This window comes from Rhamphochromis sp. 'chilingali', assembly GCF_963969265.1.
Source record: "Rhamphochromis sp. 'chilingali' genome assembly, chromosome: 22".
Taxonomy (NCBI): domain Eukaryota; kingdom Metazoa; phylum Chordata; class Actinopteri; order Cichliformes; family Cichlidae; genus Rhamphochromis; species Rhamphochromis sp. 'chilingali'.
Window position 1 is genome coordinate 15,275,397 of NC_137950.1, and position 60,137 is coordinate 15,335,533.

Below are 60,137 nucleotides of genomic sequence, written 5' to 3' on the forward strand. Positions count from 1 at the left end.
TCTTTTGTGGTGGGTACTACTGATTATAATTAATGGCCACCACTTATAGCAGTTTGTTAAATAATATAATTTTGTTATATTGTGCAGATTGAAAGATCAGGAAACTGAAAATCTTATTTGAAAATGGACATTTTGATATAGAAATTGCACACTGTGAGAACAAGAATGAGCACATAACATTTCTTAATCATAAACATGGTTATTTCCTGTTTTGTTTTTTTATCCTTGCATCAAAACTTCAAACAATGAATAATAATAATAAAATTATTTTATACTACTACCACTACACTGCTAATGAGCATTTCTGCTCTTATCAGTATGTTTCTGCCTAAAGACAAATTTATGTGCACACTAGAGGCGGGCAAAGATCGTTGTACTGTGTCCAACGGAGGATTCAGATCCACCTCAGACATAACTGGTTGTGGTAAAGCAGAAAAGCTGTATTCAAGTCAGGAACGGTACTATTAATGAAGATATGACAGTGTTCCATCAATTTACGGTTTGTGGGATTATAATATTATTTTATGCCATGTTATACCCCTAATTAAAGATTGTGAATTATTATGATGTTTTAGTTTGCATTATTCTCCTGAATTAGAAGAAGGTGATAACTATTGCATTTGTTAAACTGATTTGCATTACATTAGACTGCTGATTTATTGTGAATGAATGATATTGTTTTATGATGCATTATACTGCTGAGTTATAAGAAATACTGTTCACAGAAAGTCATCGCCTTATTTGTCTGATTAGAAGGGAACAGAATATACTGGAGAGGTTTTCTGCTCCATCTCAGCAGGAGCAGATAAACAGGGAGCCAAGGTCGTAGCTTAGGCGCCGTGTGAGAGAAAGCATGTGAATGTTTAGGCTTTTATGATAAGGTGGGGGCCACTAGAGGCTATAAGAGTTTGATCAATGCTCCACCATTTTGAGATCTGATGCTGTCTGCGTACGGTGTCCATCTCCCACGCGTGTGATCATTAAAATCATCGTTTGACTCAACCCAGTGTTGGGGCTCGGCCAGGAGCTGACCTCTGAGAAGAGCCGAACAGCAGAGCCGCAGAAGGCCGTGGAGCAAAGCAAGGAAACACATGATTTTTGTGAAAAGGGGGGCAAATGTTAGAATTAAAAATGCCTAATTTGTTTTTGATGTCTTTTGTTAAAATGAGTGGTTTTAATAATTTTCAGACACACCTTGCAAATGTTATTATAATGAGTTGGCACTTGGTCTTTTGAAGGTCATAAGCTTCCTTCGGCGTGATGATATATTGCAGGTATTGACTTTGAGTGCAGAGGGCTAAATGCAAACACGCTTACACACACATAGGATATGATTAGAATAAGTCCCTGGGACATTCTGAATATTCCAAACCAATTCTGAATCGCCAGAAGATCAGTAGATGACAACATTAGATTATTAGAGCTAGGAAGAGAGGTGTTTTGGTTTTCTGTCTCTTACAGAGAAAGGAACAGACACCAGACGAGGTCACAGATATACGGGGATCCTTCGCAGCAGAGACAGACACGGTGACTGCCGAGACACCAACTGGGTCCAAGTGTCATGGCGTTTGGGCTCCGATTAGTCACTTCAAAGGATGGATCCCATAAACACAGCAATAACCATGAAGGGGTTGGCGGAAATCCAGGAACACCAGACCAGCGAGGCTCTTGGTCAAAAGGGGGACGTGTTCCTGATCTTTTTCTGGAGGATACACAGGATACACAGGACCCGAGGATACACAGATCTTTGTTTGAAATCGGGGCAGAATAATCCCCTGATCTGTGCCACGACTGAAGGGTTGTCTAACCCCTGAGGTTGAAGAAAGAAGAGCAGAGGTTCACCCAACTGGAAGACACTGGTAGCTGCAGCAATAAAATGAAGGCTAAAAGCTCCTCGGACAGAGGTTCTAGTCTGAGTACGTCTGAAGGGTATAAGGTAGCACCAAAATGAAGCTGTGGGAGAACTGAGGAGTGTCATCTGTACCGGCTACTGTTGTAATAATAGTTTTTCTTGCATCTGAACTGCGCAAACACAGAGGTCATCTCACATATGGTTCACCCAACAGGGGGACAAAGGGCCTCAGGGGTAAGAAGAAATGAACCCGATAACACTGGATTACAGGGTGTAGGTGAGCTCTTTATTCTAAAGAGCTCAACAGGGGGAGTGTGGGATTATAATATTATTTTATGCCATGTTATGCCCCTAATTAAAGATTGTGAATTATTATGTAGTTTTAGTTTGCATTATTCTCCTGAATTAGAAGAAGGTGATAACTATTGCATTTGTTAAACTGATTTGCATTACATTAGACTGCTGATTTATTGTGAATGAATGATATTGTTTTATGATGCATTATACTGCTGAGTTATAAGAAATACTGTTCACAGAAAGTCATCGCCTTATTTGTCTGATTAGAAGGGAACAGAATATACTGGAGAGGTTTTCTGCCCCATCTCAGCAGGAGCAGATAAACAGGGAGCCAAGGTCGTAGCTTAGGCGCCGTGCGAGAGAAAGCATGTGAATGTTTAGGCTTTTATGATAAGGTGGGGGCCACTAGAGGCTATAAGAGTTTGATCAATGCTCCACCATTTTGAGATCTTATGCTGGGACGATCTGATTTCCTCGTGTCAGCGTTGTTCCCACATCATCATAATTAATGTTGTTCCAGGTTCAACATTACAAGTGACCAATCACCTTCTTGTGACGTCATTCCATTGCGACTTCGAAATACCCGCCTTCGAGTATTTTGAAATACAAGTGAAAAAGCGAGAAACCGCCGCCTGTCCGCCGAATTTGAAGTCAATATAGGATACTTTCCTTTAATAAACGGTAAGCATTAAACATATGTTCCTCACTTGGCTTGCTGTTTGTTTGCTAGCGATAAGCTACTTGACGACAGCATTAGCTAACCAGTGTTCTCTAGACCAGCGTTCCCCAACTTTTTGGGTGTTTCGTGGCCCGGGGGTTGGGTCAGGCAAAATTGCAGTAGCTTCCCTGATCATTTTACAAACGTAAGTGAAGAGAATCTGGACTAAAAGGCCTAGACTTATGGTTTTGTGCCGAATCTATGAATCAAACTATCACCTGGAAACATAATTAACTGGTCCATAGCTGTGAAACTGGACATGAGTTCTTGATTCTATGGAGATTAACAGTAATCCAGAAATTTACAAATTTGTCCTGGTACATCGCGTAAATGTTGTCCCTGGGACATTGTGTAGATGTTGTCCCTGGGACATCGCGTAAATGTTGTCCCTGGGACATCGTGTAAATGTTGTCCCTGGGACATCGTGTAGATGTTGTCCCTGGGACATCGCGTAAATGTTGTCCCTGGGACATCATGTAGAAGTTGCCCTGGGGCATCGCGTAAATGTTGTCCCTGGGACATCATGTAGAAGTTGTCCCTGGGACATCATGTTAAAGTTGCCAGAGACATACCATATGTCATGGTCCTGGGTCGGTGACCCAGCGCTTTTAGTTTGTTATCATTTTCATGATGATGATTGTTTTAGTTCTGTGTTATATTCGGTCTGCCTCTGAGTCTGCGTCTGGATCTGTCTGTCAATGGTGTCACCCCATCTGTTTGTGAAGCTGTCTGTTTAGATCTGTGTCTTGTTTGGTTCCTCGTGTCTGAGTTTCCTGTTTTATTGTGAAGGTCTCTGTCTGATGTGAGTGTGTTCAGTTTACATTTCCCCTGTCCCGTCAGTTCTGATTTCTCCCAGCTGTGTTGCCCTCCTGTCCCTCATCCCCTGATTACTGGTGTGTATTTAAGCCCTGTGTGTTCTCCTGCCTGTTGTCGGCTCGTCTGCATTCATCCGTCTACCTCTGCGTTCTATGGTGTTCCTGTCTCTGCGTCTCTCTGCCCCGCACCCCTTTTGTATGGTCTCAGGTTTGTCACTTAGTTTCTCCCAGTTTAGGTTTCCGTTTGTAAAGTACTCATACCTCGTTGCCTGTTTTTGTCACCACCACCTTTGTAAATAAAACATCACTCGTATCATCAGTTTGCTGCATCTTGGGTCCTCCTTTTCCTCCACACCACACGGCTCCCTCCGCCAGCCGTGACAGTACGAGCCGACCAACATGGACCCAGCAGCATCCGCACCTTCCCAGGAGTTTCGGGAGGAATTAATTGACACTGTTTCAAGGTTGGTCAACTTGTGGCTCGAGCACGAGGGGGAAGGGTTTCACCGCGCGGTAGAAGCCAGGATACAGCAGCTAATCTCTGCCCACTCCTGGCTGCTGGACTCGCTTCACCCGCTAGCACAAGACTTCCTCCTTCATGAGCTGCACCTTCGCCCTCCAGCCGCTACCGCTTCCCAACCCAGCCCGGCGGTGAAGGTTTTGCCCGGCCCGCCGGAGGTTTTGCCCGGCCCGCCGGAGGTTTTGCCCGGCCCGCCGGAGGTTTTGCCCGGGAGGAAGCGACGATCGCGCCGTCGGCGCGTCACCCCACAGCCGGAGATTAGGACTTCGGAACTGCCGGCTGTGGTGAGTGAGAAGGACCCTTTTTCTGTTTTGGACTGTGTGACTGTTTGTTCCGGGGCTGTGTTTTTTGAGTCAGCTGCCCCGCCGGTAGCTCAGTTAGCTGCCCAGCAGCCACTAGCTCAGTTAGCCGCTCAGTCGCCACCTCCATCACATTCAGCCTCACTACCCATAGCCCAGTTACAGTCACAGTCAGATTCATTAGACACTATGTTACAGTCCATAGCCCAGTCAATAGCTCAGTTGGTAGAGTCCATCCAACCCAAAAAGCACTGTTTTTCACCTGTTCATGTCCAGCAGAGAGACACGCCACATAACGCAGTAATCAGTCCCCAACAGCTGGCCAGTACAGAGACTGTGACGCACTCCAGGGCCTCCCCAGAGGCTGGGTTCCAGCCCCCAGCCGACTCTGGACCCCTGGAGGTCAAGAAGCCAGCTGAGGACTGCATCCGGCTGTCGCTGCCTGAGCTGAGTCACTGCTCTGTGCAGCCGCAGTCCGCTTTGTGTTCGCCAGAGGCCCGTGCGCCTGCTGGTTCTGCTCTGTCTCTGCCAGAGGTCCCCGTGCCTGCTGGTTCTGTCTTGTTCCTGCCAGAGGCCCGTGCACCTGCTGGTTCTGACCTGTTCCTGCCAGAGGCCCGTGCGCCTGCTGGTTCTGACCTGTTCCTGCCAGAGGCCCGTGCGCCTGCTGGTTCTGTTGCGTTCCTGCCAGAGGCCCGTGTGCCTGCTGGTTCTGTTGCGTTCCTGCCAGAGGCCCGTGTGCCTGCTGGTTCTGTTGCGTTCCTGCCAGAGGCCCGTGCGCCTGCTGGTTTTGTCCCATGTGTTCCAGGGGCCCCTGTGCCCACTGGTCCTGAGACTGTTCTCGCTGGAGGGCCCGAGGAGCCCGTCCAGCCTCCCGCCTCGTCAGCTGGAGGGCCCGAAGAGCCCGTCCAGCCTCCCGCCTCGTCAGCTGGAGGGCCCGAGGAGCCCGTCCAGCCTCCTTCCGCTTCCTCGTCAGCTGGGGGGCCCGAGGAGCCCGTCCAGCCTCAAGTGTCTTCTGCTGGGGGTTCTGGAGAACCCAGCCAGCCTCAAGTGTCTTCTGCTGGGGGTTCTGGAGAACCCAGCCAGCCTCAAGTGTCTTCTGCTGGGGGTTTAGGAGAACCCAGCCAGCCTCAAGTGCCGTCTGCTGGAGGGCCCGAGGAGCCCACCCAGCACCACGCCTCGTTAGCTGACGGTCCTGGAGGACCCAGCCAGCACATCCTCACACCTGCTTATGGTCCTGGAGGACCCAGCCAGCACATCTCCACATCACCTCCTGCAGCATCGCTGCCGTCAGGTTTTGCAGCCGTCCCGCTGCCGTCATCCACGCCTGGTCCGGCCTCCGTGTCTTCATCCTCGCCTGGTCCAGCCTCCACCTCAGTCTCGTCTGGTCCGGCCTCCGCTTCAACCTCAGTCTCGTCTGGTCCAGCATCAGCATCGCCTGGTCCAGCATCAGCATCGCCTGGTCCAGCATCAGCATCCTCATCAGCATCGCCTGGTCCAGCATCAGCATCGCCTGGTCCAGCATCAGCATCCTCATCAGCATCGCCTGGTCCAGCATCAGCATCCTCATCAGCATCGCCTGGTCCAGCTACTGCTTCACCTACGCCGTCGCCTGGACCAGCCTCCGCATCGGCTTCAGCCTCGCCTGGACCAGCCTCCGCATCGGCTTCAGCCTCGTCTGGTCCAACCTCCGCTTCGCCTGGGGCTGCAGGGGCCACGCAGCCTTCGGGTCCCCTACTACCACCTTCACATCGTCGGTCGTCTGCCAGGCCGCTTGTTGGGCATCATCACCACCGTGGCCGCCCTCCGGACTTCTGTTGCCACCCCCGCCTGCTGCGTGGACGACCTCCTACACGCCGCCGTTGCCGTCTGCACAGTCGGCCCCCGGACCTGCATTTGCGCCGCCGTTGCCGTCCGCACAGTCGGCCCCCTGAACTGTTTCCCCGTCGCCGCCGTTGCTGTCCGCACGGTCGGCCGCCTGAACTGTTTCCCCGTCGCCGCCGTTGCTGTCCGCACGGTCGGCCGCCTGAACTGTTTCCCCGTCGCCGCCGTTGCTGTCCACACGGTCGGCCGCCTGAACGGTTTCCCCGTCGCCGCCACTGCCTTCCGCATGGTCGGCCCCCGGAGATGAACTATTCTAGGCTCCTGAGTTGTCAGCCTCCGGGCCGGCCTCCTGAACTATATTTTGGGACCCTGTTCGGGGACTCCAGTGTGTGTTGTGTTTTGGTCAATTCTTTTGGGTCACTGGAGTTTTTTTTGTTTGGTGTTGGTCCCTCCGTCCTGGTCCCCCGCCGCCCGCCCTGGGTTGGTCGTCTGTTTTTGTTTTGGGCTGTCATGGTCCTGGGTCGGTGACCCAGCGCTTTTAGTTTGTTATCATTTTCATGATGATGATTGTTTTAGTTCTGTGTTATATTCGGTCTGCCTCTGAGTCTGCGTCTGGATCTGTCTGTCTATGGTGTCACCCCATCTGTTTGTGAAGCTGTCTGTTTAGATCTGTGTCTTGTTTGGTTCCCCGTGTCTGAGTTTCCTGTTTTATTGTGAAGGTCTCTGTCTGATGTGAGTGTGTTCAGTTTACATTTCCCCTGTCCCGTCAGTTCTGATTTCTCCCAGCTGTGTTGCCCTCCTGTCCCTCATCCCCTGATTACTGGTGTGTATTTAAGCCCTGTGTGTTCTCCTGCCTGTTGTCGGCTCGTCTGCATTCATCCATCTACCTCTGCGTTCTATGGTGTTCCTGTCTCTGCGTCTCTCTGCCCCGCACCCCTTTTGTATGGTCTCAGGTTTGTCACTTAGTTTCTCCCAGTTTAGGTTTCCGTTTGTAAAGTACTCATACCTCGTTGCCTGTTTTTGTCACCACCACCTTTGTAAATAAAACATCACTCGTATCATCAGTTTGCTGCATCTTGGGTCCTCCTTTTCCTCCACACCACACGGCTCCCTCCGCCAGCCGTGACACCATATGAAAGTTTAGCTTCTTCTAGCCCCTGTTTGTTTTTTTATATATATATATATATATATATATATATATATATATATATATATATATTAGGGGTGCAACGATACACAAAATTCACGGTTCAGTTCGGTTCGATACTTTGGTGTCACGGTTCGATATTTTTTCGATACAAAAAAATGTTCATGCCTTTTTAATTTGTCATTTATTAAAATTATATATATATATTTTAACTCAAAAGTACAGTTTTTAAATTTAACCCTAACCCTTGTGCGCGTTTTTTATTTTGACAGCGAATGCGCACCTGCAGACCACTTATGTGCAGCCCTGGTTATTTAGCTCGTCATATTGCAGCCACAGAAATTCTTTTGTCCATGAAACCATAAAGCTGCACTTTCTTTTTGCCTTATAGTCTGATTTGTCATAACTTCTCCGTTTTGTGGTAAGCTTTTCTTTGGCTGTCACTTCTTCACCCTGACCTGTCTTATTTGGCTCAGCAGAACTAAAATATATATCTGTCTGTGAAGGTTCTCAGTCATCCAGGTCATCGTAGTCAAATATAAATCCTGCTGCTTTTACACACGCACTCACATAAGCTCAGCGATTCTCTGCGCGATCAACCTCTCACATGTTTAAGCTTGCTGCGGGAGATTTCACTTGTCATGTTTGCATAGTAAGCTAACGATTAATAAGACTATGTCAGAGGAATTGGTGCGCAAATTATCATCACTCACAGATCAGTGCTGTCGCTCTCTATACACAGTTCGCACGATTGCAAAGTGAAAGCAAAAAAACAAGCACAAATTCAAACGCGATTTCAATATGTCACATATTGACAGTGGCTCACCGATGCCAATGACATAATTACCCAGCTACATTTCTGAAAGAATGCAAAAGCATTGACATATATTTTTCCTTCCTACAATAGCCCGACGGGCAGGGAAGAGATAGATTTTGGTAGCCCGACTGAAAAAATCGCTAGCCCCAGGACGTCAGGCTAGCGATATTGCAAGCCCTGTATCTGATTGAGGAATCATGCATCTTTGGAAAAGAGAGTTTATTACAGAGAAATGGCTCTTTCCAAAATAAAAGCTATACTATCCGCTTCTTCTGGGCTATATTCTCAGCAGCATAAGGAGAATCATGTGCTAACAGCTGTCTAAATGACTCGGCTAAAGTTAGTAGCATGCTTGTTGTTTTTGTCTTTGCACTAGGATGATGTCGGCGTAAATGTGCAGTCATATTCGTTGTGTTCCCACTAGTGCTTTCAGGTTGATCTCGTTGAAATGACCTTAACGCCACAACACGGCAAATCTCCGTTAACGAGCTACCGCCGATCGCCCCGTGCATGGGGCTAGACGGCCAACACGTTAACGAGCTAACTGCGCTAACACACTAGTTCCCACCAATGTAATTGAGCATTGCATGGCACATCCAACATACTGTTTTACTTTAGTCCATGACTCGCTTACCTTCAGGGTCATACGTCACATGAAAACCAAAATAATTCCAAACGCCAGATCTGAATGAGGGTGGGGGAGGTGCCCTGCGCTCTTCCTTCTGACTATGCTGTCTGTGTTGAGCGCTCAGTGGATCTGTGCTCGACAGTGCAGCCTAGGCGGAGTAGTCGAACACAGATTCACTGAGCGCTCAACAAAGACAGCATCGTCAGAAGGAAAGTTGATAAAATAAATTACAAATGTTGTATTGTTCGATACATATGTGTACCGAACCGAAAGCACTGTATCGAACGGTTCAATATCGATACGAATATCGTTGCACCCCTAATATATATATATATATATATATAAAAAAAACACCCAGCACGCCCCTGCGGGCGGTTTATCCTTCAAGCTCGGGTCCTCTACCAGAGGCCTGGGAGCTTGAGGGTCCTGCGCAGTATCTTAGCTGTTCCCAGGACTGCGCTCTTCTGGACAGAGATCTCCGATGTTATTCCCGGGATCTGCTGGAGCCACTCGCCTAGCTTGGGAGTCACCGCACCTAGTGCTCCGATTACCACGGGGACCACCGTTACCTTCACCCTCCACATCCTCTCCAGCTCTTCTCTGAGCCCTTGGTATTTCTCCAGCTTCTCGTGTTCCTTCTTCCTGATATTGCTGTCATTCGGAACCGCTACATCGATCACTACGGCCGTCTTCTTCTGTTTGTCTACCACCACTATGTCCGGTTGGTTAGCCACCACCATTTTGTCCGTCTGTATCTGGAAGTCCCACAGGATCTTAGCTCGGTCATTCTCCACCACCCTTGGGGGCATCTCCCATTTTGACCTCGGGACTTCCAGGTTATACTCGGCACAGATGTTCCTGTACACTATGCCGGCCACTTGGTTATGGCGTTCCATGTATGCCTTGCCTGCTAGCATCTTGCACCCTGCTGTTATGTGCTGGATTGTCTCTGGGGCATCTTTACACAGCCTGCACCTGGGGTCTTGCCTGGTGTGATAGACCCCAGCCTCTATGGATCTTGTGCTCAGAGCTTGTTCTTGTGCTGCCATGATTAGTGCCTCTGTGCTGTCTTTCAGTCCAGCTTTGTCCAGCCACTGGTAGGATTTCTGGATATCAGCCACCTCCTCTATCTGCCGGTGGTACATACCGTGCAGGGGCCTGTCCTTCCATGATGGTTCCTCGTCTCCCTCCTCTTTCTTGGGTTTCTGCTGCCTGAGGTATTCACTGAGCACTCGGTCAGTTGGGGCCATCTTCCCAATGTATTCTTGGATGTTCCTTGTCTCATCCTGGACTGTGGTGCTGACACTCACCAGTCCCCGGCCCCCTTCCTTCCGCTTAGCGTACAGCCTCAGGGTGCTGGACTTGGGGTGAAACCCTCCATGCATGGTCAGGAGCTTTCTTGTCTTTATGTCAGTGGCTTCTATCTCCTCCTTTGGCCAGCCTATTACCCCAGCAGGGTACCTGATCACGGGCAGGGCGTATGTGTTGATGGCCCGGATCTTGTTCTTACCATTCAGCTGACTCCTCAGGACTTGCCTGACCCTCTGCAGGTACTTGGTGGTTGCAGCCTTTCTAGCGGCCTCTTCATGGTTCCCATTTGCCTGCGGGATCTGCATGTTAATGCAGCACTACGGGCAATATATATATATATATATATATATATATATATATATATATATATATATATATATATATATATATATATATATATATATATATATATATATATATATATATATATATAAATATATATAGCGATAGGAGAAGGATCGTTGAGTGCGAGAGGAACTGACCTGAAATATAGGATCATGGCCAAGCTTGAAACCTGTATCCCCCGTAGTCGGTGACCAAGATTACCCTCAGAAGGTCTGCTAGATGATGTTAATGCAGCACTACGGACGATACCTACAACCACGATTACCGACACTAACAAGCTGATCTACAATACGGCAGCAGTGATCAGTGACATGCTTGGCTACAAGTTGAACAGCCACAAGGGGCAGTACCCTCCATGGAGAAGGAGGCTAGAGGGCAAGATCAAAGTAGCACGGAGGGAGGTTAGCCAACTAACGGAGTTGCAGAAAGGTGCGACAAAGAAGGTGCATAAGAAATACAGCAAGCTGTCCATACCTGAGGCCTTGGAAACTGCCAAGCAAAGACTCATAGCCTTGGCCAGCCGCTTGAGGAGGTACACCAGAGAGATAGAAGGCAGGAGAATAAACCAGCTGTTCTCCACAGAACCAGCAAAGGTGTACTCTCAGTGGCAAGGGAACAATAAGAGAACAGCACCACCAAGGCTGGAGACGGAGCAATACTGGAAGAGCATATGGGAGAAGGACGCAACCCATAACAGCAATGCTCAGTGGCTAGTGGATCTGAGGGCAGACCACAGCGACCTCCCTGAACAGGGTCCAGTAACCATCACAGTGGCAGATATCCAAGAAAGGGTCTCCAGTATGAAGAGTTGGACAGCACCAGGGCCCGACATGGTTCACGCCTACTGGCTAAAGAAGCTGACTGCACTCCACAAGCGTCTGGCAGCACAAATGAACCAGCTGCTAGTTAACGAGAGACACCCGGAATGGCTAACCGAAGGTCGGACGGTCCTGATCCCCAAGGACCCCAAGAAGGGACCGGTCCCCTCCAACTACCGACCAATAACCTGCCTCAGTACTACATGGAAGCTCCTGTCAGGCATCATATCGGCTAAGATGAACAGGCACATGGGTCAATACATGAGCGGGACACAGAAAGGGATTGGCAAGAATACCAGAGGCGCAAAACACCAGCTACTGGTAGACAGAACAGTCAGCCGAGACTGCAAGACCAGACTGACCAACCTGTGCACTGCCTGGATTGATTACAAGAAGGCCTATGACTCAATGCCCCACAGCTGGATACTGGAATGCCTAGAATTGTACAAGATCAATGGGACCCTAAGAGCCTTCATCAGGAACTCAATGGGGATGTGGCGTACAACACTAGAGGCCAACTCCAAGCCCATAGCACAAGTCCCCATCAAGTGCGGGATCTACCAAGGAGATGCTCTGTCCCCACTGCTGTTCTGCATAGGCCTGAACCCCCTCAGTGAGATCATTAACAAGACTGGCTACGGATACCGACTACGGAACGAAGCAGTTGTCAGCCACCTCCTGTACATGGATGACATCAAGCTGTATGCCAAGAGTGAACGAGACATCGATTCACTGATCCACACTACCAGGCTATACAGCAATGACATTGGAATGTCATTCGGACTGGAGAAGTGTAGTCGGATGGTAACAAAGAGAGGGAAGGTAGTCAGAACTGAGGGGATTGAACTACCAGAAGGCAACATTGCAGACATAGAAGACAGTTACAAGTACCTGGGGATCCCGCAGGCGAATGGGAACCATGAAGAGGCCGCTAGAAAAGCTGCAACCACCAAGTACCTGCAGAGGGTCAGGCAAGTCCTGAGGAGTCAGCTGAATGGTAAGAACAAGATCCGGGCCATCAACACGTACGCCCTGCCCGTGATCAGGTACCCTGCTGGGATAATAGGCTGGCCAAAGGAGGAGATAGAAGCCACTGACATAAAGACAAGAAAGCTCCTTACCATGCATGGAGGGTTTCACCCCAAGTCCAGCACCCTGAGGCTGTACACTAAGCGGAAGGAAGGGGGCCGGGGACTGGTGAGTGTCAGCACCACAGTCCAGGATGAGACAACGAACATCCAAGAATACATTGGGAAGATGGCCCCAACTGACCGAGTGCTCAGTGAATACCTCAGGCAGCAGAAACCCAAGAAAGAGGAGGGAGACGAGGAACCATCATGGAAGGACAGGCCCCTGCACGGTATGTACCACCGGCAGATAGAGGAGGTGGCTGATATCCAGAAATCCTACCAGTGTCTGGACAAAGCTGGACTGAAAGACAGCACAGAGGCACTAATCATGGCAGCACAAGAACAAGCTCTGAGCACAAGATCCATAGAGGCTGGGGTCTATCACACCAGGCAAGACCCCAGGTGCAGGCTGTGTAAAGATGCCCCAGAGACAATCCAGCACATAACAGCAGGTTGCAAGATGCTAGCAGGCAAGGCATACATGGAACGCCATAACCAAGTGGCCGGCATAGTGTACAGGAACATCTGTGCCGAGTATAATCTGGAAGTCCCGAGGTCAAAATGGGAGATGCCCTCAAGGGTGGTGGAGAATGACCGAGCTAAGATCCTGTGGGACTTCCAGATACAGACGGACAAAATGGTGGTGGCTAACCAACCGGACATAGTGGTGGTAGACAAACAGAAGAAGACGGCCGTAGTGATCGATGTAGCGGTTCCGAATGACAGCAATATCAGGAAGAAGGAACACGAGAAGCTGGAGAAATACCAAGGGCTCGGAGAAGAGCTCGAGAGGATGTGGAGGGTGAAGGCAACGGTGGTCCCCGTGGTAATCGGAGCACTAGGTGCGGTGACTCCCAAGCTAGGCGAGTGGCTCCAGCAGATCCCGGGAATAACATCGGAGATCTCTGTCCAGAAGAGCGCAGTCCTGGGAACAGCTAAGATACTGCGCAGGACCCTCAAGCTCCCAGGCCTCTGGTAGAGGACCCGAGCTTGAAGGATAAACCGCCCGCAGGGGCGTGCTGGGTGTTTTTATTTTTATTTATATATATATATATATATATATATATATATATATATATATATATATATATATATATATATATATATATATATATATATATATATTTTTTTTTTTTATATTATATTTAATATTTACATTGTATTGCAAAAAAACCCAAAACAAGTTAAGATGAATTAATGAATATTGACTAATTAAACCTTCGTTATTTTTCCACCAGAAATGGACGATATAATTAGAAGAAGTGTTCTGAATGACGAAAAAAAAAGAACTGGAAAAGATACACAACTTTGTGTGCATGTGTCACAATGCCAGGAAGACCCATTCAGTGTTGTGTTAGAAAAATTGAACTCATTAACCCTTCATGGACATTATAAATGTTTAAATGTTGCCTCAGGTAAAGACAGGAAAAGAGACTATTACAAATTCAACTGCATCAGAGCTGGGAAAAAAAGTCGAAACAGCTACAGATCAGTGGGCTGTAAGGCCTATGTTTCATTTAAAGTACTCAAATGTTGGAAAGACCACACAGTCATCGTGCAGCGTACATATGATAAGCATGATGGGCATGATCCTTCGGACCCAAAAGACGCACATTTCAACAATATTTCCAGTGATTTGAGGAGGAAGATTGAGGAACTGCTTTCCCTTGGAACTAAGCCAGCCATCATACTAACCGAATGTCATAAATGGGCCAAAGAACATGGACACAGAGATCTTCACAACAGAGAGCATTTTGTCACACCATGTGACATTGACAGTGTTAGAACCTGCATGATGAGGAAGAAGCACTTTAACTGTGGAGACAGTCAAAGTGTACATACCTTACTTAATGGAAAACATCAAGAACATGTTCTCTTCTATCAACCATACACATCTGACCAAGAACTAATGATTGTTTTGCAGACACCTGTGATGAAATCAAACATGGAGAACTATGCAAAACAGTTAGTATTTGTTGACACCACGCACTGCGTTAACCAGTATTCATTTCCCTTATTCACACTTGTTGTAAGAGATGATCATGGGCATGGAGTCCCTGTGGCCTATGCTATTGTCAGCAACGAAAGTCAGAAAACCCTGGAAACTGTTCTTGGAATAGTTTGTGAGCATTTCCCAACTTCCCCGAGGTAAATAATACATTGACAGCTATTAATTTTGAAATAATTCCTTTTCAAAAAAGTTATAACATGCCAGAATCTAATGCTATAGCTGCAGCATGGGCTGCAAAAAACTTTCCTTTCCAGTTGTTGAAGTTATTCCTATAGGCTGTATGCAGTATTTTATATATCTACTTGTGAGTTGAAATGTTTAATTTGGCATTGAAGTGGTGCTTTGAGATAGCAAAAACATTTTCATACTGTTTAATCTCATTTAGTGTTTTCTTTTTTTCTGTAGAGCATTTATGGTTGACAAAGACTTTGCGGAAATAAATGCTTTGCAGAAGGTTTTTCCAGAGTCAGCTATCCTTCTATGCTGGTACCGTGTCTTGCAGGTAACGTTGTCTAAGATGCACCTGAAACACATTTTTACAACAGGGTCCTGTTGTTATGATTTGCCTCATTGTGATATTCACCTACTCAGGTTAATGAATATAAAGGGATAAAATGTTGAGTGACTTTGTCCATTCATTTAAGACCACAGTGCACTCATCTTCTGGTGGCTGCTTCCCAAAGCTCTTTTTGACATTTAAAAATATGTTTGCCTGGTTGATTTCTGTATTGCACAGGTCCTCTTGTCCAGTGAGTGACAAAGTTATTTTTGGACGTCAGCTTTCTTTTATGCTTTTTGTACAGCTGCTCCTCTGTCTCTCTCTCCAGATTAACTTTTTTTCTCTTACATTCACAGGCTGTTAATCGATGGCTTTCAAAATCAGAGTCCGGGGTCCATGGGCTTTCTAACACCCAAAAGAGAAATGAAATCATTTCTTTCTTTTGTAAGCTGAAAGCTTGCACATCTGTAAGTGTAATTTGTCTATTTCACATTTTGATTTCTTGATTACACTAAGAGCATAATAACTTTCAGTTGCTAAAAAAAAGTTACAGAGAGATACAAAATAGGTTTTTGAAACAATTTCTAAAACTGGCTTCTTATCTTGCTTATCAAAACAAGTACTTAAGCTGTGCAGACCATCATTGTGTCACCCACTGTGCAGTAGAACTTGTGAGTGGGATTCTTTCACAGACAGATGCTGAAACCAAATATGCTTATAGGTTTAGTGTTCCTTCTTAGCCATTGTAAGGGAAGAAATAATTGCTTCTTAATACAAAAACACGACATATTATTAACTCATTCACTGCCATTGACATCTATAGCCGTCAATTGCAGTGAATGAGTCAATGGGTTTAACTCATTCACTGCCAATGGCTGGCAGTGAATGAGTTAATAACTTAAAATTCTTAATGTTATTCAATAAAAGGAAAAGGGCTTCAATACATAATATTAAAGATTTCAATAGGTCTGTTAAATGGATTGAAATATATTCTGTTGCATCCAATTCTCTTAGGAGGACGACTTTAAAGCCACATCAGCAGAGTTCTGCCAGACATTTAAGCAATACCCTTTGGTGTGCCAGTATTTTCAGAAGCACTGGGAAGGCATTGGCCACATGTGGTGTGACTACGGCCGTCGCTTCAGTCACGCTCGTTCTGAAACAAACAATGTGATTGAAAGGTATGATTTATTATTTTGAACTCATTCGATTGTATTGCTGAAAAAAAGATATTATGCTTTAATCCAAGAGGCTAAACTGAGTAGGTTCTTCATGTCATTGCCAGAACAGGTTTTAGGCAAATCCTTTAAATTCTAGCAGCGTTTTTTATGTTATCACAACAAAAAACAGAGTAGGTGGATTTGCCTAAATCAGCTAAACCGGCACAGAGCATTCCTTTATAAAAGACGTGTGCAATAGGTATTCCAATTTTTTAAAAAATAATACAGTCTTGATTAAAACTTTAAATTCCTTCAATTACAGTTACTAATCATTTCAAATAACTGTTTTTCAGATTTTTCCACCGCCTGAAATACCAGTTTTTATCTGGCTACAAGAATAGGCGTCTGGATGATCTGATTGAAGTGCTCCTAGGGAAGGCCGACGACTACTTCTCAGTCATAAAAACCCTGCAAGATGTGGGCCGCATGAAAAACAGGTTTGCTGACACCTTGTCTCAAGTTTCAGACTCTGCTTCAAGACTGATGGAAAATGGTTGGGCTCTTAAAATTACAGTCAAGAACAGCCATGGAGTTAATGCATATCAAGTCCCATCTGAGTCAAGAGAAGACATAGTGTATGATGTCTGCCCTGTTGAGTCCTACTGCAACTGTACATATGGCTTACGAGGACTTCTTTGCAAGCATCTAGTGTTAGTTGCAAAATTAGCAGAGGTTGACAATGACATCTATCCAAACATGGAAACAGACATTTCTAACTTGGCAAAAATTGCAGTGAAAGAAAGGCATTACTTTGTACACTGAGGACTTGAAAGTGATAAAAATGCCAAGTTTGTTTGGAAATCTGTGTTTTTTTGCATCGGCTGAAACACTTCAGTGCACTTGTTGTACGTTCTCTCACTATAACACATGTGCTTGCCTGAAGGTGGCTTGTAGCCATTTTAAACAAATGAAAAACTCTCTGAAAAGTCCTCTATCAACTTTGAATGACACTCCTGTAGTTGAAAGCACAGACAAAAAATGCACAGAAGATGCGGTTGGAAAACTAAATGCTGTTTTAGACACAGTTAAACAGTGGGCATTCATTCCAGAGGGTATTACTGCAATGCTAGATGAACTGCATACAAATGTCTTAAAAACAAAACAAGAAGTAGGCAAAAGTATATGCCAGTACGAAGTAAAGACGACAGATAATGCACGCAAAATTAGGCCATTGTATTCTAGCAAGAAACGTTCGGCCAGCATCGACATTCCAACAGTCTGTGAAAATGAATGTGAACAGTCGATAACCACTGAAAGAGAGACATCCTCTGGAGAAAATGAAAACCTTTTGGAATACAAAACAAAAAAGAGAAGAGTTAAAGCTAAGTATATGCACAAGTAGACTTTTGTGTGACATTTCAAAGGGACTGCATCCATTACTTCTGTTTATTGAAACCTAAAGCTGAATAGCTGTCTTAACTTTCTGCCAAGGAACAGATGAAAAGAAATTGTTTACTCTCTCAAGCAGTTGTTATTTATGTGTGTTATTCATTACTTTGGCTTGGTTGCTGTTTTTGATACAAATTCATCTGTGCCCATTGTAATATTTTCATATGTTGCTATTTTTATATTGCTATGCATTATAAATAAAGGATTACTTATTATTATTAAAGGTCTGCATTTGTAATTGTTGGTATTATTTATAAAATATGCGCTCTTAAGTTTTTTGCTCCATAAAACGATACCTGTCACTTTTTGGACATAGAGTATCAGCTGTTGAGAACCCCCGGCTCATACAAAATAGAAGTAAAAGGTTTCAACATCCAGCCTTTTTATGATTAAATACAAAGTGTAATAACAGAGTTATTGGGGTGTGATTTTGTTAATAGTTAGTCTTAAGTATAAGTTTATTGGTAATGATGAGTAAGAAAATATAGCCAGAATAATGGAATGAGACTAACACCTGACCTCACACTGAGATTTGGTATGAAGTGGCATGTTTGTGCTAATGCTGACATTGGGGCTCAGAGTTCCTCTGTGTGTATATATTTGTGAACGTTAACTTGGCTAATGACCAAGGGTTTGACTGCTTTCCTGTTGGATTGTATCACAAAGAACAGGGATAAGAGCACCAGTGGCCGTGCACACCCTCATCTCTCTCCTTCACCCGATCATTAGTGTTGGAAACCGGCATTAGCTCAGAGTAGATTAGACTTTAGTATAGTGCAAGTGATTTGATTTTATGATTATTTGATTCAGTTTTTTCTGTGTTCAAGTTCAATTACTTTAATAAAATATGTTGAATTCAAACAAATAAATAAACAAATAAACTGTGGACATTACCCTTTTAAACCTTTCTGAAACAAGACAGGTAAAAACCAGTGTATAAAAGTTTACATAGGTATAAATAGCTCTAACACTTTACTTCAGCCTGGCGTCCACATATGTGGACATCACATTTTGGGTTATTTAGACCAAAATACTAAATCTTGATCAACAAGTGCCTGATATACAGTTACGAGGACATTATACTGCAACTGTTCTATCGAAATTTCAAATGAATGTCCTCATATGTGGCTCTCATTTTTCTCAGAAACAAAAATTAGGTAAAAAAAAACCAAAAAAAAACAAACCTGGTAATTCTTTCTTTTTACATTCATCGGGTTCCAATCGGCCCAAATATCAAAGAGAAATTAAAAATGCATGCCATGGAAGATTTCGGGTCTTAGGGGGTTAAAATGACCAGACCCCTCCGGCCTGTTTTCCAGGCCACTAAATTAAACCCAGTCAATTACCAATTGCACAGAATAAAAACCTACGAGGTCCACTAATAGTCCAAAAGTCCAAATCTTTAATAGAAAAGACAGGCAGAACTCAAACAAACAATAATCCAAACAAGGAGCATATATACACACTAGAAAGTAAATAATTACAAGTTGTTAAATCAGACTAATTAAATACAGTAAAACTAATAAGGGAAGACGAACACACGGGAAATAAAAATAACAGTGTAAACATACCAAAACTCAAAATAAAACAGGAAAGCTACTACAAACCGAGTGTGACACAATTACATTCATATTGAAACATATGTGATAATTTTCTTTCTTTGTAGCATTTTTAAGATATGTGTTAGAACAGTCATTATGCTGTTTGGATTAGGAACCAATCATTTTTGCCAAATAGTTAACACAAACTTAGAACAACAATGAACAATTTTCAAGATTCTGATTTACAGAACAAACAAAAGTCACAAAAGGTTTCATTATTTAAGAGACAAGATCAAGTTTTTCACACAGGAATGAAATGACAGAATCCAGTGCAGCGGGGCCAAAGGTGTGTGTCAGCAAACTGAAGGTTGAGGAATCAGTCAGCTCATGTTTAAGGTTGTGTTGGATTTTGAGAAGAGTCTGTCTGTTATTAGAAAGTAAGATTAACAGTGTTACACCAATAACCCAAATACGGGGAAATGACAAATAATACCAAAAAAGATACAACTTTCATATTGTTTTACTAACTTACTTTGTCATATCAGCACTTGAATGGTCGATGCCTTTACAGACCATGTCTGTTGTGACATCGCAGGCCAATCTTCCGGCAAACCCGAGGGCTAGCTCCCCAGCCTCCTCTTCACTCAGAACACTAAACACCGTTACTTTAGTTTTGGCCTTCTTAGGCCTGTCAAGAATCATTGCGGGCAGTTTGGCTTTACGGCCCTAAAAAAGAAAAAGTGCAAACACCAAAAGAGCAGAGAGAGACACACGCACAAAGTTAAATGCTTTTGTTTACATGGTGTAATTGTGTATGTGTTGCAGCAAATGCACAATTTCCAGCCACATTGTCACTTCATTGATACGAGTAACCCGGATTTATTTCAGGTGACATCAAAATCACGAAATGTATACCTACCCCAATCAAACCTCTGAAAACATGAACTGACATGTTCTCTGCGTTGATTCTGCGCTTGATCTCGTCTTCTGTTATTGTGTAGGTTTTCTTTTTTGAGCTTGGTACAGATAAGCGACCATGCACTCTGTAAACTGTACTAGTTCCTTCTGAATCAGTTTGGAATTCTGTATCTGCATCGATCCTGTCAACATCATCAGCAGCAGCATTATCTGTACTCAGACTTGTGCTGTATACTTCTGCTTCTTTTGCGTTGTCTTCAGTCTGTGTACCTTCATCTCTGACTGTCAGTCTTCCTATCTCACTGTTACTTGTCGATTTGCTGCAGATGTTCTCTCCCTTAGGAACTTTTCCTTTGTCATTCGCTGCCTGATGCTTTCCCTGATGACATTCTTCACTGGCTACTTCTATTGCTCCTCCTGTATAGCCACCTACTATGCTGCACAACTCCTTTCCCTCTGCTGTGCTGCACTGTGCTGTTACATAAAGAAGAATGATATAAACAGCACTATATCAATTTAATTGTGAAGAGAAATCCCCACAATACGACACAGTTATGTCTAAAATAGTTTTGTGTAAAAACTGGATCTTGAAACGTCCACTTTAATTACACAGTCCTGGTGTGCAAAGGCAAAATTACAAAAAAAAAATTCACTTTAAACATTTTTGGACATTGTTTAGTTATATTGTGACTTACTCTCACAGAAGATACAGATGCCACAAACAGACTTTGAACAACGCATGTGCTTGTATGCACCACATTTCTGGCACTGCACCTGTGAATTAAAAAAAAAGAAAAAAGAAGAAGAAATAAACAAACAAAAAACAAATGAACAAAGTCCATTATATAAACAATCTATATGGCTAAGGACATGTCATAGTGTACCCGGTCTTTGGCTGCAATCACACACCAGCACTGACTGCACTTCCTAGTTCGATCTGCAAAATATAATTTGTTTAAGTACAAGTTACATTTTCCAATGTTAGAGAAAAAGAAAGCAGCTAATTTTATCTGTACCTATTGAGGAAAATAAGTAGTGGCAAAGTCGGGACCTGAGCTTTGTGATTTCAGTGTTGTACTCCTCCACTTGTGTTTTACCGTCAATGAGAGATTGGGCAAACTAATAATTGACGAAGAAGAAAAAAAAAAAAAGAACAAAAAGAATTAGATTAACAAAGAAATGTTTTGTTTTTTTTAACCCCCCCGAGAAAAAAAAACAGAGCAACCAAAGCAAAGCATTACTGCTGAAATGGTTCAATCTACAAAAAAAATTGAGATTTTACCATCCTGCCTCTAAGGCTTTAAAAGCTGAATAGGCAAAAATGTAAACATTACTTATATAGGTTAAAGCTATAGTTTTCAGTACCATTATGACATGCACTCCACATGAGTTCCCATCCTGTTGATGTGGGTGGCTCACATGTGACAAGGTCCACTCTCCAGTGCAGCCTCTTGCTGAAGCAAATGAGCTGAGAGATCGCAGTTATTACAAATAAAAAGCATATAGAGAAATCAATAACCACGTTCGGTAATGATTTCAATTAAATAAAATATGTTATGTTAAATATGTTAATTAATTACCTCCAGTTTTTCGACACCGCACTTTTTCTGACCTCCGACTCGCCAAATGAATTCATTTAGACTATGGTCCTCTTGGGTATGTCACAAAACTGTTTTGTAAAAAGATGGATATGGTAGGCTTGGGCCTTGAGCTTTCCTAATGAGGGACACTGAAAAGTATCATGCACTAGAGAGAGTGCAAAATCTGTGCAACTTACAAACAAGGTCCAGTGGCTGCCGTTTTCCAGACAGGCTCCAATCAATTTCTCAGATAAAGAATGTGACAAGTATGTTTTTCTGTCAAGAATGACACTGCAAAAACTGCGAAAGCTTGTCAGGTGAGACTTGGGGGTGGCTGTAGCTCAGGTGGCAGAGCAGGTCAGCCACTAATCAGAAGGTCGGTGGTTCGATCCCAGGCTGCATCCCGGCTGCATGCCAAATATCCTTGGGCAAGATACTAACCCCGTGTTTGCCTACTGGTGGTGGTCAGAGGGCCTGGTGGCGCCTGTGTCCGGCAGCCTCGCCTCTGTCAGTGCACCCCAGGGCAGCTGTGGCTACAATGTAGCTTGCCATCGCCAGTGTGTGAATGGGTGAATGACTGAATGTAGTGTAAAGCGCTTTGGGGTCCTATGGACTAGAAAAGCGCTATACAAATGCAGGCCATTTATTTGTAATTAATTCTGCAGATACACAAACATATAGAAAGTGTCATTTTTTGTTTACATTAATTAATTTCTATAGTGTGTACAAAACAAATCAAGACCACAGACTCAACACGCACCACTCAATTTTTGGTGTTCTTTATCAGTTGGCCAAGACAGAAATGTTTTAATCTGTGTGCATTGCTTTTGAGCAAGTCTTTACACAGAAAAGGTTTCAGAAAGGTATTTTTCAGGTTCTTCTGACAAGGCTTCAATTTTGGAAAATGCTGGTTTTTTTTATAGTGGCAACTTATAAACCCTTTGTGATAAGAACATAGTTACCACAGTCCAAGTCATACCTTCAAAAAGTATGCACTTTGTGCTCTTGTGGACCCATCCAAAATTTTTCCAGTGATTTGGCTTGGTATTGGATAAATGTGAGGGAAATTCTATAAAAATAACATAAATACACCTATGTTTTCAAATACATTACAAAAAACGTAAACATACTATGTCATTATGATCAAACAAGCTTTACAACATACCTCACACTGCAAATAGATTAGGCCATCTATTACCTTATAAAACAAATAAATAAATACATATAAAGAAAAACAGAACTAAGGAATACGATTCATTAAGTAAATGTACAATAAAGTGTCTGTGAAGGTTCTCAGTCATCCAGGTCATCGTAGTCAAAGGAGCTTGCAAAGAAAAGCGTCTGGACTTCTTTAAGTTGCTTGAAGACATTTCACCTCTCATCCGAGAAGCTTCTTCAGTTCTAAGGTCAAATGGTGGAGAGTCCCAGATATAAACCTAGTGGGAGTAACCCCCCACAGAGGGACAAAAGGACCCCCTGATGATCCTCTAATTGCCTGAGCCAAGGTGTGAAACTGGGTGTGGGTCCCAATAAAGTGTATTTAAAGCAGAATTTAACATTAGTTTTATGACAACATAAAAGGATTTTTATGTCAAGAAGTACCTCATCTGAAATGTTTGTCTGGTCAAACAGGGATTTCAAACTTGAAATACCAATAGAGTTTGGTCCAGCTACTCCCACAAGGTAATCTGTGAGAAAGCATATGCTGTAGTCAACAGATATCATTTTCTTTTTGCATGCTGCAACCATCATCCATTTCAGTCTTCTAGGAGCTTTGTCTGGTTGTAGTTCTTTTTTCTCCTTCTCTCCCTTCATCTATTAATTAAATTGTTTTCTGACCTTCCTAACTGTTTCCGACCTGTCTTCCCAATGTGATGTTTAAGCAATATATGTATGGTCAGAAGGGGGTGAAATTTTCATTGCAGTTGTACGTGTAACATTGCATGTGATAATAAAAGGCTTGATTGGTTGATTATTCAACATGAGCTGACATTTACCTGACATTGTGAAGGAGTCACAGTTTCTGTAAGGGTGTAAGAACATAACATGTGGATTTGTTACACTTCTTTTTCACAAGTTAATAACGATCAATAATTTTCATTCCATTATTAACAAGCTATCACACGATGTTCCTGGGACAACATTTACACGATGTTCCTGGGACAACATTTACACTTTGTCCCTGGGACAACATTTACACGATGTCCCTGGGACAACATCTACACGATGTCCCAGGGCAACTTCTACATGATGTCCCAGGGACAACATTTACGCGATGTCCCAGGGATAAGATAAGATAAGATAGAACTTTATTAATCCCTCAGGTGGGTTCCTCTGGGAAATTCGGTTTCCAAAAGCACAGCACCGACAGAAGTTACAGTTACAGAATGAGATATATATATATATATATATATATATATATATATATATATATATATATATATATATATATATATATATATATATATATATATATATACATACATACATATACATATATATACATACATACATACATACATATACACACACACACACACACACACACACACAAATACAGAGACAAATATAAATAAAAATAAAATATACGAAGGGGATAAATAGAATAAATAGGAATAAAAAAAAAAATACAAGTGAATTGCACATTTCAAGTATTGAGGTCTATTTGCACCATTGACTATTTACAAAAGTATTGCACAAAGGTATTGCACAGTGAGGTGAAGAGGAATTTGAGAGAAATTTGTAAATTTCTGGATTACTGTTAATCTCCATAGAATCAAGAACTCATGTCCAGTTTCACAGCTATGGACCAGTTAATTATGTTTCCAGGTGATAGTTTGATTCATAGATTCAGCACACAACCATAAGTCTAGGCCTTTTAGTCCAGATTCTCTTCACTTATGTTTGTAAAATGATCAGGGAAGCTACTGCAATTTTGCCTGACCCAACCCCCGGGCCACGAAACACCCAAAAAGTTGGGGAACGCTGGTCTAGAGAACACTGGTTAGCTAATGCTGTCGTCAAGTAGCCTATCACTAGCAAACAAACAGCAAGCCAAGTGAGGAACATATGTATAATGCTTACCGTTTATTAAAGAAAAGCATCCTAAATTGACTTCAAATTCGGCGGACAGGCGAATTGACTTCAAATTCGGCGGACAGGCGGCGGTTTCTCGCTTCTTCACTTGTATTTCGAAATACTCGAAGGCGGGTATTTCGAAGTCGCAAAGGAATGACGTCACAAGAAGATGACTGGTCACTTGCAATGTTGAACCTGGAACAACATTAATTATGATGATGTGGGAACAACGCTGACACGAGGAAATCAGATCGTCCCTGATGTTGTCTGCGTACGGTGTCCATCTCCCACGCGTGTGATCATTAAAATCATCGTTTGACTCAACCCGGCCGGACCAGTGTTGTTATTTTGGTTTTTCCTCTTGTATCCATCCCCAATATTTGAATCCGTAACAGGTTAAAAAACATTTATTTGCTGAATTTATAAAAAATGCCAATGATGACAGTTTGACAGGGATAGAACAAAATATTTCCTTATTCCTCCAGAGCCCGGACCTCGACATTATTGAAGCAGTGTGGGATCATCTTGACAGAGAACAGAAGTCAGCCAACATCCAAAGAAGAGCTTTTAATGTTCTTTGTGAGGGACCAAGCAGCCAAAGCAAAGAGGACACAGGCAAAAAAGTATCTTCAAAAAGGGTTTTCTTTATTTTAACCCTCAAAAAGTCCAAAATTAACAAAATTCAAAAACATACTTAGCAGGCCCATAAAAGAGGTCAACTAAATATAACTCTACAAAAAGGAATTTACAGACGCTTACCCAAAACAAAGTGAGACACAACTTAACTCACAAACTGACCTAATTACAAAGACACATGAGGGTAGCTTTTATAATGATTTGGCCAAACCATTTACACACAATAGGAGGGGAAACAAAAACACACACTAAGGCTGTGTCCCAATTCAGGGTCTGCACGCTTGAAGTTCGCATTTTAAGTGTGATTACGTCACCGCCACGCGACGACGGCTGTCCCAATCCGAAGTGTACTTCAAATGCATACTCCAAATGCGCCGTCAATTTCTCCAAATATCAAGCGTGGTCCGGTGCACACTTCGTGGTCCCATATATCCCACAATTCATAGCGCGGCGGTGGGTGTGGATAATTTTGCCGCAAAATACGGCAGAAGTAGAGTGAACTGTCAAAAGTAAGTACTGAATATGACGTCACTTATTTATGTGCGAATGTTTAATAACGAAGATCATTAAAACATTACTGTTGGCCACATGTCGGCAAAGTTGTGTGACATTAGTGATGTCTGTACTTAACTTGGTTGTAAAGCCTTGACATAAAAAAAAACACCCAGCACGCCCCTGCGGGCGGTTTATCCTTCAAGCTCGGGTCCTCTACCAGAGGCCTGGGAGCTTGAGGGTCCTGCGCAGTATCTTAGCTGTTCCCAGGACTGCGCTCTTCTGGACAGAGATCTCCGATGTTGTTCCCGGGATCTGCTGGAGCCACTCGCCTAGCTTGGGAGTCACCGCACCTAGTGCTCCGATTACCACGGGGACCACCGTTACCTTCACCCTCCACATCCTCTCGAGCTCTTCTCTGAGCCCTTGGTATTTCTCCAGCTTCTCGTGTTCCTTCTTCCTGATATTGCTGTCATTCGGAACCGCTACATCGATCACTACGGCCGTCTTCTTCTGTTTGTCTACCACCACTATGTCCGGTTGGTTAGCCACCACCATTTTGTCCGTCTGTATCTGGAAGTCCCACAGGATCTTAGCTCGGTCATTCTCCACCACCCTTGGGGGCATCTCCCATTTTGACCTCGGGACTTCCAGGTTATACTCGGCACAGATGTTCCTGTATACTATGCCGGCCACTTGGTTATGGCGTTCCATGTATGCCTTGCCTGCTAGCATCTTGCACCCTGCTGTTATGTGCTGGATTGTCTCTGGGGCATCTTTACACAGCCTGCACCTGGGGTCTTGCCTGGTGTGATAGACCCCAGCCTCTATGGATCTTGTGCTCAGAGCTTGTTCTTGTGCTGCCATGATTAGTGCCTCTGTGCTGTCTTTCAGTCCAGCTTTGTCCAGCCACTGGTAGGATTTCTGGATATCAGCCACCTCCTCTATCTGCCGGTGGTACATACCGTGCAGGGCTCTGTCCTTCCATGATGGTTCCTCGTCTCCCTCCTCTTTCTTGGGTTTCTGCTGCCTGAGGTATTCACTGAGCACTCGGTCAGTTGGGGCCATCTTCCCAATGTATTCTTGGATGTTCGTTGTCTCATCCTGGACTGTGGTGCTGACACTCACCAGTCCCCGGCCCCCTTCCTTCCGCTTAGCGTACAGCCTCAGGGTGCTGGACTTGGGGTGAAACCCTCCATGCATGGTAAGGAGCTTTCTTGTCTTTATGTCAGTGGCTTCTATCTCCTCCTTTGGCCAGCCTATTACCCCAGCAGGGTACCTGATCACGGGCAGGGCGTACGTGTTGATGGCCCGGATCTTGTTCTTACCATTCAGCTGACTCCTCAGGACTTGCCTGACCCTCTGCAGGTACTTGGTGGTTGCAGCTTTTCTAGCGGCCTCTTCATGGTTCCCATTCGCCTGCGGGATCCCCAGGTACTTGTAACTGTCTTCTATGTCTGCAATGTTGCCTTCTGGTAGTTCAATCCCCTCAGTTCTGACTACCTTCCCTCTCTTTGTTACCATCCGACTACACTTCTCCAGTCCGAACGACATTCCAATGTCATTGCTGTATAGCCTGGTAGTGTGGATCAGTGAATCGATGTCTCGTTCACTCTTGGCATACAGCTTGATGTCATCCATGTACAGGAGGTGGCTGACAACTGCTCCGTTCCGTAGTCGGTATCCGTAGCCAGTCTTGTTAATGATCTCACTGAGGGGGTTCAGGCCTATGCAGAACAGCAGTGGGGACAGAGCATCTCCTTGGTAGATCCCGCACTTGATGGTGACTTGTGCTATGGGCTTGGAGTTGGCCTCTAGTGTTGTACGCCACATCCCCATTGAGTTCCTGATGAAGGCTCTTAGGGTCCCATTGATCTTGTACAATTCTAGGCATTCCAGTATCCAGCTGTGGGGCATTGAGTCATAGGCCTTCTTGTAATCAATCCAGGCAGTGCACAGGTTGGTCAGTCTGGTCTTGCAGTCTCGGCTGATTGTTCTGTCTACCAGTAGCTGGTGTTTTGCACCTCTGGTATTCTTGCCAATTCCTTTCTGTGTCCCGCTCATGTATTGACCCATGTGCCTGTTCATCTTAGCCGATATGATGCCTGACAGGAGCTTCCATGTAGTACTGAGGCAGGTTATTGGTCGGTAGTTGGAGGGGACCGGTCCCTTCTTGGGGTCCTTGGGGATCAGGACCGTCCGGCCTTCAGTTAGCCATTCCGGGTGTCTCTCGTTAACTAGCAGCTGGTTCATTTGTGCTGCCAGACGCTCGTGGAGTGCAGTTAGCTTCTTCAGCCAGTAGGCGTGAACCATGTCGGGCCCTGGTGCTGTCCAACTCTTCATACTGGAGACCCTTTCTTGGATATCTGCCACTGTGATGGTTACTGGACCCTGTTCAGGGAGGTCGCTGTGGTCTGCCCTCAGATCCTCTAGCCACTGAGCATTGCCGTTATATATATATATATATATATATATATATATATATATATATATATATATATATATATATATATATATATATATATATATATATATATATATATATATATGCATCAAAATAATCTGACAATACTATAATATTGGCCATATTATATTTACATTACCACAGTGAGATGATTTTAGTCTCATGAACAATATTAGCTAATTGTTATTTACTAACTAATCTTGAAATAACTGTTCGGTACAGAAATGAAGCCCAACAATCATGTTTTACAGTCCTGTGGTCTCAGCCTCAGATACTCAACTAATCAAAGTGATGTCATGACAATAATGAATGACCAACAAAACATTTTTTCTCCTTCATTTCTGTAACGTTTCTCGCAGTTAGTATCATGGTTGCTAGGCAACCTGAACAGCGCGACGAAGGCTAGACCGTCCCATTTCACAAGCCTCTCACTTCCGCACTCGTACTTATAGTACGCACCGTACGTAGTACGCGTAGTAAATTTCTCAACTTTCCCAGACAGTTTTTATAAAAACATTCTTGAACTCCACTGAGACAGCTCAACCTGTTTATAGTGAAAATATTGTTTCTATCGCTGGCAGGATATTAACTCTGAAAATCCTGGAATGTAAAGTCTAAACACTTTCATCTGGCTGAATAGATAACCTATGAAGTCCATATAAATCTCCAGCAGCGTGTCTACACAAAAACATTTTTCTTCTTGTAAGACAATACAATATGAAACGAGACCCCTGCCATGCACTCTTTTACTGGAATTAGGTCAACATTTTGTTTACTTTGAAGGATCAAAGTCCAAATGTGCTTTTGTAAAGATTGGCCACTAATTTTCTGATTGTGATTAAAAATTGGTTGTTTTTTAAAATTGTGATTAAAAAGTGTGAATCAATGAACACAACTCTGTTAAAAGACCAAGAAACGCAAGTGGTCAGAGTGTTTTACACAGAGTTACACATTTAACTGTGAAGTTTAAATCCATTTCATTTGTACTCTCCACATGTAAGTCCACCTCTCTGTGGGTTGCAGGATTTTTCGCGACCCTCCCTTTTTCCTTCCTCAGATTACAGAGGAAGCAGTCAAGACAGTATTGTGAGGAAAAGTGGAATTCATACGTAACTAGGAACGTTACATAAGGGCACTTTAGTGTAGGTCTGCTGGTGCAAGTTCCTGTGATCGCAGACTGATAAGAACCTGGGTACAAGCACTCAGGGAGCCAGCTTACAAAGATAGAAAGAGGGGCAAAAAGAAACACGTTTTAAAGTGACTGAGGCACTCAGACTTCAGCTGGGAGTTCATTGTTTCTGAGAGGCCGCTGAGAGACTCCTGCTCCCGCATTCAGATCTGGGAGGCGACTTACGCTGCAGACCACGAGAAATCAAGAGGAAACAAGGCAGCGCTGCTGTTGGCCGGGGTCATGCAAGGAGGAGATAATGACAGTTTAAAAAGGAAGTAAACACGCTGACTGTGGGACTGACAATCAGGAAGAACAGGACCATTAGAAGCTGGGATTTATGTGGCTCATTGGCAAATCAGCAGTGAGTGGTTGACACAGACAGCTGAAGGCAGGACCTCGGGAGTTTGTTGAAGTTTTTTTTTTCTCTTCAATTTAAAAGAGGCAGATTTTAGCTCTCTGTTCTTGATTTCCTTGAGGCAGCTTTTGGCAGTGTAAAAAATGTCAGAGGAGAAAGAAATGACTTATAGCGAGGCTATTCATAAGGCCAGCTCCTCCATCACACGCTTCCCTCTCATCCCAGTCAGAGGAGTGCCTCTCATGAACTACATCGCCAACAACTGGGACAACATCTGGGCTTTTTGTCCCGATCCATCGGACCTCCTCATCGCCACCTACCCCAAAGCAGGTACTCAGAAACAGTGTTAGACACAAAGTACTGATCTCAAGCAGCTTTATTTGCGTTCTTACATTTCTAACACTTTACACTTCCACTCACGGGTATGGAGAAAAATACTGTGCATTTTCCTTATCTGTTGCAAATTCAGATGTTACATGAAAATATGCAGGACTGCACTGCCAAAACAGCATAGAAAATGAAGCACACTTTCCCTTTTCTCTTTAATGCAGCACTTTAACTTGTGAGGAAATATTTTTCCATTGTGGTGTTAATGCTTTCTTCTTCTTCCATTACTTGATTGTTAAGTAGTTTTTCCACTAAGTCTACCAAAACATTGTGTGTGTGTAACTGCTTAAACAAGCAGGCAATAAAGGAAAACACCAGTAACTCTAGACTAATCCTGTAATTACGCCTTCATGAAGTGTGAGAGTTATAATTTAAGCAAACAAACAACAAAGACAGACTACTTTTCCTGCCCTTCAGTCTCTGGACTAATTTGTTAGACTGTGGAATCTGCTGTAATGTGGCACTACTAAGTAGCTGGTGTCAAAAAAGACGTTTGTTGGACTGTTGTTAATGTTTTTACTCAATGTGGTGAGATTTAGCAGTGCACCGTTTGATGTCTCTGTCTCATAGGGACTACATGGACCCAGGAAATTGTTGACCTGCTCCTTCACAATGGAGATGCTGAGGCCTGCAAACGAGCCCCCACACCTGTCCGCAGTCCATTCCTAGAGATCTTCTCCCCACCTCCCATCCCTTCAGGTGTGTGTTTTATCTATGTTTTTATTCTCTACTGTGACTCAGCAGGTTTAACATGTAGTTGTAGCATGTCAGAACTCACAAAAACAAGTCAAGGAGGAATGTTTCTGTAACGGATCGTTTTTTTCCCATCCCAATCAGAGTCAATGAGTTCTCAACCCATAAGCATATCCCTCCAAAGAAAAGACTTGAACTGGAGTTCTGTAGGCGATCAACAAAAGTTACTGTAGTTGGGTCATTTCAGTGAACGCAGCTGTGCTTTTCCAACACAGATTAGCCATATTTGTGTTTGACTAAACTTTAATACCAGCCAGTTGAATTTTTACAATGAAGCCAACTTTCAAGCATGTCACGGTGACCTAACAGGCAGGTTTATAACAATAAGTCACAGACAGCTAAAAAAGTAGCTGTAGTGTTTTGCTGCAGGGTTTTGGCACAACAGTCAGTGTTACTACTGTCTAAGGAAATCTTAAATGTACTGGGGTGCTAGACTTACCACTATATCCAAACCATTAGATACAAGAAAGAAAACTAGAAAAATTTGCATTTCCTGCGAAAATGCAGTGTGGATGCCTTAACGGCTGAAGATATCTGCTGAAAAAAGCTGAAAAAGTTGAAACAAAAAAAAAAAAAAAAAAGATGCCCTGAGCAGGATTCGAACCTGGCCCTCCTGATCAAAGGGCAGATATTTAGCTCACTGAGCCAAACACTTTCTCACAAAGAAAAGGTGGAGAGATTGACAATTGTGCTAGCAGAATTTGGGCAAAAAAAAAGGGGTGAAAATTCTGCTGAAAAGAGTTCCATCAGCAGAATTTCTGCTGAAAAGAGGTGAATGAGCAGAATTCTGCTGAAAAGAGTTTTTTTCTGAAAACAGCAGAAAAAACTGAAAATTTTGCTGAAAAGAGTTGAATGAGCAGAATTCTGCTGAAAAGAGGTTTTTGCTGAAAAAGAGCTGATAAAGTTTGGATTTGTGCTGAAAAGGGGTTAAAAAAACTGAAAATTTTGCTGAAAAGGGGTGAATAAAATGAAATTTGTGTTGAAAAGAGTTTAAAAAAAGTTTAACTGTTAAGTGAAAGAAATGTTGCCATAAGCTGGATTTGAACCCAGGCCTCCCAGTCTGAGAACGGATGCTTATCTCACTGAGGTAAAGCACAGCTCAGCCCATCATGCAAAATCAGTGACCACATTGATAATGTGTTCCATTCATTTCAATGGTCAAAAGTCATAACACACATCAGCAGAAATAGCAGAATTTTTTAAAGTTTAAACATAGCATTTCTGCTAAAACTTAGTATTTATACTAAATAATATTTTTTTCCTGCCAAATCATAGCATTTGTGCTGGAACACAGAAAGTTCCACCAAATCATACAATTTGTACTAAAACATTATTTATGATTTAGCAGAAACATTGGGACTTGGTAGAAATACTATGATTTACATGAAATACTTTGACTTAGCAGAAGTACTACAATCTAGGAAAAAAGTACTAAAGCATAGCAGAAATTCTATCATTGAGCAGAATTACTAGGATTTAGAAGAAATACTAAGATTTGGCACAAACACTGATGTGGCTCAAGAACCTTTATTGTGCAGTTATACTATGATTTGGAAGAAATACTATACTTTGGCACAAATACTATGATTTGGAAGAAATACTATGTTTTAGCACAAATACTATGATTTGGCTCAAATACTATAACTATCCTCGGTCAGAAGGAGAGGCTGACATCCAGGGATTCGATTACCACAGGTGGAGTTTATTGCGGTCAGTTGGATGGTACAGGGAGGTATGGCATACAGTAGGAGGATGTGGAGAGGTGATATGGTGTGGTTTCTATGATTAAGAACAGGGTATGCATTACAACATGCATACAGATTAAAGATTAAGAAAACTGGTAACAAATTCCTCCACTACAAATCAGTCTGATGCCACTTTTTACAGGGTTCCCGTTTACTAAGGCACTACCCAAAAGGCGCCACAAGAGGGCACTCCAACACAAGAGATGACCTATTTACACTGATGCACTTAGTAAACAGCCCCTACTTAGCCACTACATAATACAGTGATATTACAGTATACAAATTCACACGAATACTATGATTTGGCAGAAATACTATGACTGAGTAGTAATACTATAACATAACAGATTTCCTAAAAAAAACTATTAAATTGCAGTAATTCTATGACTTGGCAGAGATACTACGTTTTAGCACAAATACTATAACAACGCAGAAATACTATGACTTAGTAGTAATACTATAACATAACAGTTCAATGTTCTTGCACAAATACCACAATATGGCAGAAATACTATGTTTTAGCACAAATACTGTGATTTGGTATAAATACTATGATTTGGCACACATACTATATTCCGCAGATACACTATAACATAACAGATATGCTACAACTTAGTAGTAATACTATAACATAACAGAATTATTATTTGGGCACAAATACCACGATTTGGCAAAAATACTATGATTGGGTACAAATACTATGATTTGGCAATAATACTGCATTTTAACACAACTACTGAGATTTAATTGAAATACTATGATTTAGAAGAAATACTATTACTCCATACAAATACGATACTTTGGGACAAATACTATGTTTTGGTTCTAATACTATGATGTGCAACAAATACTATGATTTGGCACAAGTACTATGATTTAGTACAAATACTATGATTTGGCAGAAATACTATGACTTAGTAGTAATACTATAACATAACAGATTTCCTAAAAAAAAACTATGAAATTGCATTAATTCTATGACTTGGCAGAGATACTACGTTTTAGCACAAATACTATAACAACGCAGAAATACTATGACTTAGTAGTAATACTATAACATAACAGTTCAATGTTCTTGCACAAATACCACAATATGGCAGAAATACTATGTTTTAGCAAAAATACTGTGATTTGGTGTAAATACTACGATTTGGCACACATACTATATTCCGCAGATACACTATAACATAACAGATATTCTACGACTTATTAGTAATACTATAACATAACAGAATTATTAATTGGGCACAAATACCACGATTTGGCAAAAATACTATGATTGGGTACAAATACTATGATTTGGCAATAATACTGCATTTTAACACAACTACTGAGATTTGATTGAAATACTATGATTTAGAAGAAATACTATTACTCCATACAAATACGATGCTTTGGGACAAATACTATGTTTTGGTTCCAATACTATGATGTTCAACAAATACTATGATTTGGCACAAGTACTATGATTTAGTACAAATACTATGATTTGGCAGAAATACTATGCCTTAGTAGTAATACTATGACATAAAAGATATACTATGGTTTTGCAGACATACTATGATTTTGCACAAATACCATGATTTGGCACAAATGCTATGATTTAGCAGAAATACTATGATTGGGTACAAATACTATGATTTGGCAATAATACTGCGTTTTAACAACAACTACTGAGATTTGATTGAAATACTATGATTTAGAAGAAATACTATGACTCCATACAAATACGATGCTTTGGCACAAATACTGTGATTTGGCAGAAATACTATGACTTAGTAGTAATACTATAACATAACAGATTTCCTAAAAAAAACTATGAAATTGCAGTAATTCTATGACTTGGCAGAGATACTACGTTTTAGTACAAATACTATAACAATGCAGAAATACTATGACTTAGTAGTAATACTATAACATAACAGTTCAATGTTCTTGCACAAATACCACAATATGGCAGAAATACTATGTTTTACCACAAATACTGTGATTTGGTATAAATACTGCGATTTGGCACACATACTATGATTTGGCAGAAATACTATGCCTTAGTAGTAATACTATAACATAAGAGATATACTATGGTTTTGCAGACATACTATGTTTTTGCACAAATACCATGATTTGGCACAAATGCTATGATTTAGCAGAAATACTATGATTGGGTATAAATACTATGATTGGGCAGAAGTACCATGTTTCAGTACAAATACTATGATTTGGCAGGAATACTCTGGTTTAGCAGAAATACTCTGATTTAGCAGAAGTACTATCTTTTGGTAGAAATTCCTGCTAAAAGGTACTATTTCTGCGTTTTAGCAGAAATACTGTAATTTGGCATAAATACTATAATTTGGGATAAATACTATGATTTGGCACATATAATATATTCAGCACATATATTATAAAATAACAGAAATATTATGATTTGGCCCCAAAACCATGATTTTGCACAAATACCATGATTTTGCAAAAATACTATGACTTGGCAGAAATACTATGATTTAGCAGAAATACTATGATTTGGCAAAAGTACTTAGATGTAGTAGAAGTACTTTGCTTTAGCAGAAATACTATGATTGAGGAGTAATACCTAAACATAGGAGAAATATTGATACACAGACACACATACACAGACAGTAAAGGGAACAGGAGCTGTGGAGAGTCTGGGCTTGGTATATGTAGGTCAGTTAAATTAGCTGCACCTGCTGTAGTCAGCCCTTACACACACAGAGACAGAGAGAGGTGTGAGTTTTCTTCAGTGTATTTCTGACATTCAGGATTCCCCTCGAACAAATGGCCATAATTTCCTAACCGTAGAGGCTAGAACGGTCATTCAGGCATCGTTTTATTCAGAAGAGATGGGGGAATCTTCAGGTCTTCATAATTCAGAGATAAAATATAAATTATTAAAGATATATGACTTGTAATACACTGTAACTGAGTAGAGGCGAAGCAAAAACTGCCTTGACTTGCTCTCAAACAACCTTTGGTAACTCTAAATCTATATGGAGCATCAAAATCATTCTTTCACCGTAAGAAACAGCAGGCTTTGGTGAACAGTCATGGAAATTTTCAGGGCTCTGTGGAAATCCATCAAAAAGATATGACGAGAGAAAAAAGTGGTTCATTTCCAGAGATTGAAATCTGATGAAATCTGAGCGAGGGACAAATTTCCTACCCTCAAACAAGTCCAACTCATTTCAGAACGGTAATAGGTGAGAAAGAAATTCTTGAATTGTGAGCGTCAGGAGTGTCTGAAGATATACGGGGACAAGCATCATGTCTTAACTTTGCTTCGTTAAGGAGATATGACAATTTGAAAATGCCTCTCATCAGAGAAATCCAGCAGTGATTTTGAACAAACTCTCCATTGAGTTTATATGGAGAGTTTTCTGACTTTGTGTTACTCTGAGGAGATTTGCAAAGTATCTATAAGTCCCACAACAATGATAGTGACATTTTCTGAAAGCCAGCAAAAATACCTACGTCTTGATGTATAATTTGTGGGGCTTGAGTGGAAATTGAGCGAGTAGCAAGAAGTTGTTTGGACATGAAGAGAAAATTCAAACAGTTTCACTGTCCCCTCTGAGTTAATTGCATAGCAACCATAGCAACGCATGTATTTTCTGAAAAATCACAATTTTGCAACTGAAGACTTAAAGAGAGATAAGATGAAAACGGTAGAAGATCTGAAAAAGCTGAATCACACAGGAATAGCCAAATCATTTGAGAACGTTTTAAAGTTTGAATGGAGTTTCTAGGTGAAAGTATGAGGAAGTAGTTAAGTTTCAAAGACAAGAAAGTTTTAGCAGAATTGTGGAAGTTTCCCATTCATTTCAATGGGACAAATTAAAGGAAAAAAGTGTAATATTTTAAAAAGTATAATAGTAATAAACACCAAAAGTCATAGCCGGCATTAGCAGAAAGAGCAGAACAGTTTAGAGTTTGAACGGTGAAAATAGCACAAAAATTGTGGAAGTAGATCCACGGCGAAAAGTGTACGGAAACACCCGGAATAATAAAGAATAAAGAGAAACAGGAACTCAATAGTGTGGATGCCTATTAAGGCATCCACACAATAATGAACTTTACCCTCCCACCCTTTCTCTCCCCTGGACTGTTGACTCAACAAAACATGCCTATGTTTCATCAGTCTCTAATCACTTCAGGTGTTCTTACCTTGATTATCCAGACTTGGTCCCCTACTGTGTTTGTTATTTTTGTCAGGTACATTTTTATATTGTATTTATTCATTTTCAGTCATCTGGGAAAAAGTAAAAACAGGACTTAAATATACTTCTTCTAATTCAGGTTGGTTATTCAAAGAACAGATACCTGGAAGGCTCCATGTTAATGCAAACGGTTGTATAACAAAACACTGAGCTAAATGACATTACATCAAAATAGCTGGATGATATCATTCTCTTGTAGTAGGCTACTACAAATGATCTTGCAAATACCTCAGAATAAGGTGAAATCCTATTAGTTCACAATATGCTGAGTCATTCGGTCATTTTAGTAGAAATCACGACAACAGTTGCTCTGGTTTGGTGCTAAGTAAAATTGAATTGAATTAAATTAATACTGCTGTCACATTTTTTGGGAAATTTGCCTTAAGTTAAATGGCCGTGTCAACTTTTTCTCCTGTTTAATGTTATTTTAACCATGTTAAAAAAAAAGTAAATTCAACAATGCTAATAAGCAGTTTCCATTGGTTGGAATATATGAGAAATCATGGAATACACATGTTAAGTTTTTCCTGTGTCCAATTCCCTGGATTTATGTCTCAGGTCTTGATCTTCTGGAAAAAATGGATCCCCCGAGAGTTATCAAGACGCATCTTCCTTTTCAGCTGGTGCCTCCTGGATTCTGGGAAAACAAATGCAAGGTGAGACTTCTTGTCTATCAGACTTCAGCGAGAGTAGAAATTCCTCATTTTATTGCTTCTTACTAGACAGAAAACTCATGCAGCTTGAAGGTAAAAGGTTCATGATACGGCACATAAATGAGGTGGGAGGTTACGAATGCCATGCTAGACACAATCTCATCAAATAACATGTTCTCTGTACTGTGAATATCTTTTTGTGTTCCTCCTGATTATGTGGGAAGTCGATCTACGTGGCACGCAATGCCAAAGACAACCTGGTGAGCTACTACTACTTTGATCTTATGAATCAGACCCAGCCTGAGCCAGGGCCCTTTGGTGGCTACATCCACAAGTTTATGCAAGGAGAGCGTAAGTATATTTCCCTCTGTGTCCTCATACCTATTCTAAGCCATCAATAGCCCTATATGTTTACCCACCAAAGCAGCGTCTTTGGTTGCCTGGAGGCTTTTGTGAACAAAATATGTGATGGTGGATGGAAACTATGACAACTTGTGTAACTGCCTTTTATGCTTGAGTGGTCATGATAAGATTAGTTGCACCCTGAGTGGCTGTAGCGCGCATATCTTGGGAGGATCTGGATGAAAATGTAACCTTTTTTAAAAAATATATAAATAAATGGAATATTTCTTCATCATGACAGCCATAAAAAAGCTGCTTCTTTACTGCTATTTCTTTTGTGCTTTTTTTCCCCACCATATGTGCCTTGTTAGGAACATAGTTTGCTTTGTAAGTAAGTATGAAACCAATCACACAACTTTATTAAATTTCAATGCATTCATTCCAGAATGGGAAAAAAAATGATTTCCTTAGAAAAAGACTTAAATGGTTGCTGTAGGGTCATTAAATGATAACTTTTTGAAATGTCTTTATATTAACAATTGGATATATGTTAACTACCTATAAATGAAGTCACTGGGTTGGGTAATGCAAAGTGAATTATTACCTGACTCCTCTCAGCTTGTTGAGAGGAGAGTGTTTAGTTGTGATAGAAATCAAAATCTTGGTGACATATAACCAGTTTGGCTGCTTTGCTGCTGATTTGACTGGAACATATTAAAGCATCTGTGCCAGTTTGGTGAAGATTAGGGAACAAAAAGGTGGCCTTTCATAAAACACAATATGGTGGAAATGTACATAATAGGTTTCGTTGGGCTTGATTTATTTAACAAATTTAATGGTCCGTCAGTTAATCAGATTCAAAGATAGATCCTTTGTTTGCAGGAAATTACATTGCCATTTACATGCCATAAACACTGACATAAACAATATTAATTCCTAATAAAGTTAATAATTTATGAATAAATAAAACACCCAGTAACTAACATGAAAATATGCAAACATTTTGGAAAACTCATATTATTAGTACTGTGCATTAAATGGGCTTACAGCAGCTGATATGAAGGACCTCCCGAGGAGCTCAGACTGCACTTTGGTTCAGTCAGTCTTTGACTGATTTGCTACTTTTGATAACCTCCAGGGATTGGAGTGGGTGTGCAGGTTCATCAGGTAAAATCAGATCTAAAATCTGGCAAAGTTCAAACATTACATGCATAAACTCGTATTCCACCTTGGCTCACTGGTTGCGCTCGACTGCTCAAGGCACAAACATGAAACTTGTTCATAAGAATCAGAGGCTTGTCAGTTTGCCAGGAACTGAAAACATGTACCGTTCATGCAAATGTGTACTGATGTGTAAACTTTTGACCCAACCCTTATTTCTTTATGCTTTGCTTTCAAGGAGCCCTTTAACTTTAAGTGGTCTTGAGCAATAGTTCTTCAGGTTTTCTGAAGGTCTTTCAAAGTTTTCCACTGGCTGCTTTTTCAGTCATTTTAAGTCACTGTACCTCACTATTTTTAAAAGAATATTTTGTTTATTTTTTTAAAATCACTTAACACTGATTTATAAATCATTCAAGCACAAAAAGGCACCCAATTCAAGGGATGAACCAGTATTGTATCTACTCAAAACAGACAGCTTCACAAAGAACTGTGTTGTCTTCATAGCGCTTGTTAAAAAAACAACACAACATCCACTTACGCTTTGCGAGCTGCCGCTCCAAACATTTTATTAATATCCTTATGCCACACCACAGACCAGTCTTCTTTTATGTGCTCCCCCTTTTTTTCATTAATATTTTTCATTAATATTTTTTCTTTCTTTTTTTTGTGAACACCATCAGAATATAAGATAAAAACAAATCCAGTTCACTAGTTTTGCAGATTAAGCCTAACTGGTCTTTTGACCGTATGCTCTGACCTCTGACCTTTTCCACATACCCATGTCCATCTAGTAGTTTCAAGTCAGACACTGTCTCTGCATGTGACACATCAACATTTTCATCTTCCTCACCACATTGTTCCTCCTGAAATGTCTCTTTAGTCTTCAGTAAGTTGCGACGGTTCCTTCTGAACACATGACCGTCTTCAGTTCTTACGTCACATGATCTCGGACCTGATTCCTGAAGAACAATGGCTTTCCTGTTCCATGCATTCTGATCTTGGATTCTCACTACATCATCCTTTGCAAGCAATCCAAGTGCTCTTGTTCCCTTGTCGTATTGCTGTTTTTGTTTCCATTTCAGATGCTCTTGCTTTTTTATAATTTCTTCACTCTGCTTGCTCTCTGCATAGCAGGGCAAAGTTGTGTGTAGCTTACGACTCATCAGCAGTTCTGCAGGGGATAAACCACAGTCAAGAGGAGCAGTCCTGTAGCTCAGCAGAGCTAAATAAGGATCTGATTGACTGTCTGTAGCCTTCTCCAGAAGCTGCTTGATGTTGTGCACTCCTTTTTCAGCCTTGCCATTTGCCTGTGGATGTTGAGGACTTGTGTGACATGTTTAAAGCCATATTCTCTTGCGAAATTCTGCCATTCTTTGCAATAATAGCAAGGACCATTGTCACTAATGACAGTTTCTAGAAATCTGCTCTGAAACTTCTTACATGTTTCACACTTTCCGATCATGTTCTCAATGTCTTTATTAATACCAGGCCGGTACACAGTGTCTCTAGCCCTCCTTTTACACTTTTCTATTCCCAGTTGTCCCTCATGTATTCTTTGAAGTATCCCTTGTCTCAGACTATGTGGTATCACAATCCTATTGCCTCTCAACAGCAGGGCCAGTCTCCTTGGATAGTTTCCATCACTGTTTGCAGCTCCTTGTCTACAGCCGTCTCCTCACATACTTGTTTTATCTCCATGGACTCACAAAGTAACTCCCTTAGTGCTGATGTTCTCACTGTTAGGTATGAATTTTCCAACAAAGTTTATCATTCCCATCACTCTGAGCACACCTCTCTTATCTTTCGGGCGTGCAGTGACTGTAAATTGTGTCTTTAGACACTTTGTTACTAGCAGCCTGTCACAAAAAAACACACTAATTTGTTTCAATTTCTTTAGCTGAATCTGTGATGATTCTCAAAGAGCTATTAGCTGAAACCTTGGCATAAAATGTTTTAAAGAATTGGAGGACAAAAAAAGTGGTAGACAGACCATGACAACAGCCTCATTTTTCAACATGACAATGATCTTAAAAACACTGCAAACGCAGTAAAAGCATACCAGGATAGAAAACACACACAATAGGACACTATAAGTCATGGATTGGCCTCCCCAGAGTCTGGACCTTAACATTACTGGAGCAATGTGGGATCATTTTGACAGAGAACCAAACAAAAGGAAGCCAACATCTTTAAATGTCCTTCAAAAAGCAAGAGAAGTACGGTATCTTTGAAAACTACTGAAAGAAATTAAGCTGCCTGTATTGTAGAATAAAGGTGGTCATACCAAATATTGATATTAAAGCTAGTCAGAATGACACATCTGTCAATAAGTCACTGTACGTACTTTTAATTTTCCTAGTATAAAATAAAGAAATGATGAATTATGTAATCATAATTCATCACTTTGCAATAATTCATCAGCTCTGCAGTTACACAGCTGTAAAGTCATTAAAGGTGGTCAAGTTTATCAGTCTCTTATCAGCCGACAGTTACTAAAATACCTACTGTCATAAATGTTGATGTTAAGCTGTTAATGAGGCTTTACGATAGCCGTAAATATAAACATACACTCAGCATAAACCTGGACTGGAGTAGGAGAAATGTTTTCATCAAAGCTGCTTGAATGAATGGCCTTTGCTCTGCTTCTACAGTGTCATGGGGCTCCTGGTATGATCATGTGAAAGGTTACTGGCTGGAGCGAGAAAAGAGGAATATTCTGTACCTCTTCTACGAGGACATGAAAGAGGTGAGGAGAACACGTGGATTATAACCAAAGCATGTTGCGCAACCTTCTTCAAAGCAAACGTAATAAACGCAGCGCATTCCTTTGATCTCATATGTAAAGCTGAGATTGAATGATTAGGAAGCCTTGTTATAGACGCAGATTTAGACCAGCTTCATGTATAAAGGAAAAAAAAGAAAAGTAATGCCAACTGTCTGACATACAGCTGAAAAGAAAGAGCAGATTTTTTTGTAAACAATGTGACTACCGGCAAATCTCCTATTTCTGAAGATTTAAAAACAAATGTACCATACTCTTAAAAGACATTCAATATAAATTAAAAAAATACTTTGAGATATTGTTCAAAGAACTGTATATATGTATTAGTTGCACGACAGAGAAAGTTGGACTGCACAGTCGTGTGGAAAACACCCAGTGATTCAGTTGCTTGTAGAAGCACCTTTAGCATCAATAACCTGAAGTGAAGGTTTTCTGTATGACCTTATCGGTCTCTCACATCGTTATGGAAGACTTTTGGACCCTTCTTACAGTTCATTGATGTTTGCAGACCTTTATTTAAACCCAGGTTTCAGTTAGTTTGAGGTGTGGACTTTGATCGGGCCATTGCTTACCTTTATTCTTTTCTTTCCCAGCCCTTTTGTGGTAGATTTGCTGCTGTGCTTGTGGCCATTGTCCTTTTGCATGATCTAATTTCAGTGAAACTTTACCTATTGGACAGATGGCTTCACATTTAACTGTAGATTACTTAACAGTTGGTATGAGGTGTTTTCTGTTGATATGCTGTATTTGCAAACCTTTTATAGAGGTGCTCACACTTCCTGAAGATCAGTTAATCAAGCGCATTTAATTAGCTTGCTTCTACCAACTGAAGCAGTAAAGGTGTACTTAGTTTTTCACAGGACTGCACAGAATCCCGTGATAAACATCCTTTTTCACATGACCAGTCAATTCATAAATATCAGCATACTTTATATTGTAAGCTAAATACCCTGAAGTGTTAGAGAGAGAAACCCAACAGGGCAATGATCTGCTGTGAGCAGTTGTCCACAGTGAGGAGGAAGAACTCCCATTTAACAGCTTCTCCCAATTTGATTTCCGTTATGTAATCTCTCCTCACCGGTTTGCAGTGTTTTGTTTATCACTTCTTATGATTTTACTTTTTCCGTTACCTTCAGGTATTTGCTGTTTTCAGTCGTAATGTGGTGACACCCCCTCTTGTTTTATCTGTTTGAACATCTGTAATGAATTTTAAAAATTAATAATCTCCGCACATACTCTGTCACATTTATTTTCCCAGAATCCTCGGCGTGAAGTGGAGCGCATCATGAAGTACCTGGACTTGTCGGTCTCCGATGAGGTCGTCAGCCAAATCGTGGAGCTCACCTCCTTTAAAAACATGAAGGAGAACCCGATGGCCAACTACTCCTGCATTCCATCTCCGGTGTTTGACCAGTCCATCTCTCCTTTCATGAGAAAAGGTGCACTATTAAATTAAAGATATGCAGGAAAGTCAATCTCAGTCGCCAGTGAGTCCCTTACGTAGGGCAGTTAAAATGTCATGAACACCTATATTTGTCTCAGACACACAAATATCTTCATGTAATAATGTCACAAGGTTAAATCAACTTGTGAACAGTCTGAGCTCCTCAAAGGCAGCAATTACTGCTCTGCTACCTGTCCTTCAGTGCAGGGGCACCCCCTAGAGGTCCCTGGATTTTGAGCTCTCGCTTCTATTTTATTTATACATTACAACAACTTAACACTCAAATGAATAAGTCTGTTGGCAGATATTAACTAGAGTCGATTTAAAGTTTTGGAGGATTTTTAGTTCAAACAAGGCATCGTTAGCCTGGGCTTCTGCAACAATTATATGGTCAGTTTTTCCCCCTCACTTTTAACAAACCAGTCATTAAGTATTTAATCAGCACAATATAATTACATCTATAAACAAAGATACAGTTTTGGGAGTTTTACCTCTGTACACATCACAGTGGATCTTAACTCAAACAGTCAAGATGTAACTGAAATGCAGACGTCCAGGTTTTTAAAAAAGTATGGGGCTAAACATTACAGCTAGTCATACAGATAACCTCACATTTTCACAGGCTTAAAATGAGTTTAACAAACGTACATGATTTTAAATAAAAGGATTGTTTGATAAGTTCTGAAATTTCATGGCCTCAAGAAACTGCTTGTCAATCAATCATCTAATGACTACATATAAAAATGGCTGAAAAACATCCGGAGCAGTTCAAGCTGGAATTCTGCACTTTGCAGTTTTTGATTTAAAATCCACAGTGATACAAAATGTGAACAGTGTTTACACGCATGTTGTATGTTACATGTTATAATTTAATAAATGTATTAGCGGTAAATGAGACACTGTGTGGGCATTACATATGACTGTTTTGGAAAACATTTTTTAAGCACCAGTCAGTTATTCATTTGTGCAAAAAAACAAAAAAAACAAAAACATTGATAGAGGCTTTAGCATAAATTTTCCAACTTAACAAAATTGTCTTCCTTTTCATATGCAGGTGAAGTGGGTGACTGGAAAAACCATTTCACAGCTGAGCAATCAAAGCTGTTTGATGAAGACTATGAAAAGCAGATGAAGGACGTCGACATACCGTTCAGGACCCTCATCTAATGGATCCGGGGGTTTCTGGAATTCGCTGTGCAAACCAAAGACTGATGACTGTCGCTGAGCCACGCTTAAACAGCAGAAGCGAAAAACAAAAAAAACCCGTCATGGGCTAAAAAAACCAAAATAGTTGCTATAAAATTAAAATGGTTTGACTCACATTTAATATGTATGGATGTTGAACACTGTAATCACTCATCCTCGTGGCATTTCCAGAGGAGGTCATCTAAATGTACTCCCAATAAAAACATGCTCCACAATAAATTCACAAGTTTTTAATCATCACTTTATTGCAGCTTATCAAGTAAACAATATATAAGACCAAAAGTGTTGTGACTGAGTAGACATGCCCATTTTATGTCACGAGACCTCCAACTGAGTCCGCTGACCGCATGGTCATAGAGAGCGCTGGCGGCTGAAAGCAAGTGGTTTTTCTGCCCATATGAAGTCATTTTAAACAACCCTACACCACACTGTACAGAGCCCAGCTAAAGCAGGGAGGCTGCACAAGACACGAGCAACGAAGACTAGAATCAAAGTAATGAGCTGGAAAGTCAGTCATATGAAAATGGACAGAGGACGCAAAAACACAACAGCTGAGAATATCCAAGGTTAACAAAAAAAAATAATCACCTTTAATACATACTTTACTTCTTAGAATAAAATCTTAAATATTACTGCTTTATCTGGTTAATCAGGATACTTCCCCTCATTTTAATTCAATCTCCTTCCTTATACAGAGACTATTTTTATTGCAGATTTTAAACAAATTTTATTGTTTGTTTTTTTTCCATAAGGTTTTCTTTTTTCAGTCTTTTTCTTCTTTATGGCTCCCCTCTTTGGCTGTGATCTTTCTCTCTCCTCCGCTTCTTTCTCTTCAGCCCTGAAGATCCTCTTCTTCTACATCTCTATTTAACTTCTGTACCTGCTGCAGAGACCAGAGACACGTGATTTGGTAAACAAAGGAAAACTACGTGATTTCTCGTGTGATAAGAAGAATGACACTTTGATAGCGTCTCTCAAACTTAAAGTGACAGGGCTTCACAAAATTCAGTTTGTGTACAGTTCAATATGGCATGCAGAGGATCAAAGGACTTCACAAGCATAAAAACATATTAAAACTACAAAATACAAGCAATGCAACAGAAATGCATACATATAAACAGACACCTGCACGCACACACACACACACACACACACACACACACACACACACACACACACACACACACACACACACACACACACACACACACACACACAGTGCTTAAAAATTTATAAGACCACCAAGGTAAGGGTGGTCAGCTGCCCTAAATTAACAGTTTTGTTAGTTTACTAAAATATTTTTTAATATTTCTGGTCTGGTTAATCAGCCTTTATACACAAGCCCTTTAATCAAAATGATATTTTTGATGCTAAAAAAGAAATATTGTCATTCGTGTATTTATAAATTTACTGTTTTACGAAATAATAAAGCACATTATTACTTCAAATGCCAGTTACTTACTGAGGACTTTACTTACTTTTTTGCCAGTACAGTTATTTTTTTACATTGCTGAACAGAAAATTAGCTTCAGTGTTTAATAATAATGGATTGGATTTATATAGCGCTTTTCAAGGCACCCAAAGCGCTTTACAATGCCACTATTCATTCACTCTCACATTCACACACTGGTGGAGGCAGCTACAGTTGCAGCCACAGCTGCCCTGGGGTAGGCTGACATATCGCGCCATCGGCCCCCCTGGCCAACACCAGTAGGCAAGTAGGGTAAAGTGTCTTGGCCAAGGACACAACGACCAGGACGGAGAGCCCAGGGATCGAACCAGCGACCTTCCGGTTACAGAAGCGCTTCCCAACCCCCTGAACCACAGTTACCCTCACTTAACTTTTGACTTCTCAGTCAGGTCTGGTGTGTTGGCTCAAATTAAAACATGAACTTGGTTAAACCCCCCAAAGAAATGTAAAAACTTTACAGATTTGTAAAATAGTTGTGTTTTCTTAAATTTCTTAAGCACTTTATCCGTAAGCAATACATAAAATTAAATTCTGCACAAAATCCTGTTGAATATAAACAGAAATATGAAAACAAACAAACTTTGACACGACAGAAGTAGGAGGCCAACATGATACTGACAAAGACAAAATGCACATGCTCTTTATTTACCAGACCACTAAATGTGGCTGAGCTCACTCGTAGGCTGTATAGCGATCTATTATTTAGTGGAAACATTAGCTAAATGTCTCATTAAAAAGGTGTATTTTAAGAACTGCTTGAAATTATTGTTAGACTTCATATTTGAAGGTAGGTTCCAGAGTTTGAGGGTTTAAACATAAAAAAGCTACATCCCCGATTTGTCTTCATAAGGAGAACAAAGAACAGTTTCACAGTATGACTTTCTTTCAGAAATATAAGCTAGTTTAAGAAGTTTAAGACAATTTAAGCCTTTATTTACAAGGGAGAGCATTTTAAATGTGGGGCTTACTTTATGAAAAAGTCACTGTTATTATTTATAAGCTTCATATAAACATGTAATAAATTATTTTGGAGTTTATTGCAGCTCTAGAGGAAAAAACTACACATAATGCTAACAGTAAAAGAGATTAAGAGTAAAATCTGTTGACAAAGGGAACAATTAATACTCACACAGACCTTTTATCTGCTTACAGCTATATCATAAAGTGCTAAGAAAAAACATTTGTTTAATGTTTATATAATGATTATAAAAGGTAACCTTGGTGAGATACAAAGTGATCTACTCACCTGCTCACGGTGATCTCACGAAGAAAAAAACAAAAACCAATAAACAGAAACCTCAGATCAACACACTCGGGGGTCTCCCCATACAGAAGTCATGATACCCAATGTTTTTCAATTTGATTTTCAATGAATGAGTAGTGAGGAGACCCCGGAGGTCACAGTGAGTCTGATAACAGCTTGAACACATTGAAATAGCAACAAATACACAAACAGACAAACAGTCTCTACACAGCGCTACACACTGCAGTGTGAGCCTTGGAATACCTTGGTTTAGTTACAGGTTAATGGTGATGGGTTGGCTGAATTTAAGCTGGAAATGGACAAAAACAAACGGGTTACGTGAGTTAATGATGAATGGAGAGAAGTGAAAACAGGCAGATTAAAAACACAGAATCAAACCTGATTGAATTAAAATGAAATTAGATAAAGGCTAGGTTAATTTTAATAAGTTAAAATATTAATAAATAGTCTGAAAAGATGATAGTAGTAATGCATGAATGATTAAGTAAAACTATTATCTGTTATCTTAGGAACTGGGACAGATCTCTGTTTATTTTTGTTCTTGAGGATTTATAAAAGTGCTGCTTACCTTCAACGTAGTTGCGGGCGAAGAACTTCAGCACCTCATCAATGGCAATGACGGGGAAGGAAAGTTTCAGGACCATCAGCCACTGCTCCACTGACAGATGGGTCAACTTGAAGATCATCTGGAGAGGAAAAGAATGGAAGTCAGATGAAGCTGAACCCCACGGAGGAAATCCACATAAACTAGAGCTTCTAAAACAAAAAAGATTTTCAAACTGAACTTCTGACTCACAGGGAGAGGATCAACATAGATGATCATGAAGTGCAGGGACATGGACAGGGTCATGGCAGAGAGCAGCCAGAAGTTGCTCCATGGGGGCATGCGCACCAGAGACTGATTCTCAGACAAGCTTGAAGAGGAAGAAGAAGAAGAGACGTGAGAGCAGAATATATCTGTTGCATGAAGAAACCTTTTTTTTTTTACAAGCTACATCCTCCTCTATCACATTCAAAGAAGTACCTGTTAAGAGCATTGCACATCTCAATGGTGACCAGTACAGACAGGGCCATGGTCATGGGAGGAGAAGCCTCAAAGATTTCACATTCCAGGCCTTCAAAGTCCTCGTTGTCATCGTGGCACTGCATGAAGTGTGACTGCACGGATAGGAAGTAAAATCAGTAAATGTCTACATCTGTGTTTAGTGGAAAGCAACAGGAAACAGAGAAAAACACTCACCAGCTGATAGTAGGTGACCCCGGGGCCAGTGGGGTCATAGATGAACCACCAGGCAGCGCCACCAACAGTGGCAGCACCGACATATCCTGTTAGTGTAGGTGGATCGTGTCAGTGTAGACAACTGTTGTACCTACTTTCAATCAAAATCCATCCAAACTCACACAGTTCCACTTACCACCAATAGCCATGTATCTGAAGAACAGCCAGCCAGAGATCAGAGGCTCCTTGGGGGAGCGTGGGGGCTTGCCCATGATGTCCAGATCAGGTGGGTTGAAGCCCAGAGCAGTGGCGGGCAGACCATCAGTCACCAAGTTGACCCAGAGCAGCTGGACGGGGATCAGAGCTTCGGGCAGACCCAGAGCAGCGGTAAGGAAGATACTGAGGGAGGGTAATGGGCTGAAGTTAAGCCAGAGACAAAAAGAAAGATGTGTAGCTGTACAGAGTGTGTGTCAAACAGGTCACTCACCAGACGACCTCACCAACGTTGGAGGAGATGAGGTAGCGGATGAACTGCTTCATGTTGTTGTAGATAGCTCTGCCCTCCTCAACAGCAGCCACAATGGAAGAGAAGTTGTCGTCAGCCAGGACCATCTCAGAGGCAGACTTGGCAACGGCAGTGCCAGAGCCCATGGCGATGCCGATCTCGGCCTTCTTCAGGGCAGGGGCATCGTTCACACCATCACCAGTCTGCGGTTGGAGGAGATGAAGTATGCATTAGACAAACCAACCACCAGACAACACTTTAACACAACCTCTGTGTCGGTAACAGGTTTAGTTTGCATCCTGCACTGCTGGGCTCTTACCATGGCAGTGATGTCATCATAACTCTGGAGGAACTCAACGATCTTGGACTTGTGGGACGGCTCCACACGGGCAAAGCAGCAAGCCCTGCGCACAGCCTCGGACTGCTCGTGGAGAGGCAGATCATCAAACTCACGTCCGGTGTAGGCCCTGCCGGAGACATCCTCGTCCTCGCCGAAGATGCCAATGCGACGGCAGATAGCGATAGCAGTTCCCTTGTTGTCACCTGACACATGGAGAAGGAGAAAATGAGTGGAAACCTTGTAAAAAGGACAGTTTCCGGAGAATAAAAACAACTTTGTATGATTGTGTATTAGCAGAACAGAAAGATCCGATTTTCTGATTATAAGAATGGTATAATAAAAAAGCTCTCCATGACACTAACCAGTGATCATAATGACACGGATTCCAGCATCTCTGCACAGCTCAATTGAGCCAGTGACCTCCTTACGAGGGGGATCCAGCATACCCACACAGCCAACGAAGGTCAGGTCCATCTTAGGGGAGAAGGAAACAAATCAATCCAAGTTTTTACATGTTGTCATGGCTGTATCTCCAGGTTTCAGTTCAGTCAGGATGTCTAACCTCATAATCGGCAAACTTGGTGGAGTCCTCAAGGTTCATCTCCTCCAGCTTCAGTGGGGTGTCACGAGTGGCCAGGGCCAGGCAACGCAGGGTGTCACGGCCAGTACCCCAGTCCCTGATGACAGCCAGAATCTTCTCCTTGATGGCGTTGGTCAGAGGCACACGGGTGGTGCCGACACGCACATAGGCGCACCTGTCAATCACACCCTCAGGAGCACCCTAGGCATGAAGCAGGAAGATTGTAAAGGCGGCACAGAGACAAACAATTTCGGCCTGTTCTTTAATATTTATTCCATCTGCTACAATTTTTTTTTTAAAGGAAAAATGCAAATACCAACAGAATTAATTTTTTAGGAACTTCTACACCAAAAAGCTGAAGATGTCAGCTTTAAGCTACTACATTTCAACTAAATCATTTTAACAGTGCAACTTGTAGTAGAACAAAAATGACTTATGAAAGATATGAGTGACTTTAAATCCAGAATTTTATTACGTTTATCATCTTTAGTTGTATGTTGCGTGTTGACAGGCCAGCTTAGCTTTGTTGTAAAAACAGACATCACAAGCAGGGAGTGAATCTACTAACAAACCCGGGGACACTGAATGCTCATAAGATAATTAGATGATTGCTATGTTGCATACAATAAAATCAGAAACTAAAGGTTTGAGACCATAACGTCATGAGAAAAGCGATTAATGGTGATGGATGATGTGCTTTCTCATAGACCTTTACACAGCTGGATCAGATGAGTCACCCCCTGCTGGCCATTAGAAAGATTGCAGTTTTCAGAACCCTAGTCCATCTTTTATCCCAAACACTATGACAACAGGTAAGAGTGAACTGACCTTAACAAACATCTTGGGACCACCATCACCTTTACCAGGAGTGCAGTAAACAGACATGGACTTCCTGTCACGGGAGAACTCCAGAGTGAAGTTCTTCTTCATGAGCTGCTTGATCACCTATTGATCGATATATATGTTTTTACTATAAAGCAATAAAAACTCTCAAGCGTAACTTCAGCTCACTACAATGGTTTTCATCAGCAAACGTAAATCGCCTTCATTGCTCCACAAATGAAACGAGCTGACTTACTGAGCAGCATGCGTTGGCTCTCTCAATTCTGGACAGGTTCTTCACGTTTGAGTTGAACACGTTCATCTTCTCAACCAGGCAGCACAGGGCGGTCTCAGTAGCCTCACCGACCTTCTCATAGATCTTCTTGGACTACAGAAAACAAGAAATGAAGGAGAGAATTTCTTTCTCTGCAGGTAGTAAAGTCGAATTGTGGCAAATAAAAAGTGTGGCTTTCCGATTTTACCTCGTTGTAGTCCAGAGAGGAGTCGTTGCACAGGGCGCAGATGGTAGCCAGCTCAACAAGACCGTCGTGTGAGCTGCAGTTGACCTTGGCACCACCCTGGGTACTGATAGGAGGAAATTGCAAACAAATTAGCGTTGGATTGTCTGAATTTGATTGGCTACACCGAACAACGATACATGGCAATAAAAGCCAACTTACACCTCGCCCTCTGGGGTATACTTGGAGCCAGAGATATCAAAGGCATCGAGGTCAACGTGGTCCCCATCAACAGTCTTGACAATAAACATCTGCAGGGGAGGAAACAAAGACAGTTTTTGCACATGAAGGAGAGTTCATGAAAGCTGTCTAAAGTACACTTTTCTTCATTGGTTAAAAACCCACCTTGGTCACACACATCTGGTTGGTGGTGAGGGTGCCAGTTTTGTCAGAGCAAATGACGGAGGTGCAGCCCAGGGTCTCCACAGAGGGCAGGCTTCTGACAATGGCATTCTTCTTGGCCATACGGCGAGTACCAAGGGCCAGACAGGTGGTAATGACAGCGGGCAGACCTGAGGGACATTAGTGAAAAACTGAGTGTGACAAACAAGCAGCGGAGTGGAAACATGTTGTTCTTTCACTGTGTTTCCTGTCCTCACCCTCAGGGATGGCAGCGACAGCCAGAGCAACAGCGATCTTGAAGTAGTAGACAGCACCACGGATCCATGAGCCTCCGTGGACGGGGTCATTGAAGTGGCCGATGTTGATGGCCCAGACAGCAACGCAGATCAGGGAGATGACCTTGGACAGCTGCTCGCCAAACTCGTCCAGCTTGGCCTGCAGAGGAGTCTTCTCCTGCTCGGTGGCAGCCATCTGGTCACGGATCTTGCCAATCTCAGTGGAGACTCCAGTGGCGACAGCCACACCAACGGCCTTGCCGGCAGCAATGTTGGTACCCTACAGAGAAAAAAAACGGGGAAGAGAAACCTGGTAAGGCTAAGGAAATGAAAGGACAGGTGAGAGAAATAATTATCATAGTAACAGGATATACTGACAGAGAAAAGCATGTTCTTCTTGTCCTGGTTGACAGCTCTGAGGTCAGGAACAGATTCAGTGTGCTTGATCACACTGACAGACTCGCCTGAGAGTGAAATCAGAGAATTAACTCAAAACTGCCAACGGAGAAAGGACAGAAAAGGATGTAGTGGCTGATTTTCTTAAAAGCTTACCAGTAAGGATGGACTGGTCAACACGCAGGGTGGTGGACTTAATAGAAACAATCCTGATGTCAGCGGGGACTTTGTCACCAACTGTGCAAAGAAGAGAAGTTATCATTAACATTTAGTGAACTGTTAGAGAACACATAAATAACTTTCTTACTGACATTAGAAAGAAGTTAAAAACAACCATGGGGACTGTGTGTGAAAAACGTTTCCTACTTAATTATGTTGGCACCTCCATAACATCCAAATGACTGCAATAGTGCCAAATAGTTCAATTCATGTCACTCATTTATTAAAACTGAATTCAATCAAAGTGAAATATAATACTACCACCGCTAATACTATGAATAGCTCCTAAAATAGGCACCAAATGCTCAGACAACTTGCTAAATTTCTATACTTAATCCACGGATTTCATAATAGTGCAGAGCTCTAAATGACACATGCTCTGACCAATCAGAGTGAAGCACACATGGTGAGGGGGGCAGGGCCACCAGCTAGAGTGGCAACAGGTGTGCACTGACAAATTAACAGGAGTGTCAACGGCAGCGAGGGAAGAGGCGGTGCGGCAGGTGCTCGTGGGGGGAATTTATACTCATAATTTTGTTTTCCTACAGTCAGCATGTTTTCGCTGCGGTGTTACTCTGTCGTGCCTCATTCACGCCGCCTTAAAAAGACACAAGGCTCTGACATCAGCCTTCCTCGGGCACATCTATCCTAAACTTGTGTCTGCCTTTCACTCCCTGAATAGAAATGCAAGGAACTCAGTGAAAGCATCTTCACAGCTTCACTGTAATTAGACATCGAAGAGTATTTGATACAACAGGTTGTGAGTATTCCCCGGTTGAAAATATATACAGAGCCCCCCGACAGACCATTTAAAAAAATAATTAACACAGACTCCCCATGTGGAAGCTCGACATCTCTTACCAGACACTTCCACAATGTCTCCAGGGACGATTTCCCTGGCCTTGATCCTCTGCACACTCTTTCTGTCAGAGCGGTAAACTTTGCCCATCTCGGGCTCGTACTCCTTGAGAGCCTCGATGGCACTTTCAGCATTACGCTCCTGCGGCAAACACAGACACAAACTCTCATTAAGAGTTGAAAGAAGAAAACGGGATCTGCTTAAAAACTGCAGACAAATAAAAGTATAATCTTTGTATCAGAGGATACAGAGACACCACACGGATGTCCACATGCCTGTTCATCCTCGTTTGAATGTAAACTATACTAATTTTGTCCTTGGTCTGGCACTGGGCATGTCCTCTAAGAGGCTTTGAGTCATTACCCACAGCAATTACACCCGTTACTGATGTCACATGAGTAGGTCACATCTGTTATCTGATGTGGTCTGGTCCATATTAGGTTTCAGTAGAATTTTTATGGTGGGTTTTCTTTTTAGAGATTTTTTTTTTTTTAAATCAGTATGGAAAGTAGTGCAAGAAAATAAACTCATTTAGGGAAATGTAATCTGGGATGATCTTTGATTAGCGGGTTGCTAATGTCAGTTCTTTAGATGCGGAAAACAGAAGGGAAGGGAAGCAGCTGATTTCAACACTTGGCATGAACATGATGACAGCAATGTTCCCTCTCTGAGTGATGCCTGACAGCAGTGCCACACACTTATTGGCATGTATGAAGAAGAGCATGACTAAATGTCTGAAGTCCAAACAACGGCAGATATAACGTGTTAAATATTTTAAAAAGTCATACAGTAATAATATTATATAAATGTTTTCATACTTGCACATAAGATCGAGTGAGCGCTGATGTACATTTCAGATTTAAGAGCTTGAAAATGCGAATTGAGAACCCAACTCGGGCAGTAACTGGAACCTGTGTACTTTCTGTCATCAGTGTAATGGATACAGCTTATTGCTCAACGACCTGGGCCTCATTACTGACCTGCCACACGCCAACAACAGCGTTAGCGATGAGGATAAGAAGGATGACGAAGGGCTCCACGAAGGCAGTAACGGTCTCCTCACCTTCCTCGAACCAGGCCAGCACCTGTGGTGAGAGCATGGTTAGTGCGGTGGAGACAACAGTGACAATGGGCTATCCTGCTCCTGAGAACCAGCGGGCCGATATCTCTTAACAACAAAATGCTTTTCATTAATTTTTCTTGTAAGCTGAACTAAAAACCTCTAACAAGTATATAAGCTTGTACAAATGTGTTAGCGGTTGTAGAGATTGCCATGAAGGGGGGGTAGGTACTTATGGGACTTTTTATATTTGTATGAATTCAGTGTTTTTATCTATATCAGTTACATGATTAAAAAAAAACATGTAAACAATTTTAAAAAAAAGAAAGAAAAGCACAATAATTTTAAACATATACCTACACAGACATTTTTTAGACCTTTTCATCATTTACATTTAGTCATATTTTGGTCTTTTCTTTTCCTGTACTAACGCTTTTATTTTGATAATAGCTGTGTAAAAATGATTTCAGATTAATCTCAGTGTCCTAATAGCTCTTCACTCCTTCTGACTTAAAAGTGTCTTTCTAAGGAGGGCCTTCGTTCCTTCTTCAGGCCTGACCTTTCCCGAAGGATTCAGTTTCTCTCCTCAGCTTGGGGCTTTCTTAAAATAAACCCTTACCCTTACCACTTCCTCGAGCCCCCCATCTCTCACTGGCTCCTCAATATTCGCCTTCTAAGGCCATCGTGACAGCTGCCCGAAAGGGTGAAACTGGCCATAGCAATTAATACACCTCCTAGTAGACTTCGCAATTGGTCTCCCTCTTCTCAAGTTGTCGTCCTCAAAAATACATAGAGGGGCGGAGGGGATGGGAAGCTGTCTTGACAAAGTGGCCATAAAGTAGTGCAAGTAACTGCAGCATGCTTGCTTTAGTGGACTGGTTTGTGTGATGGACTAAACTAAATGCAATCACCTTTTAAGTTGACTCTTAAGAATGTGTGAGGGGCCGGAGATTACATCTAAACATGTGAAATGATTAGCTGGATGTTATCTTAAACCTGAAGAGTGTATTCTTGTTATTAGTGCTATTAAACTTGGAACCTGTCCACAAGTGTCAGTGCCTTGCTTCATTTGTTGCTGCTGCTATTATGTCTACTACAAATACTCCTCCTGTCACTTAAGCTTAAAATGTAAATGACAGGAATAGCTTGTTTACTTACAAAGGAGATGCAAGCGGCCAGAAGCAGGATCCTGACAAGCAAGTCCTCAAACTGCTCAACGACCAGCTCCCAGATGCTCTTACCTGCAGGACAAGGACACAATCAGTGGATAATAATCACCTCATTAAGCATGCATTAGAGTGTATTTGTGTGGTACAAGTTTGCACACTATGGTTTGGATTTGTGATTGACCAACAATCTTCAGTGGCAAGTGTGATGCAATTATCTTATGGTGATTAAATTACACAATCAAAATGCTGCCTGCTTGTTTTGACTGAAGACCTTTTGAGGATGAGCGTGACTTCAGTGAAGTCACGCCAGTCATTCTCTCTGGGTGATATCAGGTGTCTGGAAGCTCTTGTTCACATTTAAACATGCAGTAAATGTGTTGAAGGAACACTTACCCTCCTCAGCGGGCAGCTCTGGAGTTGCACACCAAAGTGAAGGAGGTGGAGACAGAAGGAGAGCGGGGCGAAAAGACAGTCAGTTAAAGTGTCTCACGATCGTTATTAAACATTATCAGCATAACACTATGATGGAATTATACAATAAATGCGCCCTCTAGTTTATAAAAACATCCACCTTTTCAAAATCCTCTGTGTGCTTCACACTTAATAACTTAAGCTCTACAACTCAGTGGCTTAATTAAAAACACATTGTGTTGCTTAATTATTTCAGGAGGACCCAGCCTACTTTGATTTCCAGTCAAAGCCTGCAAAACCTCTGTGAAAGCTCGACTGTTTTCACAAAAATTCAATTAATAAAAATGTAATGACTGCTTACTAAGTGTTGTAAAGCAACGTCACAGTGAGTGCAGGAACATGACTGCTAAAATAACTGTAATACATTATTAAGCAACTCTTGCCATGGAATTTGCCTTCCTTGTAGTTATTGATTAGCAATCATATTCCCGATCACTTAGTCGTAAGCCGTCTGAGGACCTCCCCATTTGATCCGGCCTAAAATTATCCACACCTCTTGCTATTGCCCACACCATATATCACCCAGGAAGCTTCCTGAGCCGTCACCTGTCTCTCTCGCTCTCCAGTCATCTTCTCTGGCTATCTTTAAATAGCTCTTCAAAGCTCTCAAAGTCTCTGCTTCTCAATGTCTCTGCATTTTTATCAGCTGCTGCGACTGCACTCTAAAAAAGCTTTAACCCAGCCCTGCTAACTACAAGCAAGGCAAGAAACTCCACTGGTGTTGACTAAGGAAGACTTCCAGAACTTATCTTAGCAAAAGCTGTGATGCTTTGTGGAATATTCTGAATGCAAACACTGAGATGTTTCATTGACAGTTACTACGTGGGGTTTTCTTCCTTCAGTAGGCTTCCCACCCATCCCCGATGCCCGAACTCTCACCATTGAAGCCATATTTGTCCAGGTTCTTCTTGAACTGGTCAGGAGTGAGACCAGTGTTCTCGTTCACCGAGAAGTAGGCCAGGCATTCTACCGAGGTCTTCGCGTGTGCGTTCTCCATCTTCTCTGGATAGACAAGGGATTGGCCGACTAACCGTGTCTAGCCCCGCTCTTTGACTTCTTTGTTGTTCTCTGCTGTTTTCACCCTTGTTCCACCACCCTCACCTAGACGTGTGGCACCCTCCAATTCAGGAGTGCTGGACTGACAGAAAGAGCGAATAAGTGCATGTATGTTCAGGGATTTATATGACTACAAGGCCGGTGATTGGTCGGGACCCAGTTATTACACGCCTCCAAATTCCAGCGTGTGTGCTCATGGTAAGGGGTGTGAGGGTGGAGCTCGGGGTGGAGCAACGGGGAGGTGAGATGGTGGACTTGGACAGAAACTCGGGAAAAGGCTTGGATCTGGAAAGGAGGCAGTGCAAGAGAGAGAGAGAGACGGTGCAGGGGCTTGCGGGGGAGTGGGGGTGAGGGTGGAGGCGATTTGTACCATGGATGAAAATGAGATCTGTTTTTGGAACATGCATGGTCAGTGGAATAAGACGAAGGGAGAAGGTGAGAGAGCGAGACAGCAGATCATCCAGAGGGGTGCAGGGGGGGGGGGGGTGCACATTGAGTGACGGCTCAACTGGTTTTTGCTGAGGAAGGTGGACGAGCCAGAGACACACAGGCTGAGACATTGATGAAGGGAGATGGTAGACAAATAATTTAGTACAAAAATTAGCTTGCATTTCTACCAACAGAATAAAAGTCCGACAAGTTGGCGCATTTACGCTTCACAGTTCCACCGGGTGAGCTCCGTACACCAGAGCTGCATCATCTGCTGCCACCAACATGTGCACAAGCATGTGAAATAACACAGACACCAAGCCTGATGATCGACCTGGTTGAGTAAGACATGGGAACGATAGTGGAATGAAGAAAGTGAGCGTGTAGTAGAGGAATGGGCGCTGAATGCCAAGAGGACGGCCAGTGTGTCATACTATCCCGCCACAGAGGAGAAGCCCCGGCTGCAGATACAGGAGGATCGAGTTTTATTTTCTCTTTTTTTATGAGCAATGGTTGGCAGCAGGTTGATACGGCACAGCTTAAGTAGATGTGTGGCTGATGATCCCACCACAACTGTTATTCAGTGAGTCACAATGGCCTCTTGTGGTGGAAGCAGAGCATCAAGTTTATTACAGCTAATATGTTCCTTTTTCCCACCTCATGGTTGTGGGAGATCAGCTCATACATTTTTAAGCCATAAATCTGCAGGTTAAATGAGGATGTGTATATATTTCTTTCATTATTTGTTTGCCTGCCTCTGAAAACAGCACGTCACTACGTCTTTATATAATGAAAACCTTTTCCATAAATCTGAGTGTTACGATGCTGAGCACGGATCTATTGATTTACTGTTTGTTATAACAGCAGTAAAGACACTGCGGGGCGGTGTGGAGTCCTCTGTGGACAGGAATCTGTGCTGCTATTCATAATCAATAAAATGACAGGTGCTGGAGTGCGAGCAGCAGTAATCATTGCTCAACATGTTTAACAGCTACTGCAGAACTGCTTTAGAGTAAACAAAAATAACCAAAAGATTTTTGTTTTGTTTGATATTTTAAAAGATGTTCATGAGTTCTGCATATGATTTCTTTATCGCTATGCAAAGACACAAATTGACTCCTGTATTTGTGCGTGCATTTTGCTACCTCAGTTACAAAACACACAAAACATCCTCGCTGATTTACATTTAAATAAAACAGAATCCAATCATTTGCAAATCTTATAAACCCACATTTCATTCGCACTAAAACATAGAAAAGATTTCAAATGTTTAAACTGAGACGATGTATTATTTCATGAAAAATATTAGCTCAACACATCTCAAAAAAGTTGGGACACAGCCATGTTTAGCACTGCGTAGCGTCCCAGCCACTTTAACAACAGTCTGCAAACATCTGGGAGCTGAGGAGAGAAGTTGCTGGACTTTTGGGAGAGAAGTGTTGTCTCATTCTTGATGATAGTGCAACCAACCGCGGTACCCGTCCATAAGCCGTTTGGTAGCGGGCTGTGAGAGTTGAGGCTAGGGTGTGAAATTTATGGTTTTCAGGGTTTTTATCGTTAACTCGGTTTTCTGGGTGTTTTGCTGTGTGTTTTGAAGAAATCTTCCTTTTTTTGGTACTGGTACTGGTTTTATTTTGTTGTATTTATCCACGACACCTTAAAGGCCAGTCCGTGACAATATTTTCGGACATAAATTGGTCCGTGGTGCAAAAAAGGTTGGGGAACGCTGTGATAATGGAATTTAGCTGCTCAACAGTCCTGGGTCTTCTGTCTTTCATCATCGACTTGTTGAAATACATAAGGCATTCCCCGAAATAAGATGGGAGCATATGTTGCTCTGATACCAGTTATAGACTTTCCAGATGTGCTAGCTGCACGTTCCATAGACACCAATGCACCTCATACCATCAGAGGTTTTGAACTGAGTGCTGATTATAAGCTGGAAAGGCCTGGAAATCACGGGCATCCAAATTTCATCTTCTGCCATCTTTGTTGCACACAGACATTTCTTCCACAGTGATATTATGTTCAGTAGATGGTAAAATATTCAAGCATTCAAGGCTATTTTACTTTGATGAACATTATTCTGAAATTATTCCACCATTTTTAGACAGTGTTTTGCATATTGGTGAACTTTTCCAGTAAGTTTGCTGCCCCCGTCCCGACTTTTAGGAGACAATAATAAACCGTCTCAGTTTAAAGTTTCATACGTTTTCTATGTTCTACTGTGAATTAAATGTGCGTTTAAGATATCTGCAAATTATTGGATTCTATTTTTATTTCCAGATCACACAGTGTCCCAAGTTTCTGGAGCTGGGATTATATATAAATCCCTTTATATAAATATAATACAGTTATATAGATTTTATAATTAAATGTCAGTAAAACTTCCTGTTTGTGTATGACATAATCACAAGGTCATATGTACTGTCTTCAGCATTAACCCCTTTTATTGGACAACATTAGCTTCTGTTGCTGCTTCACAGACAACCTGTGAAATTGGAATCCATGTTTCCCATCAGCTTCTGGTGGCCACCTGCCACGTGGACTTCTTATATGCTG

The 60,137-nt window shown here is 41.9% G+C and overlaps 3 protein-coding genes and 2 long non-coding RNA genes across 6 annotated transcripts; 2 read left to right on the forward strand and 3 right to left on the reverse strand.

The window, feature by feature from the left end:
• The first annotated feature begins 15,341 nt into the window (after positions 1-15,341).
• Positions 15,342-16,732, forward strand: LOC308390736. The gene is made up of 3 exons (XR_013970481.1): positions 15,342-15,495; positions 16,043-16,209; positions 16,542-16,732. It is a non-coding gene; the product is annotated as an uncharacterized lncRNA (long non-coding RNA).
• A 3,106-nt stretch (positions 16,733-19,838) lies between these two features.
• LOC308390871 (uncharacterized protein) lies at positions 19,839-21,902 on the reverse strand. The gene is made up of 7 exons (XM_080873201.1): positions 21,874-21,902; positions 21,677-21,765; positions 21,462-21,564; positions 21,113-21,215; positions 20,981-21,033; positions 20,792-20,870; positions 19,839-19,904 (listed from the first exon to the last, which is right to left on the reverse strand). Exons 2-7 carry the CDS (start codon positions 21,730-21,732, stop codon positions 19,897-19,899), a joined length of 402 nt encoding a protein of 133 aa, XP_080729327.1. The 5' UTR covers positions 21,733-21,765; positions 21,874-21,902; the 3' UTR covers positions 19,839-19,896.
• Positions 21,903-22,333: 431 nt separating this feature from the next.
• LOC308390912 lies at positions 22,334-23,733 on the reverse strand. The gene is made up of 4 exons (XR_013970525.1): positions 23,674-23,733; positions 23,279-23,364; positions 22,842-22,874; positions 22,334-22,745 (listed from the first exon to the last, which is right to left on the reverse strand). It is a non-coding gene; the product is annotated as an uncharacterized lncRNA (long non-coding RNA).
• A 5,686-nt stretch (positions 23,734-29,419) lies between these two features.
• Positions 29,420-45,365, forward strand: sult1st6 (sulfotransferase family 1, cytosolic sulfotransferase 6). The gene is made up of 7 exons (XM_080873171.1): positions 29,420-30,202; positions 30,830-30,958; positions 37,551-37,648; positions 37,870-37,996; positions 41,800-41,894; positions 43,189-43,369; positions 44,429-45,365. Exons 1-7 carry the CDS (start codon positions 30,016-30,018, stop codon positions 44,539-44,541), a joined length of 930 nt encoding a protein of 309 aa, XP_080729297.1. The 5' UTR covers positions 29,420-30,015; the 3' UTR covers positions 44,542-45,365.
• atp2a1l (ATPase sarcoplasmic/endoplasmic reticulum Ca2+ transporting 1, like) lies at positions 44,796-57,252 on the reverse strand. 2 transcript variants are annotated; one of them, XM_080873170.1, is made up of 24 exons: positions 56,970-57,252; positions 56,013-56,030; positions 55,609-55,691; positions 54,371-54,475; positions 53,393-53,531; positions 52,469-52,549; positions 52,295-52,380; positions 51,899-52,196; positions 51,645-51,811; positions 51,462-51,550; positions 51,264-51,366; positions 51,038-51,169; positions 50,788-50,904; positions 49,942-50,160; positions 49,742-49,853; positions 49,359-49,582; positions 49,022-49,242; positions 48,731-48,933; positions 48,556-48,641; positions 48,340-48,473; positions 48,112-48,229; positions 47,884-48,001; positions 47,559-47,604; positions 44,796-45,463 (listed from the first exon to the last, which is right to left on the reverse strand). In XM_080873170.1, the coding sequence occupies exons 1-23, from the start codon at positions 57,085-57,087 to the stop codon at positions 47,600-47,602; spliced, it is 2,976 nt and encodes a 991-aa protein (XP_080729296.1). In that variant the 5' UTR covers positions 57,088-57,252; the 3' UTR covers positions 44,796-45,463; positions 47,559-47,599. The 2 variants fall into 2 exon arrangements, with proteins under 2 accessions (XP_080729296.1, XP_080729295.1); XM_080873169.1 differs by lacking the exon at positions 47,559-47,604.
• Positions 57,253-60,137: the final 2,885 nt, after the last annotated feature.

What these genes read in the sequence shown, in the direction of transcription:
- LOC308390871 (XM_080873201.1), bottom strand. Translation starts at nt 21,732, where the DNA reads ATGAATTCATTTGGCGAGTCGGAGGTCAGAAAAAGTGCGGTGTCGAAA. An exon ending in GTGGAGTGCATGTCATAATG is followed by an intron (nt 21,216 to 21,461) that starts GTACTGAAAACT and finishes GTCAATTATTAG; the next exon opens with TTTGCCCAATCTCTCATTGA. An exon ending in CTACTTATTTTCCTCAATAG is followed by an intron (nt 21,034 to 21,112) that starts GTACAGATAAAA and finishes TATATTTTGCAG; the next exon opens with ATCGAACTAGGAAGTGCAGT.
- sult1st6 (XM_080873171.1), top strand. Translation starts at nt 30,016, where the DNA reads ATGTCAGAGGAGAAAGAAATGACTTATAGCGAGGCTATTCATAAGGCC. An exon ending in CGCCACCTACCCCAAAGCAG is followed by an intron (nt 30,203 to 30,829) that starts GTACTCAGAAAC and finishes TCTGTCTCATAG; the next exon opens with GGACTACATGGACCCAGGAA. An exon ending in TCTGGGAAAACAAATGCAAG is followed by an intron (nt 37,649 to 37,869) that starts GTGAGACTTCTT and finishes TTATGTGGGAAG; the next exon opens with TCGATCTACGTGGCACGCAA.
- atp2a1l (XM_080873169.1), bottom strand. Translation starts at nt 57,087, where the DNA reads ATGGAGAACGCACACGCGAAGACCTCGGTAGAATGCCTGGCCTACTTC. An exon ending in TGTCGCTGCCATCCCTGAGG is followed by an intron (nt 51,812 to 51,898) that starts GTGAGGACAGGA and finishes AATGTCCCTCAG; the next exon opens with GTCTGCCCGCTGTCATTACC. An exon ending in CCGTGTCATTATGATCACTG is followed by an intron (nt 49,583 to 49,741) that starts GTTAGTGTCATG and finishes TCCATGTGTCAG; the next exon opens with GTGACAACAAGGGAACTGCT.